The sequence below is a fragment of the Anomaloglossus baeobatrachus genome, chromosome 4, assembly GCF_048569485.1.
Source record: "Anomaloglossus baeobatrachus isolate aAnoBae1 chromosome 4, aAnoBae1.hap1, whole genome shotgun sequence".
Classification (NCBI taxonomy): Eukaryota; Metazoa; Chordata; class Amphibia; order Anura; family Aromobatidae; genus Anomaloglossus; species Anomaloglossus baeobatrachus.
In genome coordinates, this window is record NC_134356.1 from 10,195,519 (window position 1) to 10,254,002 (window position 58,484).

At 48.5% G+C, this 58,484-nt stretch overlaps 1 protein-coding gene across 3 annotated transcripts; it reads right to left on the bottom strand.

Moving 5' to 3' along the window:
* Positions 1–3,927: 3,927 nt before the first annotated feature.
* Positions 3,928–47,347, bottom strand: LRTM2 (leucine rich repeat transmembrane protein 2). 3 transcript variants are annotated; one of them, XM_075343612.1, is made up of 4 exons: positions 47,087–47,347; positions 16,369–16,496; positions 6,362–6,952; positions 3,928–5,619 (listed from the first exon to the last, which is right to left on the bottom strand). In XM_075343612.1, exons 2-4 carry the CDS (start codon positions 16,415–16,417, stop codon positions 5,192–5,194), a joined length of 1,068 nt encoding a protein of 355 aa, XP_075199727.1. In that variant the 5' UTR covers positions 16,418–16,496; positions 47,087–47,347; the 3' UTR covers positions 3,928–5,191. The 3 variants fall into 3 exon arrangements, with proteins under 3 accessions (XP_075199727.1, XP_075199729.1, XP_075199728.1); XM_075343614.1 differs by lacking the exon at positions 47,087–47,347 and adding an exon at positions 18,921–19,002; XM_075343613.1 differs by lacking the exon at positions 47,087–47,347 and adding an exon at positions 17,678–17,961.
* Positions 47,348–58,484: the final 11,137 nt, after the last annotated feature.

Below are 58,484 nucleotides of genomic sequence, written 5' to 3' on the forward strand. Positions count from 1 at the left end.
CGTGGAAACCCTTTAACCCTTACCAAACATGACTTCAGGTATGGACCAACATAGCAGTATTGCAGGTGTATTGTTGGTTTAACTAGTCCTTCAGTACATCACCTGTACATGTTAACATATTCATGTGTGTCCTGGATCTAGTGTAACATTGGGTAGATATACCATTTTTTTCCCAGTGTAAATCTTGCACATACTTTATTGAATATTCATGCACAGCCTTTAAGTTAAAGCCAGGATTGAGGGTGTTTACATCTACATTGATAGTGTTACCATTAGACCATAACAGGTCGGTTGGCACACATGTATAATGATATCTGGGCACATAGGTTCAGTGTCTGAGATATTATTTCCCTGACAATTCTGCCGTGTGGTCTTAACTGGCAATTAATACATTGGTGGACTTATAAGGGTTCCTGCCTACTCGGGGTGCATCACCATAAACATTTAGTGTGGCTATACTATTTTCCCTCCATTTGTCACTAAACTATGGTCCTTTTGTGAAATGTCACCATTTAAAATGAAAATGTACTTTGTTTAATTAATAAAAACAATTGTTATTCATCATCATAATCTGCTCATCATTATGTGTGAGAATTATTGGATCGGTGTCAGCTTGAAATTACAGAAGCAACTGAGGCTGTAAATGTAATTAGATCTTAGAGCCTGTAGTGGGGGGGAGGAGGGAGATGCAGCTGCAGCATCTCTACCTCTGTGTGTCTGTGAGACTGCATGCTGTGAGAGGGGAGAGGGAGCAGCCGTGTGGAGGATGAAAAAGCAGAATATACAAGTTAGACTCAAAAGTTCTGGTTGTATTAACAAAATGACTAGAACAACAATGTTCATGATGTTCTATATCTTTAGGATAAAGGCATCAATTTATGAAATATCGGTAAAAATCTCAACTTTATAACAAGCCGCCTTCAGTTTTGATGAGCACATTGCCTAAGCCAGTCATGACTTGGGTAACGCCTGATCAAAGACCTGTTACAGTCTTGTGAGACTCATCAGCACAGGTTAGAATCCAATTAACTATACAAGACGTAGATCCATGGCTTCCCTGTGAGTCTGTCTCATAGTTCTAATTAGCTTGGATCCTAACTTGCGTAATGCAGGATCAGAGACCTGTTTTGGTCTTGTGATACTCATCAGAACAGGTTACAAATCCAGTTAGCTATGCAAGATGCAGATCCATGGCTTTTCTGTGAGTCTGTCCCATGATTGTAGTTAGCTTGGATCACTACTTGGGTAACGCCTGATTAAAGACCTGTTCCCATCTTGTGAGACTCATCAGCACAGGTTAGAAATCCAGTTAGCTATGAAAGATGCAGGTCCACGGGTTCTCTATGAGTCTGTCCCATGGTTGTAGTTAGGTTGGATACTAACTTGCGTAATGCAGGATCAGAGACCTGTTCTGGTCTTGTGATACTCATCATCACAGATTACAAATCCAGTTAGCAATGCAAGATGCAGATCACTAGCTATGCAAGACGTAGATCCATGGCTTCCCTGTGAGTCTGTATCATAGTTCTAATTAGCTTGGATCCTAACGTGGGTAACGCCTGATTAAAGACCTGTTCCCATCTTGTGAGACTCATCAGCACAGGTTAGAAATCCAGTTAGCTATGAAAGATGCAGGTCCACGGGTTCTCTATGAGTCTGTCCCATGGTTGTAGTTAGTTTGGATACTAACTTACGTAATGCAGGATCAGAGACCTGTTCTGGTCTTGTGATACTCATCAGCACAGATTGCAAACCCAGTTAGCTATGCAAGATGCAGATCCCTAGCTTCCAATTGAATTTTTAACCTGTGTTGATGAGTCTCAAAAGACCAAAACATGTCTCTTATCGGTTGTTACCAAAGTCATGATCCAAGCTAACTATAACCATGAGACAGACTCACAGGGAAACCATGTAAATGACATCTGACACCACAATCTCCTAACCTGTGGTCATGAGGTCACTAAGATCAGAAATGGTCTCTAGTGAGGTGATACCCAAGTCATGTCCAAAGCATAATACAACCACAAGACGGACTAGCAGGAGAGCCATGCAAACAACATCTCACATAGATACCTGAATTTCTGTGCTGATGAGTCTCCTTAAGTCAAAACAGGTCTTGAGTCAGGTGTAACTCCGGTCATGCTTCACACTTACTACAACTATGAGACAACTTCATTGAGAAGCCATGCAAAGGACACCTTACATAGATAACTGGGTTCTTATTTTGTGCTGATGAGTGGCACAAGACCAGAACTGGTTTATTTACCAATTCTTTGGTATAATGATAATCAGGGTGACCCTGCAAAAACTGGAACTGATTTCAGAAGATCCCTAAGATGTGTAGAACCCTGAGACAGACTCACTGGGCAGCCATATATCGGCATCATACATAGCTATCTGTATTTTTAACTTGTCCTGATGAGTGGCACAGGACCAGAGCTGGTTTATGTAATAATTCTTTGGTAAAATGATAACCAGGGTGACCCTGGAAAAACCAGAACCAATTTCAGATGAGACAACCCCTACATTACGTTATGTAGAACTCACAGTGCAGTCTCGGCATCATACATAGCGATCTATATTCTTAACTTGTCCTGATGAGTGGCATAAGACCGGAACTAGTTTATGTAATAATTTTTTGGTATAATGATAACTAGGGTGACTCTGGAAAAGCCAGAACCAATTTCAGATGAGACAATCCCTAAATTGTGCAGAGCTCACTGTTCAGCCATGTATCGGCATCATACATAGCGATCTATATTCTTAACTTGTCCTGATGAGTGGCATAAGACCGGAACTGGTTTATGTAATAATTCTTTTGTAAAATGATAACTAGGGTGACCCTGGAAAAGCTAGAACCGATTTCAGATGAGACAATGCCCAAGTTTTGTAGAACTCCAAGACAGACTCACCGGGCAGCTATGTACCGGCATCATACATAGCGATCTGTATTCCAAACTTGTCCTGATGAGTGGCACAGGACCGGAACTGGTTTATATAATAATTCTTTAGTAAAATGATAACCAGGGTAACCCTGGAAAAACCAAGCCCTAAGGCTACTTTCACACATCCGGTTTGAGCACTGCGGCTCAATCCGGCTGTGAAAACTATGCAACGGATGCGGCGAAAACACCGCATCCTTTGCATAAGTTTTTACATGCGGCCCGTCCGTTTTTTTCCGGTTGCGGCATGCTACTGAGCATGCGCAGTGGAAAAAACCGCATGCGGCGAGCGGATGCGTTTTTTTTCCGCATCGCGCCGCATCCGGCCTCCATAGGTATGCATTGAAAAATACGCCGCAGCGGCCGGATGCGGCGCGATGCGGTGTTTTTTGCCGGAGCAAAAAACGTTGCAGGGAACGTTCGATCCGGCCGCGGCATCGGCTAAATCTGCCGCATGCGGCAAAAACCGGACCGAACGCAAGCCCCTGCGGCACAATACGGCACTAATGTTAGTCTATGCAAAACAACCGCAACCGGCGTTACAAAAGCCGGTTGCGGTTTTTCTGCAGAACGCCTTATTGTGCCGCAGAGCAAAAATCCGGATGTGTGAAAGTAGCCTTAGTTGTTTAGCCATGTATCGGCATCATACATAGCGATCTGCATTCTTACCTTCTCCTGATGAGTGGCACAAGACCGGAACCGGTCTTAAATGAGGTGATACCCAAGTCATTCCCTGATCTTACTACAATGATGAGACCGACTCACAGAAAAGTTATATTCACGGACTTTACCTGGTTATTTTAATGAGGCGACTTCCTAATTAACAAGATTCTGAATCTGCACTGATGAGGTCTACAAGAGTGAAACAGGTCAGTCCACACATATGATTGGCTAGAATGGGTGGATATTAAATTACACCCAAGGATGTCTGGTGACTCGAGAAACGACTTTGCCCGTGGGCAATGAACACGTTCACGCTGCGCTCTCCTATATTACGGCCGTCTTTATTCCATTATAAAGTGCATTGGTTACAGATCGTAGATAGGACTAAGGGGGGATTCACACTGCGAAGAGCGGGGAAGGCAGACAATGAGCCGACGGCACTACACGGAGACAGATATATATATATTCCATCCTATGTCATAAAAAAATATATTGTTTGTACAACTTTATCTCTAGTCCCGGCTCAGTCCCATAACATTCTCTGACATTTTCTGTGCTTTAACGAAAAAAAATAATTAAGAAAAAAAATAGGATTTGTTTTAGAAATATTTGAGTCATTCTGGGAGGTGGCGGCATTGTGCCAGCCGTGTTCACGGGTTTTGTATGTCCAATAAATTTAGTACATTTTTTTGCAATTTTTTGCAATTTTTCTAATTGACGCACATCTACCGCCAGATTAGATTCGACCGGGTAAAATACCGCCATCGCCTTTGGTCTCATACCTTTGCACCAGCTACGTTGGGACCACAATACCCATCCTGCTTTGCCTCTTAATTACCAGTGCATTGCGGGGATTGGCCTTGGAGAGCAGCTGCAGAGCCGGAGGTCGTCCTCCTCCTCCTTCCCGCTCGCTCGTCCTCCTCCTTCCCGCTCGCTCCTCCAGCCGCTTCCAGCTGTGTTGCTCTTGGTAACTGAATGCATTGCTTTAATGACATATGGAAAAGAGGCATTTAAAAAAAAAAATGACTCAAAGAAATCAGTGCCGCGTTCTCGAGTCCCCGCGGCCTCCGACTCCGGGATCCGTAATTATCTTATTATGAATCAACTCTCTTTACAGAAGTCTTACAATAAAAAATGAGAGACTCTGCCAAATACGGGGGGGGGGGGGGGGGGAAGAAAACGGGGGAGGAGGAGAGGACTCGGCCGCCATGTTTATTGCCACTTAGAAGGGGGGGGAAAGTAGAAGAGCGATGGGACCGAGGTGTCGGAGGGTCTCCCTGACAGACCGCAGACTCGCACTGGCATCCTGAGACTTGCACATGGTCCCCAGTGACCCGAGTAGCCGTCAGTCCCACTTCAGGGGTAAATTTTGAGTCTTTTTGCACTTTCCGGGGGCCAACATTAGTTGACCCAGCGTCTCCAGATGGTTTTTTGGATGTGTTTTAATATTGACATCCGGTTTGTGCCTCAGACTTAATTCAATAGACTTACCCCCAGTTTCTAGAGGGGTTGCGAATGTGTCCCATTTTTTTTAGAGCCCCCTATTCCTAAAATGGGTCCAGGTATGGGGATACCAGATCCGTTCCTCACGCCACAGATGAAATCTGCCTCTGCTCCTCCTGTTCTCCTTCGGCGTCCCCCATGAGGGGCTGACGTTTTTTCAACTCTCGGTGGTACTTCGCCATCAGGGAGGCGTAGATACATCCGTAAGCCGCCGCAACCACCATCATGATGCAGACCACGCCGCAGACAACCCCTGCGATAATCACCGTGCCGATCGCCCGCCGGACGCTGGCAGGGCGGTACCTCTGCTTTTGAGGACAGTCTGGACCTGCTTCCGGCTCCGCATGGGCGGGGCTTGATTTGGTGCAGGGCGGAGTTGACCTATCGGCAGTCCCTGAATTCTCATCCTCTAACTGTGAGCAGTAGCTGAACATCTCCACCGGGACCATGCGTATGTCCCTCCCCCGCAGCTCCTTTGGAAGGGTGCACTGCAGCTCGTCAATTTTCCCCCCTGTAGGGACAGTAAATGGGGAGAATGGTTAATTTCGTAAAGTGTAAACTGTCATTGACAATTGCAGAGGGTGATATAGGCACAATATGGAGAACCCTGTCTTCTAAATGCCTGGAGGGGAACGCGCCGTGTTGGGATTGAGGGCGCTCGTTGATATCGTCAATCACGCGGACAAAAGTGGAGACGTAAGCAAGGGGAGAACAGAACTAAAAATGGCGGATATCACCCATCTAAGTACGTATGTGCCATAAAGGCTCTCCATACAGCTCCTACCGGGCCCCTGAGGAAAGGGGCCCCCCAGCTCTGCTTGGCCGTATCCCTTATTTTTATGGATGGAGAGCACTTACTCAAGGTTTATAGAAAGGTGTCCCATGGTGGAAGCACCAGCACCAGGGAGAAGGCCCCCACTTAATTTAGTTTTAGGGCCGATCATCACCTCTGTAGGACCCATGTAGACCATTTCCATCACCTGGACAACATTACTAAGGATTTCTATCAGGTTCCCAGATAAAGAGTTTAAAGAGCCTTGATGAAGCTAGAAGCCAAGACCCCCCCAAAAGTCCCCGTCGATGTGTTGACCTCCTACCTGGTAATGGGACCTGCAGAAACAATGGCGAGCACTACTTCTATACCTGCACCATGACATCTAAACCCATGAGTAGGTGGAGCATATTGGATATCAGGCCTAAAGAAAAGGGGACTATGTGAGGACCTTTTGACCATGGAGCCCCCCGCGGCTTACCTCGGTACGAGAACCACTCCATCCAGTGCTTGAAGTCCCGAAGGTTGCAGTCACACTCCCAGGGATTGTCACCGAGCTGAATGTTCTCCAAACTGCCGAGAGGTTCAAAGGTCATCCGCTCCAGACTCTGCAGCCGATTGGAGCGTAGAGACAACCAGTGCAGGGTGGGGAGGTCATCAAATAGTCCCGAGGGGAGTAAGGACAAGAAATTAAGGGAAAGGTCCAGCCGACGAAGCTGCGGCAGCCCCTGGAGGAGCTCGCGCTCCACGCCGCGGATGCTGTTGTTGCGCAGGCGTATCTCCGTAAGGTTCAACAAGTCCCCAAACACCTGCGGCGGAAGCTGGTCCAGGTAATTGTTGGAGAGGTCCAGGCGGTGCAAGGACGTCAGATTGGACAAGGGGCCTCCAGACAAGGAGCTTATCCTATTGTTGAGGAGCAGGAGGATTCGAGTGTCCGGGGGGATATCCGAGGGGACGGACGTGAGTCCTCGTCCGCTGCAGTCCACCTCCATGCTGCTGCTGTTACAGGTGCACGATGGCGGGCAGGTGAAGATGGACGAGGCGACGCACAGAGACAGCGAGCAGAAGAAGACTGGAGAAAAGGAGAGAGACAAGGACAACGTCAACATGGACACCAGATACATGGAATTATACATGGAGGGTAGTGGGTAGTAATTGCCCCTGGAGTGGTCCTCGCCTGTCTGTTCCCCCCCCCCTTTCTAGTCTGTCACGTTTCCCCCCATGATCGTCCTCCATACACATCGGCCACATTGAAGCAGAAGGTCAGGATGAGTAGATCGGATCCTACTGTTTTTTTGCCGCATTTTCAGCCGTGTTTGAAGCTATATTTAAGGTTTTTCTGAAGTTGTTCCCCCCGCCCCCCCTCCTGGCGGCTGCAGTGAATGGATATTGGATTTGCGGAGCTGAATAGCCGCCTGCCGTGGCCTAGATATTGGGGAGAGTCAGAAGAAGATCAGGCGAGCACAGGTTACCATTGTACAGGAGGTGCCGGCTCGTTAGGGAGAAGTCGTCATCCTTCCCTGTGCCCCTAAGATGCCAGCATTAGGGGGAACGCCGGGTGATGGCCGCTCAGCGGTACCAGAAATGACAGAATCCAGGGGGGCTCTGAGGATGGCAATTATGGGGGACTCTGTGTCCAGCACTGAGAGGCTTCTGTGGCTACATGTTATGGGGGCTTTTACTAGATTTTATGGGACCTGTGGCTGAAGCCTATGAAGTGGTTTCTTTGGCCACCACTTATCAGGACTTCTCTGGCTACCACTTATTGTGGTGTCTTTGGCTGCCACTTATCTGGACTTCTTTGGCCACCACCTCTAAGGGCTTCTGTAGCTACCGGTTATCGGGGCTTTATAGCTATCAGTTACCTGGGATTCTTTGACAACTGATAGGGGTTTCTTTGGCCACCACTTATCGGGGCTTCTTTAGCCACCACCTCTAGGGGCTTCTTTGGCCACCACTTATCGGGGCTTCTTTGGCCATCACTTATTGGGGCTTCTTTGGTCACCACCTCTAGGGGCTTCTTTGGCTACAACTTATCAGGGTTTCTTTGGCTACCACTTATTGAGACTTCTTTGGCAACCACTTATCAGGGATTCTTTGGCCACCACCTCTAGGGACTTTTTTTCTGCAACTTATCGGGGCTTTTTTAGCCACCACTTATCGGGACTTCTTTGGCCACAACCTCTAGGGGCTTTTTTTGCCCACTTATCGGGGCTTTTTTGGCCACCACTAATCGGGGCTTCTTTGGCCACCACCTTTAGGGGTTTCTTTGGCCACCACTTATCGGGGCTTCTTTGGCCACCACTAATCGGGGCTACTTTGGCCACCACTTATCATGGCTTCTTTGGTCACCACCTCTAGGGTTTTTTATTCCACCACATCTAGGTGTTTTTTTCCACCACTTATCAGGGCTTTTTTTTCCACTACTTATGGGGTTTCTTTGGTCACCACCTCTAGGGTTTCTATTTCTACCACTGATAGGGGCTTTTTTAGCGCTCTCTCTTATCTTAGATTGTTTACTATCACTGATTGGGACTTCTTTGGCTGCTACTTATGTGTGGGCCACTGAAGTTGGCACTTCTAAGACCCCTCTGGCTGACACTTATGCAGGTTTTTGTGGCTACCAGTAACCAATTATGGCGAATTCAGTGGCCATCATGCATCTTCCAGTGCTTGTGACCGGCATTCATAAAGCTTAATGTGGCTACCACTTATGTGCTCTTCGCTGACTAGTACTATGGGGGCTTCTCTGGCTAGTATTTATAGCTTGGGTGGCCATCTGGGGGAGGGACATAAACTAATTTTTGCCATTACTATGTCGTAGTATAGAGGGTGGTCTCTGATTTATTTGAAGACCCCCAACCATGTCCCGTGCAGCTCCTCGCCCCCCACGTAACATTACCAGGGCACAACCTATCTTTCTGATGATGTCTCTGGATCTGGGGAGTCGGGAGCCATTTTTGGGCTGTGCCCGCCGCGCTCGGTCCTCGCTCCTTTATGTTCCTATTTAATAGAGGTTTCCGGTTGGCGACGATCACATCTGCCGGATTTACAAATGTTTTAAAGAGCAAGAAAGCGGAATTGGAGAAGTTTGGGTACGACAGCCCCCGAAAATGTACTACCATACAGTACAGCCCCCACAGGGGAGGCCACCCAGCTTTCTACAGGCCCTGATAAATTAAGGGGTTTTTCAGTTGACATCCCCTTTTCCAGGTATCGGAGCTCCGGGGTCTCTGCGGCGCTCACGGTTCAGGTTCTCGCACGGCAGGGTCATTAATAATTAATCTTTTATGGAGACGAGAAACGCGTCGTATTGTTCATAGAGGACGGAGCTGCTTCTCGTGTAACAGATTCCTCAGCAAAGTGACACTGATCCCGCGGGGGAGGGGGGGACGCAGCGACCAAGAAACCCATCCACTCGGCACTATCAATATTTAGTGAGAGGCGTCCCTGCTCCAACATATACTGTATACAACGTACAGGAGGATATTCACCCCAATAATCACCACCGGACCCGGAAACCGGCAGAGGTTAATCTCCACGGGGAGTCAGTCTGTACATACATTACTGATCCTGTATTTATACTCCAGAGCTGCACTCACTATTCTGCTGGTGCAGTCACTGTGTACATACATTACATTACTGATCCTGAGTTACCTCCTGTATTTATACTCCAGAGCTGTACTCACTATTCTGCTGGTGCAGTCACTGTGTACATACATTACATTACTGATCCTGAGTTACCTCCTGTATTATACTCCAGAGCTGCACTCACTATTCTGCTGGTGCAGTCACTGTGTACATACATTACATTACTGATCCTGAGATACCTCCTGTATTATACTCCAGAGCTGAACTCACTATTCTGCTGGTGCAGTCACTGTGTACATACATTACTGATCCTGAGTTACCTCCTGTATTATACTCCAGAGCTGAACTCACTATTCTGCTGGTGTAGTCACTGTGTACATACATTACATTACTGATCCTGAGTTATCTCCTGTATTATACTCCAGAGCTGCACTCACTATTCTGCTGGTGTAGTCACTGTGTACATACATTACATTACTGATCCTGAGTTATCTCCTGTATTATCCTCCAGAGCTGCACTCACTATTCTGCTGGTGCAGTCACTGTGTACATACATTACATTACTGATCCTGAGTTATCTCCTGTATTGTCTGGAGCTGGGAATTTAGTATAGGGGGTGCATATCTGGAGACCTAGTGCTGTAACTTATGCCTGACTGGTGGGGGCGCTGTAACTTATGCCTGACTGGTGGGGGCGCTGTAACTTATGCCTGACTGGTGGGGAAGCTGTAAATTATGCCTGACTGGTGGGGGCGCTGTAACTTATGCCTGACTGGTGGGGGCGCTGTAACTTATGCCTGACTGGTAGGGGTGCTGTAACTTATGCCTGACTGGTAGTGGTAGGGGCGCTGTAACTTATGCCTGACTGGTGGTGGCGCTGTAACTTATGCCTGACTGGTGGGGGCGCTGTAACTTATGCCTGACTGGTGGGGGCGCTGTAACTTATGCCTGTCTGGTGGGAACGCTGTTTCAGATTTTGCACCGGTGCCCGGGAGCAAAAGTGGCTGGACGTTGCGACACTCGTCTGAGCCTGGAGGGCGGGAGGTTCCGGTGCGGCCGCACCAGGGGCACCCGGGGTCACAGAGGGGCCGGCGGGGCGGAGAAGAAGGGCTTTTAATTTTACTGTAAATTTTTCTATTTAACTTCAAAGTGTCTGCAGTGCGATGTATGAATGTTTCATCAGATGAGTGATTAGCGGCTGCTCCTCGAAGCTTCATCCTCCTCTGGGCGACAGATAAATGGATCTGACTGAGGGAGACAGAGGAAGCGCGCGCCGCAGTAACCTCATCACTGCCGGAGCAATGTACAGGAATATAGGAGAGAGGGTCAGGGCCAAGCTGTGCAAACTGGACTTATTACTTCTACTTGTGAGGGTCTAAACCAGCTCATCCTTTCATCTTAACAGTCATTGCTTAGAGCCACCACTAGGGGGAGCTCCCTGTATACAGAGATACATGATAAGATCCTGTCTGCAGCCACCACTAGGGGGAGCTCCCTGTATACGGAGATACATGATAAGATCCTGTCTGCAGCCACCACTAGGGGGAGCTCCCTGTATACAGAGATACATGATAAGATCCTGTCTGCAGCCACCACTAGGGGGAGCTCCCTGTATACAGAGATACATGATAAGATCCTGTCTGCAGCCACCACTAGGGGGAGCTCCCTGTATACAGAGATACATGATAAGATCCTGTCTGCAGCCACCACTAGGGGGAGCTCCCTGTATACAGAGATACATGATAAGATCCTGTCTGCAGTCACCACTAGGGGGAGCTCCCTGTATACAGATATACATGATAAGATCCTGTCTGCAGCCACCACTAGGGGGAGCTCCCTGTACACAGAGATACATGATAAGATCCTGTCTGCAGCCACCACTAGGGGGAGTTCCCTGTATACAGAGATACATGATAAGATCCTCTCTGCAGCCTCCACTAGGGGGAGTTCCCTGTATACAGAGATACATGATAAGATCCTCTCTGCAGCCTCCACTAGGGGGAGTTCCCTGTATACAGAGATACATGATAAGATCCTGTCTGCAGCCACCACTAGGGGGAGCTCCCTGTATACAGAGATACATAATAAGATCCTGTCTGCAGCCACCACTAGGGGGAGCTCCCTGTATACAGAGATACATGATAAGATCCTGTCTGCAGCCACCACTAGGGGGAGCTCCCTGTATACAGAGATACATGATAAGATCCTGTCTGCAGCCACCACTAGGGGGAGCTCCCTGTATACAGAGATACATGATAAGATCCTGTCTGCAGCCACCACTAGGGGGAGCTCCCTGTGTACAGAGAAACATGATAAGATCCTTTCTGCAGCCACCACTAGGGGAAGCTCCCTGTATACAGAGATACATGATAAGATCCTGTCTGCAGCCTCCACTAGGGGGAGCTCCCTGTATACAGAGATACATTATAAGATTCTGTCTGCAGCCACCACTAGGGGGAGCTCCCTGTATACAGAGATACATAATAAGATCCTGTCTGCAGCCTCCACTAGGGGGAGCTCCCTGTATACAGAGATACATGATAATATTCTGTGTGCAGCCACCACTAGGGGGAGCTCCCTGTATACAGAGATACATGATAAGATCCTGTCTACAGCCAACACTAGGGGGAGCTCCCTGTATACAAAGATACATGATAAGATCCTGTCTACAGCCAACACTAGGGGGAGCTCCCTGTATACAAAGATACATGATAAGATCCTGTCTACAGCCAACACTAGGGGGAGCTCCCTGTATACAGAGATACATGATAAAATCCTGTCTGCAGTCACCACTAGGGGGAGCTCCCTGTATACAGAGATACATGATAAGATCCTGTCTGCAGTCACCACTAGGGGGAGCTCCCTGTATATAGAGATACATAATAAGATCCTGTCTGCAGTCACCACTAGGGGGAGCTCCCTGTATACAGAGATACATAATAAGATCCTGTCTGCAGCCACCACTAGGGGGAGCTCCCTGTATACAGAGATACATGATAAGATCCTGTCTGCAGCCACCACTAGGGGGAGCTCCCTGTATACAGAGATACATGATATGATCCTGTCTGCAGCCACCACTAGGGGGAGCTCCCTGTATACAGAGATACATGATATGATCCTGTCTGCAGCCACCACTAGGGGGAGATCCCTGTGTACAGAGATACATAAGATCCTGTCTGCAGCCACCACTAGGGGGAGATTCCTGTGTACAGAGATACATAAGATCCTGTCTGCAGCCACCACTAGGGGGAGCTCCCTGTACACAGAGATACAGGATAAGATCCTGTCTGCAGTCACCACTAGGGGGAGCTCCCTGTATACAGAGATACATGATAAGATCCTGTCTGCAGCCACCACTAGGGGGAGCTCCCTGTATACAGAGATACATGATAAGATCCTGTCTGCAGCCACCACTAGGGGGAGCTCCCTGTATACAGAGATACATGATAAGATCCTGTCTGCAGACACCACTAGGGGGAGCTCCCTGTACACAGAGATACAGGATAAGATCCTGTCTGCAGCCACCACTAGGGGGAGCTCCCTGTATACAGAGATACATGATAAGATCCTGTCTGCAGACACCACTAGGGGGAGCTCCCTGTATACAGAGATACATGATAAGGTCCTGTCTGCAGTCACCACTAGGGGGAGCTCCCTGTATACAGAGATACATGATAAGATCCTGTCTGCAGTCACCACTAGGGGGAGCTCCCTGTATACAGAGATACATGATAAGATCCTGTCTGCAGACACCACTAGGGGGAGCTCCCTGTACACAGAGATACATGATAAGATCCTGTCTGCAGCCACCACTAGGGGGAGCTCCCTGTACACAGAGATACAGGATAAGATCCTGTCTGCAGTCACCACTAGGGGGAGCTCCCTGTATACAGAGATACATGATAAGATCCTGTCTGCAGCCACCACTAGGGGGAGCTCCCTGTATACAGAGATACATGATAAGATCCTGTCTGCAGCCACCACTAGGGGGAGCTCCCTGTATACAGAGATACATGATAAGATCCTGTCTGCAGACACCACTAGGGGGAGCTCCCTGTACACAGAGATACAGGATAAGATCCTGTCTGCAGCCACCACTAGGGGGAGCTCCCTGTATACAGAGATACATGATAAGATCCTGTCTGCAGACACCACTAGGGGGAGCTCCCTGTATACAGAGATACATGATAAGGTCCTGTCTGCAGTCACCACTAGGGGGAGCTCCCTGTATACAGAGATACATGATAAGATCCTGTCTGCAGTCACCACTAGGGGGAGCTCCCTGTATACAGAGATACATGATAAGATCCTGTCTGCAGACACCACTAGGGGGAGCTCCCTGTACACAGAGATACATGATAAGATCCTGTCTGCAGCCACCACTAGGGGGAGCTCCCTGTACACAGAGATACAGGATAAGATCCTGTCTGCAGTCACCACTAGGGGGAGCTCCCTGTATACAGAGATACATGATAAGATCCTGTCTGCAGCCACCACTAGGGGGAGCTCCCTGTATACAGAGATACATGATAAGATCCTGTCTGCAGCCTCCACTAGGGGGAGCACCCTGTATACAGAGATACATGATAAGATCCTGTCTGCAGACACCACTAGGGGGAGCTCCCTGTACACAGAGATACATGATAAGATCCTGTCTGCAGCCACCACTAGGGGGAGCTCCCTGTACACAGAGATACAGGATAAGATCCTGTCTGCAGTCACCACTAGGGGGAGCTCCCTGTATACAGAGATACATGATAAGATCCTGTCTGCAGCCACCACTAGGGGGAGCTCCCTGTATACAGAGATACATGATAAGATCCTGTCTGCAGCCACCACTAGGGGGAGCTCCCTGTATACAGAGATACATGATAAGATCCTGTCTGCAGCCTCCACTAGGGGGAGCACCCTGTATACAGAGATACATGGTAAGATCCTGTCTGCAGCCACCACTAGAGGGAGCTCCCTGTATACAGAGATACATGATAAGATCCTGTCTGCAGTCACCACTAGGGGGAGCACCCTGTATACAGAGATACATGATAAGATCCTGTCTGCAGCCACCACTAGGGGGAGCTCCCTGTATACAGAGATACATGATAAGATCCTGTCTGCAGTCACCACTAGGGGGAGCACCCTGTATACAGAGATACATGATAAGATCCTGTCTGCAGTCACCACTAGGGGGAGCACCCTGTATACAGAGATACATGATAAGATCCTGTCTGCAGCCACCACTAGGGGGAGCTCCCTGTATACAGAGATACATGATAAGATCCTGTCTGCAGCCACCACTAGGGGGAGCTCCCTGTATACAGAGATACATGATAAGATTCTGTCTGCAGCCACCACTAGGGGGAGCTCCCTGTATACAGAGATACATGATAAGATGTGTGTATATATATATATATATATATATATATATATATACACAGACATACACATATATACCCATATACGCACATATTGCGGGTGATTGCTCTGGTGGCCTGTGCGCAGGATGTTGCGGCTGATCTCTCCTCTCGTGCTGTTGGAGGAGTGCAGCTCTGGAGTGGATTATGCAGTACGTGTGAATTAATATTGCTATTTCTGGACCTCTCTGGCTATTTCGGGGGTGTCGGGGGCCTCATGATTGCGCGGCGGCTGCTGCTTCAGATACTGATCGTTCCTGCGCTGGTTGTTGCAGGATCTCGGTTGTGTCATTTCTTCGGGATTCTCCTTTCCATACAATATTCACTATATGTATTTTTTCCTATTAGAGCTGATGATTGGGGGCGCTGTTGCATAAGAGCCAATGCTAATAATCCTCTGCTTGCCGTGGTGGAAGATGGTACTGCAAGTGTCAGAGCTTAGTCTCCAGATCACTGGGTTGTGCGGGGTTAGAGAGACTTATGGCTGCTCTGATGCAGGAGTCTGCGCCTCTGCGGGGATTGTGTCTGGTAATGGGTTATTCCATTGACGGTAATGAGGCTGACCTGCAATACCGCACTCATCCTGTGGACAGGAGGGGCGCTGTTTTTGGAAGAGAATACCCATATCTTCCTAATCCAGGACAGCCCCTCTACATGACCCCTCTAATGTCTGTGTAGTCTTGCCTAAGGGCTGATCAGAAGCTCAGATTGATGCCCTGTCCTTTCCCCATGCTTTACACTGCAGCTCTGCTCAGCATAGGTATATTATCTAGGTCATCTGGCGTCCACCTATTGTCTTATCTGACGCTGCAATTGATGCCCTGTCCTTTCCCCATGCTTTACACTGCAGCTCTGCTCAGCATAGGTATATTATCTATGTCATCTGGCGTCCACCTATTGTCTTATCTGACGCTGCAATTGATGCCCTGTCCTTTCCCCATGCTTTACACTGCAGCTCTGCTCCGCATAGGTATATTATCTAGGTCATCTGGCGTCCACCTATTGTCTTATCTGACGCTGCAATATATGCCCTGTCCTTTCCCCATGCTTTACACTGCAGCTCTGCTCCGCATAGGTATATTATCTAGGTCATCTGGCGTCCACCTATTGTCTTATCTGACGCTGCAATTGATGCCCTGTCCTTTCCTCATGCTTTACACTGCAGCTCTGCTAAAGGTCACATGACTTTAATTAACCCCTCGAGCACCTGGGTGAATCAGATGTTGCCTTTTGATCTCACACTGACCTGTAAAACCAGTCGTTTTGTCCCAGGAGGGGCCACTGAATACCTGAGGATCTCTGCTTGCTGTCAGTGAATGGGCTGAAAACCCATCCTGACCGAATACTTTCCCCAGCGGAGGGTTTGTTACAGGTGTAAGACCCCCATATCACCCGTGATCCAGCCCCCAACCTGACCTAATAGGTTATATTGGATGCCCCCCTCCACACACCACGGCCGCCATTAATGTGAATATCCATCCACTTACATGAGGTCTGCGCCCATCTACAGGGGAAGCGCCTCCGTGGCTCCCGCATCCTGCTGTTCCGCACCCACAGCGCTGGGGGTCTCCACCTTTACATGGGTCAGGCTGTGCAGGGTGGTCCTGGCTGGAGTCTGGCGGGACACAAGAGACACCGTCACATACAGCACAGTCTGATACCCGAATGCCGCACCTGCCGCACCTCCCTCCCTCCCTCACAGCGGCCATTCACAGCAAACTGGCTCAACAACAGGATCAACTTTCTGTACTAGAATTACACCTAAACCTCCAGGCAAAGGGTGACAACACACAGAGGCCCATGTCTGAAGAACCACAAGTATCAGCACGGCAGTTACAGCATTACAGCACATACAGTATAACACTCAAGAGCTGCACTCACTATTCTGCTGGTGCAGTCACTGTGTACATACATTACATTACTCATCCTGAGTTACCTCTTGTATTATACTCCAGAGCTGCACTCACTATTCTGCTGGTGCAGTCACTGTGTACATACATTACATTACTGATCCTGAGTTACCTCCTGCATTATACTCCAGAGCTGCAGTCACTATTCTGCTGGTGCAGTCACTGTGTACATACATTACATTACTGATCCTGAGTTACCTCCTGTATTATACTCCAGAGCTGCACTCACTATTCTGCTGGTGCAGTCACTGTATACATACATTACATTACTGATCCTGAGTTACCTCCTGCATTATACTCCAGAGCTGCAGTCACTATTCTGCTGGTGCAGTCACTGTATACATACATTACATTACTGATCCTGAGTTACCTCCTGCATTATACTCCAGAGCTGCACTCACTATTCTGCTGGTGCAGTCACTGTGTACATACATTACATTACTGATCCTGAGTTACCTCCTGTATTATACTCCAGAGCTGCACTCACTATTCTGCTGGTGCAGTCACTGTATACATACATTACATTACTGATCCTGAGTTACCTCCTGTATTATACTCCAGAGCTGCACTCACTATTCTGCTGGTGCAGTCACTGTGTACATACATTACATTACTGATCCTGAGTTACCTCCTGCATTATACTCCAGAGCTGCACTCACTATTCTGCTGGTGCAGTCACTGTGTACATGCATTACATTACTGATCCTGAGTTACCTCCTGCATTATACTCCAGAGCTGCACTCACTATTCTGCTGGAGCAGTCACTGTGTACATACATTACATTACTCATCCTGAACTACCTCCTGTATTATACTCCAGAGCTGCACTCACTATTCTGCTGGTGCAGTCACTGTGTACATACATTACATTACTGATCCTGAGTTACCTCCTGTATTATACTCCAGAGCTGCACTCTTTGGGTTCTTTTCTTAGATGGTGCTGTCTTCCTTTGCGGTCCGGTTTCTGGGTCCCTCGCCCCCCTCTGCAGGCTTTGCCCCTTCTCTCCTGTCACTGCCTCCTTTTACCCTTCCCTCTGTTTCTCGCCTCGTCACATTGTGTCGGTGCATTTTCCGGACAGGGAGCGGCTGATCTGAGGTGACTGAGGGTCGTGCGCGGCTCTGGGGGGTCGCGGAGGTTCGGGCTGATGATCAGAGTCCTCGGCCCTCGGCCCTCAGCTCATCTCAGAGGCAGAGGTGACCTACATAACGCAGGAACCTACGGGCGCTGCTCACTGCAGCCAATTAGTAGTGTAATCACGCACAAGGCCTCGTACATATCCACAGCAGGACGCACATACTAATGAGCTGCCGGCAGATATCTGCACTGGGGCCACTGGATACATAGCATGCGTCTTATACCCGGACCACCCCCAAATAAGGGGCGTGGGATCCCACCAGAACCTCGGGGGTGGGACTCTGTGCTCCTGGGAGGAGCCTCAGCGCCGCCCACCAGTGATGTCACTCACAATGTGTGATGACATCAGACCTGGGGTCTCTGTGCCCCTCCTGCTGGGGTCTCTGTATGGATCTGCGGATTGTTGGGGTCCTGAAGCTGTGGAGCGGCCCCCCCCGCTCGTCTGTGATGCGGAGGACACAATGTGCTCAGAGGATTTCCGCTGACACAGTAAGCCGCTTTGTATGGACGAGCAGTCAGGACAGATTGTAATTGGCCCTGCGGAGCGGATAATGTGTATCAGCCAGGAGAGGCTCAGCGGACCCTCCATGTCACAGTGCGGACCCCTGCAAACAGCTCCGCATAGCTCTGCTCACCCAGATATATGGAGCGAAGGAGACCCCGGGCGGCCTCGCCATAGAGGCTGACACTCTACAGATAAGGAGACTGCGGCCCAGGCAGATGGCGACATCATCATCATCATTATCATCATCATCATCACACATGGGGCAGCTGCTAGGATCATTCACATCTGTGACCCCCGCGTCCTCTGCTGTTTATAGGGAAGATCCCCTCCTAAATAGCACAGTGGGGTCTAGTGAGGAGGAATTAGGAAAGACGCCTCCACCTGGATATTCCCAGGTATTTGAGGTCACATTCTCCCAGGGCACAGACATTCACAGGGGGGGGTCATTATCAGATGTGGATCATTATCATGGACAGCACTGGAGAGGTACCTGCTGTGTTGCACCTCCTGTGCTGCTGCGGTGCCTCCTGTGATGCTGCAGTGCTTCCTGTGATGCTGCGGTGCTTCCTGTGCTGCTGCGGTGCCTCCTGTGCTGCTGCGGTGCCTCCTGTGCTGCTGCGGTGCCTCCTGTGATGCTGCGGTGCCTCCTGTGTTCCTGCGGTGCCTCCTGTGTTCCTGCGGTGCCTCCTGTGTTCCTGCGGTGCTTCCTGTGATGCTGCGGTGCCTCCTGTGTTCCTGCGTTGCCTCCTGTGTTCCTGTGGTGCTTCCTGTGATGCTGCGGTGCCTCCTGTGTTCCTGCGGTGCCTCCTGTGCTGCTGCGGTGCCTCCTGTGCTGCTGCGGTGCCTCCTGTGATGCTGCGGTGCCTCCTGTGCTGCTGCGGTGCCTTCTGTGCTGCTGCGGTGCCTCCTGTGATGCTGCGGTGCCTGCTGTGATGCTGCGGTGCCTCCTGTGATGCTGAAGTGCCTCCTGTACTGCTGTGGTGCCTCCTGTGATGCTGCGGTGCCTCCTGTGATGCTGCGGTGCCTCCTGTGTTCCTGCGGTGCCTCCTGTGCTGTTGCGGTGCCTCCTGTGCTGCTGCGGTGCCTCCTGTGATGCTGCGGTGCCTCCTGTGCTGCTGCGGTGCCTCCTGTGATGCTGCGGTGCCTCCTGTGATGCTGCGGTACCTCCTGTGATGCTGCGGTGCCTCCTGTGCTGCTGCGGTGCCTCCTGTGCTGCTGCGGTGCCTTCTGTGCTGCTGCGGTGCCTCCTGTGCTGCTGCGGTGCCTCCTGTGCTGCTGCGGTGCCTCCTGTGATGCTGCGGTGCCTCCTGTGATGCTGCGGTGCCTCCTGTGCTGCTGCGGTGCCTCCTGTGCTGCTGCGGTGCCTCCTGTGATGCTGCGGTGCCTCCTGTGCTGCTGCGGTGCCTCCTGTGCTGCTGCGGTGCCTCCTGTGATGCTGCGGTGCCTCCTGTGATGCTGCGGTGCCTCCTGTGGTGCTGCGGTGCCTCCTGTGGTGCTGCGGTGCCTCCTGTGCTGCTGCGGTGCCTCCTGTGCTGCTGCGGTGCCTCCTGTGCTGCTGCGGTGCCTCCTGTGATGCTGCGGTGCCTCCTGTGGTGCTGCGGTGCCTCCTGTGGTGCGGTCACTCGGGCTCCGCTGTGGACACTGTGGAGGGCATGGGGCTGGTGTCTAGACCAGGCTCTGCCAGCGCAGGTTTAATTTCCTGCTGGGGGCATAATCTCCTGGCAAAATACGGCTCAAGCCTTAATCTGTCCTTCTGATTTCATAGAGGGTGGGGGGATTCAGCACATTGCCCCCCTAATCTGCGAGCGGAACTCAGCACGTAACTCAATTACTTCCCACTTTAATTTATTGCGGAGTATTTAGGGTAAAACCTGACCTGTATATTAGGAGGAGGAGAGGTCGGGGTCCTGATGTCTGTGTATTAGGGGGAGGAGAGGTCGGGGTCCTGATGTCTGTGTATTAGGAGGAGAGGTCGGGGTCCTGATGTCTGTGTATTAGGAGGAGGAGAGGTCGGGGTCCTGGTGTCTGTGTATTAGGAGGAGGAGAGGTCGGGGTCCTGATGTCTGTGTATTAGGAGGAGGAGAGGTCGGGGTCCTGGTGTCTGTGTATTAGGAGGAGGAGAGGTCGGGGTCCTGATGTCTGTGTATTAGGAGGAGGAGAGGTCGGGGTCCTGATGTCTGTGTATTAGGAGGAGGAGAGGTCGGGGTCCTGATGTCTGTGTATTATGGGGAGGAGAGGTCGGGGTTCCGATGTCTGTGCATTAGGAGGAGGAGAGGTCGGGGTCCTGGTGTCTGTGTATTAGGAGGAGGAGAGGTCGGGGTCCTGATGTCTGTGTATTAGGAGGAGGAGAGGTCGGGGTCCTGATGTCTGTGCATTAGGAGGAGGAGAGGTCGGGGTCCTGGTGTCTGTGTATTAGGAGGAGGAGAGGTCGGGGTCCTGATGTCTGTGTATTAGGAGGAGGAGAGGTCGGGGTCCTGATGTCTGTGTATTAGGAGGAGGAGAGGTCGGGGTCCTGATGTCTGTGTATTATGGGGAGGAGAGGTCGGGGTCCCGATGTCTGTGTATTAGGAGGAGGAGAGGTCGGGGTCCTGGTGTCTGTGTATTAGGAGGAGGAGAGGTCGGGGTCCTGATATCTGTGTATTAGGAGGAGGAGAGGTCGGGGTCCTGGTGTCTGTGTATTAGGAGGAGGGGAGGCCGGGGTCCTGATGTCTGTGTATTAGGAGCAGGAGAGGTCGGGGTCCTGATGTCTGTGTATTAGGAGGAGGAGAGGTCGGGGTCCTGATGTCTGTGTATTAGGAGGAGGAGAGGTCGGGGTCCTGATGTCTGTGTATTAGGAGGAGGAGAGGTCGGGGTCCTGATGTCTGTGTATTAGGAGGAGGAGAGGTCGGGGTCCTGATGTCTGTGTATTAGGAGGAGGAGAGGTCGGGGTCCTGATGTCTGTGTATTAGGAGGAGGAGAGGTCGGGGTCCTGGTGTCTGTGTATTAGGAGGAGGAGAGGTCAGGGTCCTGATGTCTGTGTATTAGGAGGAGGAGAGGTCGGGGTCCTGATGTTTGTGTATTAGGAGGAGGAGAGGTCGGGGTCCTGATGTCTGTGTATTAGGAGGAGGAGAGGTCGGGGTCCTGATGTCTGTGTATTAGGAGGAGGGAAGGTTGGTGTCCTGTGTATTTTGTGGAGGGGTCACCGTCCTGTGTATTAGGATCAGAGGTCACCTTCCTGTGTATTAGGAGGGGAGGTCACCATCCTGTGTATTAGGAGCAGAGGCCGGCTTCCTCTGTATTAGGAGCAGAGGCCGGCGTCCTGTGTATTAGGAGCAGAGGCCGGCGTCCTGTGTATTAGGAGCAGAGGCCGGCGTCCTGTGTATTAGGAGCAGAGGCCGGCGTCCTGTGTATTAGGAGCAGAGGCCGTCGTCCTGTGTATTAGGAGCAGAGGCCGTCGTCCTGTGTATTAGGAGCAGAGGCCGGCGTCCTGTGTATTAGGAGCAGAGGTGGGCGTCCTGTGTATTAGGAGCAGAGGCCAGCGTCCTGTGTATTAGGAGCAGAGGCCGGCGTCCTGTGTATTAGGAGCAGAGGCCGGCGTCCTGTGTATTAGGAGCAGAGGCCGTCATCCTGTGTATTAGGAGCAGAGGCCGGCGTCCTGTGTATTAGGAGCAGAGGCCGGTGTCCTGTGTATTAGGAGCAGAGGTCGGCGTCCTGTGTACTAGGAGCAGAGGCCGGCGTCCTGTGTATTAGGAGCAGAGGCCGGTGTCCTGTGTATTAGGAGCAGAGGCAGGCATCCTGTGTTTTAGGAGCAGAGGCCGGCGTCCTGTGTACTAGGAGCAGAGGCCGGCGTCCTGTGTATTAGGAGCAGAGGCCGGTGTCCTGTGTATTAGGAGCAGAGGCCGGTGTCCTGTGTATTAGGAGCAGAGGCCGGTGTCCTGTGTATTAGGAGCAGAGGCCGGCGTCCTGTGTTTTAGGAGCAGAGGCCGGCGTCCTGTGTACTAGGAGCAGAGGCCGGCGTCCTGTGTATTAGGAGCAGAGGCCGGTGTCCTGTGTATTAGGAGCAGAGGCCGGTGTCCTGTGTATTAGGAGCAGAGGCCGGTGTCCTGTGTATTAGGAGCAGAGGCCGGCGTCCAGTGTATTAGGAGCAGAGGCCGGCGTCCAGTGTATTAGGAGCAGAGGCCGGCGTCCTGTGTATTAGAGTATACCCTGGCGTCCTGTGTATTAGGATATCCTCTTTCTGTGGCTGCTTGCTCTTCTATATTGAATAGAGCCGTCACATTTCATCTGGTCGGGAACCTGATCCTCTTCGTTGGAGTCTTTTATTCCTTTCTTCGTGTCAGTAAATGACCGGCTGATATGTGATACGTGATGTCCGCACTAATATGTGATACGTGACGTCCGCGCTGATATGTGATACGTGATGTCTGCGCTGATATGTGATACGTGATGTCCGCGCTGATATGTGATACGTGATGTCTGCGCTGATATGTGATACGTGATGTCTGCGCTGATATGTGATACGTGATGTCTGCGCTGATATGTGATACGTGATGTCTGCGCTGATATGTGATACGTGATGTCTGCGCTGATATGTGATACGTGATGTCTGCGCTGATATGTGATACGTGATGTCCGCGCTGATATGTGATACGTGATGTCTGCGCTGATATGTGATACGTGATGTCCATGCTGATATGTGATACGTGATGTCCGTGCTGATATGTGATACGTGATGTCCGTGCTGATATGTGATACGTGATGTCCGTGCTGATATGTGATACGTGATGTCTGCGCTGATATGTGATACGTGATGTCCATGCTGATATGTGATACGTTATGTCCGTGCTGATATGTGATACGTGATGTCTGCGCTGATATGTGATACGCGACGTCTGTGCTGATATGTGATACCTGATGTCCGTGCTGATATGTGATACGTGATGTCCGTGCTGATATGTGATACGTGATGTCTGCGCTGATATGTGATACGTGATGTCCGTGCTGATATGTGATACGTGATGTCCGTGCTGATATGTGATACCTGATGTCCGTGCTGATATGTGATACGCGACGTCTGCGCTGATATGTGATACGTGATGTCCGCGCTGATATGTGATACGTGATGTCTGCGCTGATATGTGATACGTGATGTCTGCGCTGATATGTGATACGTGATGTCTGCGCTGATATGTGATACGTGATGTCCGCGCTGATATGTGATATACGACGTCTGCGCTGATATGTGATATACGACGTCTGCGCTGATATGTGATACGTGATGTCTGCGCTGATATGTGATACGTGATGTCCGTGCTGATATGTGATACGTGATGTCCGTGCTGATATGTGATACGTGATTTCTGCACTGATATGTGATACGTGACGTCCGTGCTGATACGTGATATACGACGTCTGCGCTGATATGTGATGTACGACGTCTGCGCTCATATGTGATATACGACGTCTTCGCTGATATGTGATATACGACGTCTGCGCTGATATGTGATATACGACGTCTGCGCTGATATGTGATACGTGATGTCTGCGCTGATATGTGATACGTGATGTCTGCGCTGATATGTGATACGTGATGTCTGCGCTGATATGTGATACGTGATGTCCGCGCTGATATGTGATACGTGATGTCCGCGCTGATATGTGATACGTGATGTCTGCGCTGATATGTGATATACGACGTCTGCGTTGATATGCGATATACGACGTCTGCGCTGATATGTGATATACGACGTCTGCGCTGATATGTGATACGTGATGTCCGCGCTGATATGTGATACGTGATGTCTGCGCTGATATATGATACGTGATGTCCGCGCTGATATGTGATACGTGACGTCCGCGCTGATATGTGATACGTGATGTCCGCGCTGATATGTGATACGTGATGTCCGCGCTGATATGTGATACGTGATGTCTGCGCTGATATGTGATACGTGATGTCCGCGCTGATATGTGATACGTGATGTCTGCGCTGATATATGATACGTGATGTCCGCGCTGATATGTGATACGCGACGTCCGCGCTGATATGTGATACGTGATGTCCGCGCTGATATGTGATACGTGATGTCCGCGCTGATATGTGATATGTGATGTCCACGCTGATATGTGAAACGTGATGTCTGCGCTGATATGTGATACGTGATGTCCGTGCTGATATGTGATACGTGATGTCCGCGCTGATATGTGATACGTGATGTCCGTGCTGATATGTGATACGTGATGTCCGTGCTGATATGTGATACGTGATGTCTGCGCTGATATGTGATACGGGATGTCCGTGCTGATATGTGATACGTGATGTCCGTGCTGATATGTGATACGTGATGTCCGTGCTGATATGTGATACGTGATGTCTGCGCTGATATGTGATACGCGACGTCTGTGCTGATATGTGATACCTGATGTCCGTGCTAATATGTGATACGTGATGTCCGTGCTGATATGTGATACGTGATGTCTGCGCTGATATGTGATACGTGATGTCCGTGCTGATATGTGATACCTGATGTCCGTGCTGATATGTGATACGCGACGTCTGCGCTGATATGTGATACGTGATGTCCGCGCTGATATGTGATACGTGATGTCTGCGCTGATATGTGATACGTGATGTCTGCGCTGATATGTGATACGTGATGTCCGCGCTGATATGTGATATACAACGTCTGCGCTGATATGTGATATACGACGTCTGCGCTGATATGTGATACGTGATGTCTGCGCTGATATGTGATACGTGATGTCCGTGCTGATATGTGATACGTGATGTCCGTGCTGATATGTGATACGTGATGTCTGCGCTGATATGTGATACGTGACGTCTGTGCTGATATGTGATATACGACGTCTGCGCTGATATGTGATGTACGACGTCTGCGCTCATATGTGATATACGACGTCTTCGCTGATATGTGATATACGACGTCTGCGCTGATATGTGATACGTGATGTCCGCGCTGATATGTGATACGTGATGTCCGTGCTGATATGTGATACGTGATGTCCGCGCTGATATGTGATACGTGATGTCTGCGCTGATATGTGATACGTGATGTCCGCGCTGATATGTGATACGTGATGTCTGCGCTGATATGTGATACGTGATGTCCGCGCTGATATGTGATACGTGATGTCCGCGCTGATATGTGATACGTGATGTCCGCGCTGATATGTGATACGTGATGTCCGCGCTGATATGTGATACGTGATGTCCGTGCTGATATGTGATACGTGATGTCCGCGCTGATATGTGATACGTGATGTCCGCGCTGATATGTGATACGTGATGTCCGCGCTGATATGTGATACGTGATGTCTGCGCTGATATCTGATACGTGATGTCCGCGCTGATATGTGATACGTGATGTCCGCGCTGATATGTGATACGTGATGTCTGCGCTGATATCTGATACGTGATGTCCGCGCTGATATGTGATACGTGATGTCCGCGCTGATATGTGATACGTGATGTCCGCGCTGATACGTGATGTCTGCGCTGATATGTGATACGTGATGTCCGCGCTGATATGTGATACGTGATGTCCGCGCTGATATGTGATACGTGATGTCCGCGCTGATACGTGATGTCCGCGCTGATATGTGATACGCGACGTCCGCGCTGATATGTGATACGTGATGTCCGCGCTGATATGTGATACGTGATGTCTGCGCTGATATGTGATACGTGATGTCTGCGCTGATATCTGATACGTGATGTCCGCGCTGATATGTGATACGTGATGTCTGCGCTGATATCTGATACGTGATGTCCGCGCTGATATGTGATACGTGATGTCCGCGCTGATATGTGATACGTGATGTCTGCGCTGTCGCTTCTTCGCTTTTCGTCCTCCCTGTTTGGTATTTGCTGCTGTTTTCCAGGACTAATCATCGGGGATTATCTGCGTTACAGAATCTGTCGTCGGTAATGGAGCCGTCTATTGCAGGAATCTACCATTTGCTTTCCTGGTAGAAGCGGCTGCTTTGGGGCGATATCGCTCCACTTTCTGCACCGCCGCCATCAGTATCGGAGAGGTCTGGCCACATACACATTGCTCATTTCTGGTTTGGCTCATGGCCAATCAGAGACATTGGGATAGGAGGCATTTTAAGCAGTTCTTCCTAAAACCCTCAGATGTGCAGGACTACAAGTGCCAGCATGCATCAAAGGTTTGCAGCAAACGCACCCCTATGAATGTCATGAGAAATTTTGGGGAAGTACAACACAAAGGAAGCAATTTGCTTTACACGGAGAGACCTACTCTACTTTACGCTTGTGCCGCAGCCGCACGCTGCCGAGCGGGCATGACAAGAGCGCTCGGTTTTTCGCTTAGTGACCACATAAAATGTAATAAATCCAGATGCAAATAGTCATTTATCATTATTGTGCATTACTCTGCCTGTTTTGTTATATCTCCCATGTCTTACAAAGTAAAAATAAGGAGAGCAGCTCCTCATGGGCAGGTCCAGACACACCCACTTTCCAATAAGCCCCACCCCTGAGGAATGTACGCTGATATTGTTACAATATGAAATGGAAAAAAAAATGGCTGAAATCCCTTCATCCTGAATGCTTTCTGTGTGCAAATGAAGGCATGCAAGCTAATGGCGCCCCCTTCAGACCCGGGGGACTCATGAGATTGCACCGATCTCACGGTTTATAACATGCCACTGTAGTTATATATTTTTGATCGTCTGTAGGAGCCTGCACATAATACCGCAGTTACTTGCTCCCCCTCCCCCTCCATCTTCCCACTCTCATTTTAATCCTTCCCTGCTCTTATTTCTTTCTATAAGGATTTTTTTCCGCACTTTTTCCAGAATTTATACATTAATTAGGAGTGAATTAGTAGCTGCATCCGGGCCGTGGTGCCTGAGGGGCCACAAAAGGCCCAATAATAGTCATTATTTGGTGCAGGTTAGGGCCCTTACATCTCTGCCGGCTCATTACATATAGCTGAAGTTCTTCTCCCGTGACCTCCAGAGCTGCGCTCAGAATTGGTTCAATAATCAGGAAAAAATGGCAGAATTAGTATCTGCATCCGGGCCGTGGTGCCTGAGGGGCCACAAAAGGCCCAATAATAGTCATTATTTGGTGCAGATTAGGGCCCTTACATCTCTGCCGGCTCATTACAAATAGCTGAAGTTCTTCTACCATGACCTCCAGAGCTGTGCTCAGAATTGATTCAATAATCAGGAAAAAATGGCAGAATTAGTATCTGCATCCGGGCCGTGGTGCCTGAGGGGCCACAAAAGGCCCAATAATAGTCATTATTTGGTGCAGATTAGGGCCCTTACATCTCTGCCGGCTCATTACAAATAGCTGAAGTTCTTCTCCCGTGACCTCCAGAGCTGCGCTCAGAATTGAGGTTTTTGGTGATGGCTCTGAGGCTGTTAGACCCCGCAGGAGCATAGACGTGGGGTCTAACAGCCTCAGAGCCATCCTAACAAAGCAGAGTCTGCAGGAGATGTAGTGCCGGCACTGTGCCGCAGTCTGGGTTCACCGGCGGTAAAAAGAATAGAAGAGAAGTGAAACCGGTTATGTAAAATAAAACCCGTCCAGGCCATAAATGACCCCGGTGCCGCTCATCTCCTCCAGGGAGTAATCAGCCTGACGTCTCCTATCTGTTCTCAGCCGACGCTGGACACGAGCAGTGATGTGTATATATGTATACGCAGTGTCCGGGGGGCCGAGTATCCTCAGCCGCTCGGCCGCTCCTTCAGTTGTAGGCTCTACTTATCGGGGGGATTACATTATTAGAAAACGCCGGAAGCGAAATGCATCTTACTGCGCTAAATCTTCTCTCCCCCCCTCCCGACCCATCGCCTGTCTCCTCTTCTGTAACGGGCTCATCTCTATAGGACGTAATGTCACGCCGTCACGATTCGCACGTACGACTAGATGCTAGAGATATAGGTTTATATTATCTATTTGGCCTCAATGATAATGAGTGTCAAATGCCCCTTGGGTGTCTATGGGGCACATTCATACGGTCACTATTCTCCTGTATTGATAACAGGACATATAATAATGGATGTTTGCTTGTTATTTGATTTTGCACCTCGGTCTGCTCATTTGTTTGCATGGACTTAGTTCTCCCTATGTGACACTCCCATACTTTCACACCTGGGAGCGATTACATAGACAGACATATAATAAAATTACACCCTGTGGAGCTTATTGGACAGCTTCTTATGATTAAATAAATAAATGAAAAAAAAAATGTGGGGTCCCCCTATATTTGATAAACAGCAAAGGTAAATCAGATGTTTGGGGGCTGGTTTTATCAGACTGGGAAGGTCCATGGTTATTGAGCCCTTCCCAGCCTATATATAGCAGCCCGCAGCCACCTCAGAAGTGACTCATATCGATTTCCCAATCAGGGTGATGGTTTTTGGGGTTGATGTCAGCTGTGTAGTGTTATAAAAAAAAGGGAGACCCCACTTAAGATTAATCATTTATTTAATTAGAAAAAAACGTCTAAAAAGTTGCAAAATGTTCAGTTTTATTACATGTTGGGGGGGTGCAATTATATGTCTATATATCTGTCTGTTTATATCTATCTATATATTTTATCTATTATCTATATATATATGCGTTTCATTAGTGTCCAAACACACTACAAAAATGCAAGTGAAAAACGCATCGAAAAACGCAAGTGAAAAACGTTTTTGTGCTGCGTTTTTCCTGCCAAGAGATGCAGAAATGGTGCAGAAATTCCTGCATCCAAATCCTCATTGTGCGCACAGACCCTAGTGATGTAATATTAGGATTTGTACTGTCTTATATTGTATTGTAGCCCATAGAGCAGGGATGGCAAACTCAAAAATAGAGGGCCAAAATTTAAAAACTTGGACAAAGATGTGGGCCATCCTAGTTGTCGGCCCCCCATAGCCCTCCATACAGAATAATGGGCCCCACATAGCCCTCCATACAGAATAATAAGCCCCACATAGCCCTCCATACAGAATAATAAGCCCCACATAGCCCTCCATACAGAATAATGGGCCCCACATAGCCCTTCATACAGAATAATAAGCCCCACATAGTCCTCCATACAGAATAATGGGCCCCACATAGCCCTCCATACAGAATAATGGGCCCCACATAGCCCTCCATACAGAATAATGGGCCCCACATAGCCCTTCATACAGCATAATGGGCCCCACATAGTCCGCCATACAGAATAATGGGCCCCACATAGCCCTTCATACAGCATAATGGGCCCCACATAGCCCTCCATACAGAATAATGGGCCCCACATAGCCCTCCATACAGCATAATGGGCCCCACATAGTCCGCCATACAGAATAATGGGCCCCACATAGCCCTTCATACAGCATAATGGGCCCCACATAGCCCTCCATACAGAATAATGGGCCCCACATAGACCTCCATACAGAATAATGGACCCCACATAGCCCTCCATACAGAATAATGGGCCCCACCTAGCCCTCCATACAGAATAATGTGCCCCACATAGCCCTCCATACAGAATAATGGGCCCCACATAGTCCTCCATACAGAATAATGGGCCCCACATAGCCCTCCATACAGAATAATGGGCCCCACCTAGCCCTCCATACAGAATAATGTGCCCCACATAGCCCTCCATACAGAATAATGGGCCCCACCTAGCCCTCCATACAGAATAATGTGCCCCACATAGTCCTCCATACAGAATAATGGGCCCCACCTAGCCCTCCATACAGATTAATGGGCCCCACCTAGCCCTCCATACAGAATAATGGGCCCCACATAGTCCTCCATACAGAATAATGGGCCCCACATAGTCCGCCATACAGAATAATGGGCCCCACATAATCCTCCATACAGAATAATGGGCCCCACATAGCCCTCCATACAGAATAATGTGCCCCACATAGTCCTCCATACAGAATAATGGGCCCCACATAGTCCGCCATACAGAATAATGGGCCCCACATAATCCTCCATACAGAATAATGGGCCCCACATAGCCCTTCATACAGCATAATGGGCCCCACATAGTCCTCCATACAGAATAATGTGCCCCACTTAGCCCTCTATACAGAATAATGTGCCCCACATAACCCTCTATACAGAATAATGGGCCCCACATAGCCCTCCATACAGAATAATGGGCCCCACATAGCCCTCCATACACAATAATGGGCCCCACATAGTCCGCCATACAGAATAATGGGCCCCACATAGCCCTCCATACAGAATAATAAGCCCCACATAGCCCTCCATACAGAATAATGTACCCAATATAGCCCTCCATACAGAATAATGGGCCCCACATAGCCCTCCATACACAATAATGGGCCCCACATAGCCCTCCATACAGAATAATGGACCCCACATAGCCCTCCATACAGAATAATGGCCCCACATAGTCCTCCATACAGAATAAGGGGCCCCACATAGTCCTCCATACAGAATAATGGGCCCCACATAGTCCTCCATACAGAATAATGGACCCCACATAGCCCTCCATACAGAATAATGGCCCCACATAGCCCTCCATACAGAATAATGGCCCCACAAAGCCCTCCATACAGAATAATGGGCCCCACATAGTCTGCCATACAGAATAATGGGCCCCACATAGCCCTCCATACAGAATAATGGGCCCCATATAGCCCTCCATACAGAATAATGGGCTGCACATAGCCCTCCATACAGAATAATGTGCCCCACATAGCCCTCCATACAGAATAATGGCCCCACATAGCCCTCCATACAGAATAATGGCCCCCACATAGCCCTCCATACAGAATAATGGCCCCACATAGCCCTCCATACAGAATAATGTGCCCCACATAGTCCACCATACAGAATAATGGACCCCACATAGCCCTCCATACAGAATAATGAGCCCCACATAGTCCTCCATACAGAATAATGTGCACCACATAGTCCTCCATACACAATAATGGGCCCCACATAGCCCTCCATACAGAATAATGGCCCCACATAGCCCTCCATACAGAATAATGGCCACACATAGCCCTCCATACACAATAATGGGCCCCACATAGCCCTCCATACAGAATAATGGCCCCACATAGCCCTCCATACAGAATAATGGCCACACATAGCCCTCCATACACAATAATGGGCCCCACATAGCCCTCCATACAGAATAATGTGCCCCACATAGCCCTCCATACACAATAATGGGCCCCACATAGCCCTCCATACAGAATAATGGCCCCCACATAGCCCTCCATACAGAATAATGGCCACACATAGCCTAGCCCTCCATACACAATAATGGGCCCACATAGCCCTCCATACAGAATAATGGGCCCCACATAGCCCTCCATACAGAATAATGGCCCCCACATAGCCCTCCATACAGAATAATGGCCACACATAGCCCTCCATACACAATAATGGGCCCACATAGCCCTCCATACAGAATAATGGGCCCCACATAGCCCTCCATACAGAATAATGGGCCCCACATAGTCCTCCATACAGAATAATTGGCCCCACATAGCCCTCCATACAGAATAATGGACCCCACATAGCCCTCCATACAGAATAATGGCCCCACATAGCCCTCCATACAGAATAATGGGTCCCACATAGTCCTCCATACAGAATAATGTGCCCCACATAGTCCTCCATACAGAATAATGGGCCCCACATAGTCCTCCATACAGAATAATGGGCCCCACATAGACCTCCATACAGAATAATGTGCCCCACAAAGCCCTCCATACAGAATAATGAGCCCCACATAGTCCTCCATACAGAATAATGGGCCCCACATAGACCTCCATACAGAATAATGTGCCCCACATAGCCCTCCATACAGAATAATGAGCCCCACATAACCCTCCATACAGAATAATGTGCCCCACATAGCCCTCCATACAGAATAATGGGCCCCACATAGTCCTCCATACAGAATAATGTGCCCCACATAGCCCTCCATACAGAATAATGTGCCCCACATAGTCCTCCATACAGAATAATGGACCTCACATAGCCCTCCATACAGAATAATGGGCCCCACATAGCCCTCCATACAGAATAATGGGCCCCACATAGCCCTCCATACAGAATAATGTGCTCCACATAGCCCTCCATACAGAATAATGGCCCCACATAGCCCTCCATACAGAATAATGGCCCCACATAGCCCTCCATACAGAATAATGGCCCCACATAGCCCTCCATACAGAATAATGGGCCCCACATAGCCCTCCATACAGAATAATGGGCCCCACATAGCCCTCCATACAGAATAATGGCCCCACATAGCCCTCCATACAGAATAATGGCCCCACATAGCCCTCCATACAGAATAATGGCCCCCACATAGCCCTCCATACAGAATAATGGCCCCACATAGCCCTCCATACAGTATAATGGGCCCCACATAGCCCTCCATACAGAATAATGGGCCCCACATAGCCCTCCATACAGAATAATGGGCCCCACATAGCCCTCCATACAGAATAATGGGCCCCACACAGTCCTCCATACAGAATAATGGGCCCCACATAGCCCTCCATACAGAATAATGGCCACACATAGCCCTCCATACAGAATAATGGCCCCACATAGTCCTCCATACAGAATAATGGGCCCTATATAGTCCTCCATACAGAATAATGGGCCCTATATAGTCCTCCATACAGAATAAGGGCCCCACATAGTCCTCCATACAGAATAATGGGCCCTATATAGTCCTCCATACAGAATAATGGGCCCCACATAGCCCTCCATACAGAATAATGGGCTGCACATAGCCCTCCATACAGAATAATGGCCCCACATAGCCCTCCATACAGAATAATGGCCCCCACATAGCCCTCCATACAGAATAATGGCCCCACATAGCCCTCCATACAGAATAATGTGCCCCACATAGCCCTCCATACAGAATAATGTGCCCCACATAGCCCTCCATACAGAATAATGGGCCCCACATAGCCCTCCATACAGAATAATGGGCCCCACATAGTCCTCCATACAGAATAATGGGCCCCACATAGCCCTCCATACAGAATAATGGCCCCACATAGCCCTCCATACAGAATAATGTGCCCCACATAGCCCTCCATACAGAATAATGGGCCCTACATAGCCCTCCATACAGAATAATGGGCCCCACATAGCCCTCCATACAGAATAATGTCCCCACATAGCCCTCCATACAGAATAATGAGCCCCACATAGCCCTCCATACAGAATAATGTCCCCACATAGTCCTCCATACAGAATAATGAGCCCCACATAGCCCTCCATACAGAATAATGTGCTCCACATAGCCCTCCATACAGTATAATGGGCCCCACATAGCCCTCCATACAGAATAATGAGCCCCACATAGCCCTCCATACAGAATAATGGGCCCCACATAACCCTCTATACAGAATAATGAGCCCCACCTAGCCCTCCATACAGAATAATGTCCCCACATAGCCCTCCATACAGAATAATGAGCCCCACCTAGCCCTCCATACAGAATAATGTCCCCACATAGTCCTCCATACAGAATAATGTCCCCACATAGCCCTCCATACAGAATAATGTCCCCACATAGCCCTCCATACAGAATAATGGGCCCCACATAGTCCTCCATACAGAATAATGGGCCCCACATAGCCCTCCATACAGAATAATATCCCCACATAGCCCTCCATACAGAATAATGGGCCCCACATAGTCCTCCATACAGAATAATGGGCCCCACATAGCCCTCCATACAGAATAATGGGCCCACATAGCCCTCCATACACAATAATGGGCCCCACATAGCCCTCCATACAGAATAATGTGCCCCACATAGCCCTCCATACAGAATAATGTGCCCCACATAGCCCTCCATACAGAATAATGGCCCCACATAGCCCTCCATACAGAATAATGGGCCCCACATAGCCCTCCATACAGAATAATGGCCCCACATAGCCCTCCATACAGAATAATGTGCCCCACATAGCCCTCCATACAGAATAATGTCCCCACATAGCTCTCCATACAGAATAATGGACCACACATAGCCCTCCATATAGAATAATGGGCCCACATAGCCCTCCATACAGAATAATGGCCCCACATAGCCCTCCATACAGTATAATGGACCCCACATAGCCCTCCATACAGAATAATGGCACCACATAGCCCTCCATACAGAATAATGGGCCCACATAGCCCTCCATACAGAATAATGGCCCCACATAGCCCTCCATATAGAATAATGGACCCCACATAGCCCTCCATACAGAATAATGTCCCCACATAGTCCTCCATACAGAATAATGTCCCCACATAGCCCTCCATACAGAATAATGGGCCCCACATAGTCCTCCATACAGAATAATGGGCCCCACATAGCCCTCCATACAGAATAATGGCCCCACATAGCCCTCCATACAGAATAATGTGCCCCATATAGCCCTCCATACAGAATAATGAGCCCCACATAGACCTCCATACAGAATAATGTGCCCCACATAGCCCTCCATACAGAATAATGAGCCCCACATAGCCCTCCATACAGAATAATGTGCTCCACATAGCCCTCCATACAGAATAATGGCCCCACATAGCCCTCCATACAGAATAATGGCCCCACATAGCCCTCCATACAGAATAATGGCCCCACATAGCCCTCCATACAGAATAATGGGCCCCACATAGCCCTCCATACAGAATAGTGGGCCCCACATAGCCCTCCATACAGAATAATGGCCCCACATAGCCCTCCATACAGAATAATGGCCCCACATAGCCCTCCATACAGAATAATGGGCCCCACATAGCCCTCCATACAGAATAATGGGCCCCACATAGCCCTCCATACAGAATAATGGCCCCACATAGCCCTCCATACAGAATAATGGCCCCACATAGCCCTCCATACAGAATAATGGCCCCACATAGCCCTCCATACAGAATAATGGGCCCCACATAGCCCACCATACAGAATAATGGGCCCCACATAGCCCTCCATACAGAATAATGGCCACACATAGCCCTCCATACACAATAATGGGCCCCACATAGCCCTCCATACAGAATAATGGGCTGCACATAGCCCTCCATACAGAATAATGGCCCCACATAGCCCTCCATACAGAATAATGGGCCCCACATAGTCCTCCATACAGAATTATGGGCCCCACATAGCCCTCCATACAGAATAATGTGCCCCACATAGCCCTCCATACAGAATAATGGGCCCCACATAGCCCTCCATACAGAATAATGGGCCCCACATAGTCCTCCATACAGAATTATGGGCCCCACATAGCCCTCCATACAGAATAATGGGCCCCACATAGCCCTTCATACAGCATAATGGGCCCCACATAGCCCTCCATACAGAATAATGGGCCCCACATAGCCCTCCATACAGAATAATGGCCCCACATAGCCCTCCATACAGAATAATGGGCCCCACATAGTCCTCCATACAGAATAATGGCCCCACATAGCCCTCCATACAGAATAATGGGCCCCACATAGTCCTCCATACAGAATTATGGGCCCCACATAGCCCTCCGTACAGAATAATGGCCCCACATAGCCCTCCATACAGAATAATGTGCTCCACATAGCCCTCCATACAGAATAATGGCCCCACATAGCCCTCCATACAGTATAATGGGCCCCACATAGCCCTCCATACAGAATAATGGGCCCCACATAGCCCTCCATACAGAATAATGGCCACACATAGCCCTCCATACACAATAATGGGCCCCACATAGCCCTCCATACAGTATAATATGCCCCAATAGCCCTCCATACAGAATAATGTGCCCCACATAGCCCTCCATACACAATAATGGACCCCACATAGCCCTCCATACAGAATAATGGCCCCACATAGCCCTCCATACAGAATAATGGGCCCCACATAGCCCTCCATACAGAATAATGGCCCCACATAGCCCTCCATACAGAATAATGGGCCCCACATAGTCCTCCATACAGAATAATGGCCCCACATAGCCCTCCATACAGAATAATGGGCCCCACATAGTCCTCCATACAGAATTATGGGCCCCACATAGCCCTCCATACAGAATAATGGCCCCACATAGCCCTCCATACAGAATAATGTGCTCCACATAGCCCTCCATACAGAATAATGGCCCCACATAGCCCTCCATACAGAATAATGGCCCCACATAGCCCTCCATACAGTATAATGGGCCCCTATAGCCCTCCATACAGAATAATGGGCCCCACATAGCCCTCCATACAGAATAATGGGCCCCACATAGCCCTCCATACAGAATAATGGCCCCACATAGCCCTCCATACAGTATAATGGCCCCACATAGCCCTCCATACAGAATAATGGCCCCACATAGTCCTCCATACAGAATAATGGCCCCACATAGCCCTCCATACAGTATAATGGCCCCACATAGCCCTCCATACAGTATAATGGCCCCACATAGCCCTCCATACAGTATAATGGGCCCACATAGCCCTCCATACAGTATAATGGCCCCACATAGCCCTCCATACAGTATAATGGGTGCCTGCAGGCCACATTTGGTTGCGGGTCAGAGTGTGACATATGCGCTGCTCATTAGCATTATACTATTTCCTACCTTTTTATTTCCCTCACTTTCTTAATAAATACAAAATATCCTTTCTTGTATCTTAATGTTGTCCCTAGTTCTCCATCTTCTTATTTCTTTCTTTCCTTTCTTCCTTTAGTCTATTTCAGAATCTTATTTCCCTCCTTCTCTCTCTTTTCTCCTTCCTCCCTCCTGACCTTCCTTCTTCCCTAGCTCTTTCCTTCCTTCTCTTTCTTCATTCCTTCCTCCCTTTTTTACTTGTTTCCTAACTCCGTCTATTCCTTCATCCCTTCCTCCTCTCTTCCATGCTTTCTTCATTCCTTCTTCCTTCCTCTGTTCCTTCCATTCCTTTGTACTCCCTTCTTCTCTTTCCTCCCTCTTTCTTTCTTTACTCCCCCTTCCCCTCTTTCTTTTTCTCCTTCCCCTGTTTCTTTCTCTCTTTCCTTCCCACCTTGCCCTCTTTCCTTACCTCCTTGCCTTACCTCCTTGTCCTCTTTCCTCTTTCTTTCCTTCCTCCTTCCCCTCTTTCCTGCCTTGCCCTCTTTTCTCCTCTCTCCTTCCTTGCCCTCCCTTTTCCCTCTAGCCTTCCTTGCCCTCCCTTTCCCCTCTATCCTTCCTTGCCCTCCCTTTCCCCTCTATCCTTACTTGCCCTCCCTTTTCCCTCTAGCCTTCCTTGCCCTCCCTTTTCCCTCTAGCCTTCCTTGCCCTCCCTTTCCCCTCTATCCTTCCTTGCCCTCCCTTTCCCCTCTATCCTTCCTTGCCCTCCCTTTCCCCTCTATCCTTACTTGCCCTCCCTTTTCCCTCTAGCCTTCCTTGCCTTCCCTTTCCCCTCTAGCCTTCCTTGCCTTCCCTTTCCCCTCTAGCCTTCTTTGCCTTCCCTTTCCCCTCTATCCTCACTTGCCCTCCCTTTCCCCTCTATCCTTCCTTGCCCTCCCTTTCCCCTCTAGCCTTCCTTGCCTTCCCTTTCCCCTCTATCCTTCCTTGCCCTCCCTTTTCCCTCTAGCCTTACTTGCCCTCCCTTTTCCCTCTAGCCTTCCTTGCCCTCCCTTTCCCCTCTATCCTTCCTTGCCCTCCCTTTTCCCTCTAGCCTTCCTTGCCCTCCCTTTCCCCTCTGTCCTTCCTTGCCCTCCCTTTCCCCTCTAGCCTTCCTTGCCCTCACTTTCCCCTCTATCCTTCCTTACCTTCCCTTTCCCCTCTATCCTTCCTTGCCCCCCCTTTCCCCTCTTTTTCCTTCTTTACCCTCTTTCCTTCCTTCGCTCTCTTTCCCTCTTTCGTGGCCTGTAGTGCCCATATTCCATGCACTTCTGTAGCATGTGAGGCTTCGGGTCATGTTAGATATAATGGCGGCTGCACCTGCTTTTTGGGTTTGATTTTCTTTTTGTTCTCTTTCCTGAATGAGGCCTCACCGGGCCACAGCCATTGTAATCACCGGGCCACAGCCATTGCAATCACCGGGCCACAGCCATTGTAATCACCGGGCCACAGCCATTGCAATCACCGGGCCACAGCCATTGCAATCACCGGGCCACAGCCATTGCAATCACCGGGCCACAGCTATTGCAATCATTGGGCCACAGCCATTGTAATCACCGGACCACAGCCATTGCAATCACCGGGCCACAGCCATTGCAATCACCGGGCCACAGCCATTGCAATCACTGGGCCACAGCCATTGCAATCACCGGGCCACAGCCATTGCAAGCACCGGGCCACAGCCATTGCAATCACCGGGCCACAGCCATTGCAATCACCAGGCCACAGCCATTGCAATCACCGGGCCACAGCCATTGTAATCACCGGGCCACAGCCATTGTCATCACCGGGCCACAGCCATTGTAGTCACCGGGCCACAGCCATTGTAGTCACTGGGGCACAGCCATTGCAGTCACTGGGCCACAGCCATTGCAGTCACTGGGCCACAGCCATTGCAGTCACTGGGCCACAGCCATTGTAGTCATTGGGCCACAGCCATTGTAGTCACCGGGCCACAGCCATTGTAATCACCGGGCCACAGCCATTGTAATCACCGGGCCACAGCCATTGTAGTCACCGGGCCACAGCCATTGTAGTCACCGGGCCACAGCCATTGTAGTCACCGGGCCACAGCCATTGTATTCACCGGGCCACAGCCATTGTAGTCACCGGGCCACAGCCATTGTAATCACCGGGCCACAGCCATTGTAGTCACCGGGCCACAGCCATTGCAGTCACCGGGCCACAGCCATTGCAGTCACCGGGCCACAGCCATTGCAGTCACCGGACCACAGCCATTGCAGTCACCGGACCACAGCCATTGCAGTCACTGGGCCACAGCCATTGCAATCACCGGGCCACAGCCATTGTAGTCACCGGGGCACAGCCATGGCAGTCACTGGGCCACAGCCATTGTAGTCACCGGGGCACAGCCATTGTAATCACCGGGCCACAGCCATTGTAGTCACCGGGGCACAGCCATTGCAGTCACTGGGCCACAGCCATTGCAGTCACTGGGCCACAGCCATTGCAATCACCGGGCCACAGCCATTGCAATCACCGGCCACAGCCATTGTAGTCACCGGGCCACAGCCATTGTAGTCACCGGGCCACAGCCATTGTAATCACCGGGCCACAGCCATTGTAGTCACCGGGCCACAGCCATTGCAGTCACCGGGGCACAGCCAATGCAGTCACCGGGCCACAGCCATTGCAGTCACCGGGCCACAGCCATTGCAGTCACCGGGCCACAGCCATTGCAGTCACCGGGCCACAGCCATTGCAGTCACCGGGCCACAGCCATTGCCGTCACCGGGCCACAGCCATTGCCGTCACCGGGCCACAGCCATTGCCGTCACCGGGCCACAGCCATTGCCGTCACCGGGCCACAGCCATTGCCGTCACCGGGCCACAGCCATTGCCGTCACCGGGCCACAGCCATTGCCGTCACCGGGCCACAGCCAATGCAGTCACCGGGCCACAGCCAATGCAGTCACCGAGCCACAGCCATTGCAGTCCCCGGGCCACAGCCATTGCAGTCCCCGGGCCACAGCCATTGTAGTCACCGGGCCACAGCCATTGCAATCACCGGGCCACAGCCATTGCAATCACCGGGCCACAGCCATTGCAATCACCGGGCCACAGCCATTGCAGTCACCGAGTACAGTCGGCCTATCGGCTAACTGTTTTTCTGTCCAGGCCCGGATCAGAACCGGAGCAGGCAGAACATGGAGGCGTTGCCCGGCAACCAGTCCCTTCGCTTCTGTCATATTCCATAATGCTCTGGCAGGATGGAAGCAGAAATGTGATTGGTTGCTATTGGCGACACCTGTTTCCATGTCTAAACTGCACATTCAAAGGCTAGGCCTCTTTGTTAATTTAAATAATCTTTATTGACAATTCTTTGCATTCACGCTTTGGCGTACACCCTGTGACTACTGGAATCTCCTCCGGGATCCGGTACAGAGAAGAGATCACAAATTACAACATATAGAAAACAAAATGAACAAACCCTTTACACCTGTGTGTGGTCAGAGCAGCGCAGATAAAGAGCTGAGCGCGGTCCCGGCCTATGTCTTCATGAGGCCCAGGGTGCGAATTTTAGCCAACTTTATTTACAATAAACAAAACAAAACTGCGAGGGCCACATAAACCCCATGGGACCTAAAGTCACCATCATATGACCGGGATCTGCAGAACGTGACTCAACGAAGTGATGGCGAGAACAGAACCGCAGCCCGATCTCATCAGCACCGTCTGATGTGCGACCATCAGGATGTGACATTACAGGGGGTCGAGCCGCCATTGTACAAAGACACTGACAGCTCCTCATCCGCTGCGGGAGCCGAGGAGGAGAGTATAATGGACCGAGATCTCCTGCCGGCTATTCTGCGGCCTCCGCCATATCACAATCTGGAGGAGTGACAGAGAAATGGCCAAGAAAGCCACAGGGGCTGCACACTGTCATATGAGACAACAGTGCTATAGAATTCAGGAAAAAGTATATAAAAAATATAGCTGGTGTAATACTGCCCCTATACACAAGAATATAACTACTATAATACTGCCCCCTATACACAAGAATATAACGACTATAATACTGCCCCTATACACAAGAATATAACTACTATAATACTGCCCCTATACACAAGAATATAACTACTATAATACTGCCCCTATGTACAAGAATATAACTACTATAATACTGCCCCCTATGTACAGGAATATAACTACTATAATACTGCCCCTATGTACAAGAATATAACTACTATAATACTGCCCCTATGTACAAGAATATAACTACTATAATACTGCCCCCTATATACAAGAATATAACTACTATAATACTGCTCCTATATACAAGAATATAACTACTATAATACTGCCCCTATGTACAAGAATATAACTACTATAATACTGCCCCTATGTACAAGAATATAACTACTATAATACTGCCCCTATGTACAAGAATATAACTACTATAATACTGCCCCCTATATACAAGAATATAACTACTATAATACTGCTCCTATATACAAGAATATAGCTACTATAATACTGCCCCTATGTACAAGAATATAACTACTATAATACTGCCCCTATACACAAGAATATAACTACTATAATATTGCCCCTATACACAAGAATATAACTACTATAATACTGCCCCTATGTACAAGAATATAACTACTATAATACTGCTCCCTATGTACAAGAATATAACTACTATAATACTGCCCCTATGTACAAGAATATAACTACTATAATACTGCCCCTATGTACAATAATATAACTACTATAATACTGCCCCTATATACAAGAATATAACTACTATAATACTACCTCTATATACAAGAATATAACTACTATAATACTGCCCCTATGTACAAGAATATAACTACTATAATACTGCCCCCTATGTACAGGAATATAACTACTATAATACTGCCCCTATGTACAAGAATATAACTACTATAATACTGCCCCTATGTACAAGAATATAACTACTATAATACTGCCCCCTATATACAAGAATATAACTACTATAATACTGCTCCTATATACAAGAATATAACTACTATAATACTGCCCCTATGTACAAGAATATAACTACTATAATACTGCCCCTATGTACAAGAATATAACTACTATAATACTGCCCCTATGTACAAGAATATAACTACTATAATACTGCCCCCTATATACAAGAATATAACTACTATAATACTGCCCCTATGTACAAGAATATAACTACTATAATACTGCCCCCTATATACAAGAATATAACTACTATAATACTGCTCCTATATACAAGAATATAACTACTATAATACTGCCCCTATGTACAAGAATATAACTACTATAATACTGCCCCTATGTACAAGAATATAACTACTATAATACTGCCCCTATGTACAAGAATATAACTACTATAATACTGCCCCCTATATACAAGAATATAACTACTATAATACTGCCTCTATATACAAGAATATAACTACTATAATACTGCCCCTATACACAAGAATATAACTACTATAATATTGCCCCTATACACAAGAATATAACTACTATAATACTGCCCCTATGTACAAGAATATAACTACTATAATACTGCTCCTATGTACAAGAATATAACTACTATAATACTGCCCCTATGTACAAGAATATAACTACTATAATACTGCTCCTATGTACAAGAATATAACTACTATAATACTGCCCCTATGTACAAGAATATAACTACTATAATACTGCTCCCTATGTACAAGAATATAACTACTATAATACTGCCCCTATGTACAAGAATATAACTACTATAATACTGCCCCTATGTACAATAATATAACTACTATAATACTGCCCCTATATACAAGAATATAACTACTATAATACTACCTCTATATACAAGAATATAACTACTATAATACTGCCCCTATGTACAAGAATATAACTACTATAATACTGCCCACTATACACAAGAATATAACTACTATAATACTGCTCCTATGTACAAGAATATAACTACTATAATACTGCCCCTATACACAAGAATATAACTACTATAATACTGCCCCTATGTACAAGAATATAACTACTATAATACTGCCCCTATACACAAGAATATAACTACTATAATACTGCCTCTATATACAAGAATATAACTACTATAATACTGCCTCTATATACAAGAATATAACTACTATAATACTGCCCCCTATACACAAGAATATAACTACTATAATACTGCTCCTATGTACAAGAATATAACTACTATAATACTGCTCCCTATGTACAAGAATATAACTACTATAATACTGCCCCTATGTACAATAATATAACTACTATAATACTGCCCCTATATACAAGAATATAACTACTATAATACTACCTCTATATACAAGAATATAACTACTATAATACTGCCCCTATGTACAAGAATATAACTACTATAATACTGCCCACTATACACAAGAATATAACTACTATAATACTGCTCCTATGTACAAGAATATAACTACTATAATACTGCCCCTATACACAAGAATATAACTACTATAATACTGCCCCTATGTACAAGAATATAACTACTATAATACTGCCCCTATACACAAGAATATAACTACTATAATACTGCCTCTATATACAAGAATATAACTACTATAATACTGCCTCTATATACAAGAATATAACTACTATAATACTGCCCCCTATACACAAGAATATAACTATTATAATACTGCCCCTATATACAAGAATATAACTACTATAATACTGCCCCTATACACAAGAATATAACTACTATAATACTGCCCCTATGTACAAGAATATAACTACTATAATACTGCCCCTATACACAAGAATATAACTACTATAATACTGCTCCCTATGTACAAGAATATAACTACTATAATACTGCCCCCTATACACAAGAATATAACTACTATAATACTGCCCCTATATACAAGAATATAACTACTATAATACTGCCCCTATACACAAGAATATAACTACTATAATACTGCCCCCTATATACAAGAATATAACTACTATAATACTGCCCCTATACACAAGAATATAGCTACTATAATACTGCCCCTGTACACAAGAATATAACTACTATAATACTGCTCCCTATGTACAAGAATAGAACTACTAGAATACTGCCCCATGTACAAGAATATAACTACTATAATACTGCCCCCTATACACAAGAATATAACTACTATAATACTGCCCCATATACAAGAATATAACTACTATAATACTGCCCCTATACACAAGAATATAACTACTATAATACTGCCCCCTATACACAAGAATATAACTACTATAATACTGCCCCTATATACAAGAATATAACTACTATAATACTGCCCCTATATATAAGAATATAACTACTATAATACTGCCCCTATGTACAAGAATATAACTACTATAATACTGAACCTATATACAAGAATATAACTACTATAATACTGCCCCCTATGTACAAGAATATAACTACTATAATACTGCCCCCTATGTATAAGAATATAACTACTATAATACTGCCTCCTATGTACAAGAATATAACTACTATAATACTGCCCTTTATGTACAAGACTATAACTACTATAATACTGCTCCTATGTACAAGAATATAACTACTATAATACTGCCCCCTATGTACAAGAATATAACTACTATAATACTGCTCCTATGTACAAGAATATAACTACTATAATACTGCCTCCTATGTACAAGAATATAACTACTATAATACTGCCCTTTATGTACAAGAATATGACTACTATAATACTGCCCCTATGTACAAGAATATAACTACTATAATACTGCCCTTTATGTACAAGAATATGACTACTATAATACTGCCCCTATGTACAAGAATATAACTACTATAATACTGCCTCCTATGTACAAGAATATAACTACTATAATACTGCCCCTATGTACAAGAATATAACTACTATAATACTGCCTCCTATGTACAAGAATATAACTACTATAATACTGCCCTTTATGTACAAGAATATGACTACTATAATACTGCCCCTATGTACAAGAATATAACTACTATAATACTGCCTCCTATGTACAAGAATATAACTACTATAATACTGCCCTTTATGTACAAGAATATAACTACTATAATACTGCCCCTATGTACAAGAATATAACTACTATAATACTGCCCCTTATGTATAGGAATATTAACTGCTATAATACTGCTCCTATGTACAAGAATATAACTACTATAATACTGCCTCCTATGTACAAGAATATAACTACTATAATACTGCCCTTTATGTACAAGAATATAACTACTATAATACTGCTCCTATGTACAAGAATATAACTACTATAATACTGCCCCTATGTACAAGAATATAACTACTATAATACTGCCCCTTATGTATAGGAATATTAACTGCTATAATACTGCTCCTATGTACAATAATATAACTACTATAATACCGCCCCTATACACAATAATATAACTACTATAATACTGCCCCTATGCACAGGAATATAACTACTATGATACTGCCACTATGTACAAGAATATAACTGCTATAATACTGCTCCCTATGTACAAGAATATAACTGCTATAATACTGCCCCTATGCACAGGAATATACCTGCTATAATACTGCCCCTATGTACAGGAATATAACTACTATAATACTGCCACTATGTACAAGAATATAACTACTATAATACTGCCCCTATGTGCAAGAATATAACTCCTATAATACTGCCTCTATGTACAAGAATATAACTACTATAATACTGCCCCTATGCACAGGATTATACCTGCTATAATACTGCCCCTATGCACAGGAATATATTTGCTATAATACCGCCCCCTATGTACAGGATTATACCTGCTATAATACTGCCCCTATGCACAGGAATATACCTGCTATAATACTGCCCCTATGCACAGGACTATACCTGCTATAATACCGCCCCTGTGCCCCCCGTGTGCCGCCTTTAGTTACCCTTATACTGAGTATCTGATCTATGATCCTTTCTCACATTTACAGTCACAATTTGCAGGTTTCCGATACTTTATAGATTTTCTTGTCATTTAAAGGGCCAGACCCTTCTGTCTTCAGCTTGTATTCGTGCTGCCATCAGTCACGTGTATGGATGGAGTGCACTGACTATATGTGACACAGCAGTGATCATGGGGGGGGCAGGTTCAGTTGGCCTGTAATGGCTGATAACAGGGAGCAATAGCTTGCATTCACTTGTATATGAATGTGAGAATCTCGCGGTTCTTGTCTTTCATCCATTGTCCCGTTTGTTTCTTCACTTTGGACCCATTAATGAAAGGGAATCTGATAGATCTGATATTTCGCGCTTTTTCGGCGCCGTCGTTACATCACCGGGAGTCGCAAAAATGACACCGATTTTACCAAGATACGGTGCAATACGGTGCCTAGGTGGCGGGAATATTTATAGAGGGGGTCTGCGGCACCGGTACCCCTCATCACACCTGTGATCGCGGTGGAGCGGGTCACACGCGGCAGCATTTTTGGCAGCATCTTTATATATTACCCCTCATATGACTCCAGTATGTTTGGATTCACAGATAGCGGCTCGTCCGCAGAGCTGACAATCCATCACCATGCAGCAACATTAGGCAAGTAATGGGTTACTCCATAGCAGAGGGGCTTCATCTGGATTTGGGGGTTACCTGCTGGTCATATGTGCCATGTACTGTGGGCACTGATGCTGGGGCCCCCATAATATGTGCCAGCCTCTGTACCCCTCCTCCACAGGGAGAGGAGGCTTAGTATGGGGGGCGATGGCGCTGGATTGGCATGTAAACATATGTGGTGCCCCCCACGGTGCTGCCGGCAGATGTGCCAGTTACTCCATTCACCCCGGATAACGCCAGTCACCCCCCCATAGAGACATGACCTTACATGTATTACATCACAAGGCACCATCACACCCATCATCCATCATCCTCATCAGTTCTGCTCTGGCAGGAAAGGGGTTAATGAGGGAGGTATTGGGGGGGCAGACACTCTGAAGCCAGGTGTGACCCCTGCCCGGCCATCCCACACCTGCTGGTCCCAAGTCTCCTCCAGATCTCCCCCCGCGTTCCCGTGTTCTCCTTACCGTGCCCCTCCGAGGTAGATGACGGCCGGGAGACGAGCGGAGCTCACAATGTGTGCCAGTCATGGACACCCCAACAATAGGGCTTCAGGTGGTGACGATGCCAACCGCCGCTGCAACCTTTCATCCCCTGGGAAGGAGGCGGGGGGCGCAACAATGAACGAGGGGAGAGGAGCCCCTCACTGTCTGCAGGCGAGGAGAGAGCAGCGAGACGGAGGGAAGCCCGAGACCAAGGCGACGTAGGATGACAGCCACTCAGTGCACGAGCCACACACGCACACACGTGTAGCCCCCCTACATGGCGCCCAGACAGGGGCCACCTCCAACCACAGCTCCTGTACATACACACATACACATACATGTATATACACAGCTACATACACACATACATACATGTATATACACAGCTTCTGTACATACACACATACACATACATGTACGTACACAGCTACATACACACATACATACATATACACAGCTCCTGTACATACACACATACACATACATGTATATACACAGCTACATACACACATACATACATGTATATACACAGCTTCTGTACATACACACATACACATACATGTACGTACACAGCTACATACACACATACATACATATACACAGCTTCTGTACATACACACATACATACATATACACAGCTTCTGTACATACACACATACATACATGTATATACACAGCTACATACACACATACATACATATACACAGCTTCTGTACATACACACATACACATACATGTATATACACAGCTACATACACACATACACATACACACATACATGTATATACACAGCTACATACACACATACATACATATACACAGCTTCTGTACATACACACATACACATACATGTATATACACAGCTACATACACACATACATACATATACACAGCTCCTGTACATACACACATACACATACATGTATATACACAGCTACATACACACATACATACATATACACAGCTTCTGTACATACACACATACATACATATACACAGCTTCTGTACATACACACATACACATACATGTATATACACAGCTACATACACACATACACATACACACATACATGTATATACACAGCTACATACACACATACATACATATACACAGCTTCTGTACATACACACATACACATACATGTATATACACAGCTACATACACACATACATACATATACACAGCTCCTGTACATACACACATACACATACATGTATATACACAGCTACATACACACATACATACACACATACACAGCTTCTGTACATACACACATACACATACATGTATATACACAGCTACATACACACATACATACATGTATATACACAGCTACATACACACATACATACATATACACAGCTTCTGTACATACACACATACACATACATGTATATACACAGCTACATACACACATACTTGTACTTACACATACACATATACTGTACATACACACATACATGTACATGCACAGCTACATACATATACAAACATAGATACACACTTATATACATACACAGATACATACATGTACATACACAGATATATATACATATATATATATATATATATATATATATACACACACACACACACACACACATACACACATACATACATATTCACAGATACAGAAATGTACACATACAGATGCATACATTTGCAAACAAAGATACACATATACATTCATGCACATACATATATACACACAGATGCTTATACAAACTTACATGTACATACACAGATACACATGTACAGTTGAAACCCTTAGTTTCCCTCCTCTCTCTATACAGACACATCTGCAGATTTTTCCCTCCTCTCTCTATAAAGACACATCTGCAGGTTCTTCCCTCCGCTCTCTACTGTATATAGACACATCTGCAGGTTTTTCCCTCCACTCTCTACTGTATATAGACACATCTGCAGGTTTTTCCCTCCTCTCTCTATATAGACACATCTGCAGGTTTTTCCCTCCGCTCTCTATACAAACACATCTGCAGGTTTTTCCTCTGCTCTCTATACAGACACATCTGCAGGTTTTTCCCTCTGCTCTCTATACAAACACATCTGCAGGTTTTTCCCTCCGCTCTCTACTGTGTACAGACACATCTGCAGGTTTTCCCCTCCGCTCTTTACTGTATACAGGCACATCTGCAGGTTTTTCCCTCTGCTCTCTATACAGACACATCTGCAGGTTTTTCCCTCTGCTCTCTATTCAGACACATCTGCAGGTTTTCCCCTCCGCTCTCTATAGACACATCTGCAGGTTTTTCCTCTGCTCTCTATACAGACACATCTGCAGGTTTTTCCCTCAGCTCTCTGTACAAACACATCTGCAGGTTTTTCCCACCGCTCTCTACTGTATATAGACACATCTGCAGGTTTTTCCCCTGCTCTTTACTGTATACAGGCACATCTGCAGGTTTTTCCCTCTGCTCTCTATACAAACACATCTGCAGGTTTTTCCCTCCGCTCTCTACTGTGTACAGACACATCTGCAGGTTTTCCCCTCTGCTCTTTACTGTATACAGGCACATTTGCAGGTTTTTCTCTCTGCTCTCTATACAGACACATCTGCAGGTTTTTACCTCCGCTCTCTATACAGACACATCTGCAGGTTTTCCCCTCCGCTCTCTATAGACACATCTGCAGGTTTTTCCCTCCGCTCTCTATACAGACACATCTGCAGGTTTTTCCCTCCGCTCTCTATACAGACACATCTGCAGGTTTTTCCCTCCGCTCTCTATATAAACACATCTGCAGGTTTTTTTTCCCGTTTCCGGTCAATTAGGAACCAAAATTATTTCTATTTGCCAAATGCAGAATAATGAGGGAGAGAGAATGTTTTCAGGAATTTTTATTACTTTCTGCAAAGTCAGACATTTCCATACACTGAGTACTGTGCCTTTAAACAATATGGGACCGCCCATATGATGATGTCATGTCTTTGGAAGCTTCTGATAGGTTTATTGGACACATCTGAGTTAATTACAGACACACCTGTGGATGTATTGTAATGCTCACCTGAAACACACGGCTTCTTTGTGTAGAATCATGGGAAAGTCAAAAGAAATCAGCCAATATCTCAGGAGTCTGGTTCATCCTTGGGTGCAATTTCCAGATACCTGAAGATGCCTCATTCATCTGTACAAACAATTATACGCAAGTACAAACAAGATGGGAATGTCCGGCCATCATACCGCTCAGGAAGGAGACGGGTTATGTGCACCAGAGATGAACGTGCTTTGGTCAGACATGTGCAGATCAACCCAAAAACAAAAGCAAAAGACCTTGTGAAGATGCTGGCGGAGGCTGGTAACATTGTGTCATTATCCACAGTGAAGATGCTGGCGGAAGCTGGTAACATTGTGTCATTATCCACAGTGAAGATGCTGGCGGAAGCTGGTAACATTGTGTCATTATCCACAGTGAAGATGCTGGCGGAAGCTGGTAACATTGTGTCATTATCCACAGTGAAACGAGTCCTGTATCAACATGGGCTGAAAGCTGCTCTGCCAGGAAGAAGCCATTACCCCAAAAGAAACGGAAAAAGCCAGATTAATGTTTACAAATGCAACAGGAACAAAGAGCTTAATATATGGAGACCTGTCCTGTGGTCTGAGGAAACTAAAATGGAACTGTTTGGCTATAATGACCATTGTTACGTTTGGAGGAAAAAGGGAGAAGCTTTGAAGTCTAAGAACCCTCCCAACTGTGACACCCGGGGGCAGCAGCATCTTGTTGTGGGGTTGTTTTGCTGCAGTAGAGACTGGTGCACGTCACAAAATAGATGGCCTCATGAGGAAAGAAGATTATGTGGCAACACTGAAGAACATCTCAAGACAATGGAAATGGGTCTTCCAAATGGACAATGACCCGAAGTTACTGCCAAACTGGCTACACAGTGGCTTAAGGATAACAAAGTCAATGTTTTGGAGTGGCCATCACAAAGCCCTGATCTCTATAGAAAATGTATGGCCAAAGCTGAAAAGGCTGGAGCGAGCGGCGACCTCCAAACATGGCTCAGCTACACCAGATCTGTCAGGAGGAATCGGCCCAAATTCCACCAACTATGGTGAGAAGCTGTGGAAGGATCCAAAACGTTTCCCCCAAGTCACACAGTGTAAGGGCAATGCCACCAAATACTAATGACCTGGAGGGAACTTCACTGTGCAGAAAGGAAGAAAAATGTCTGAAAACATTCTCTCTCTCTCATTATTCTGGCATTTGGCAAATAGAAATATCTTGATTCCTAATTGACAAAAAATGGGAAAAACCTGCAGATGTGTCTGTATAGAGAGTGGAGGGAAAAACCTGCAGATGTGTCTGTATAGAGAGCGGAGGGAAAAACCTGCAGATGTGTCTATATAGAGCGGAGGGAAAAGCTGCAGATGTGTCTGTATAGAGAGAAGGGAAAAACCTGCAGATGTGTCTGTATAGAGAGGAGGGAAAAACCTGCAGATGTGTCTATAGAGAGCGGAGGGAAAAACCTGCAGATTTGTCTGTATAGAGAGGAGGGAAAAACCTGCAGCTGTGTCTATATAGAGCGGAGGGAAAAGCTGCAGATGTGTCTGTATAGAGAGAAGGGAAAAACCTTCAGATGTGTCTGTATAGAGAGAGGAGGGAAACTAAGAGTTTACACATTATATACACAGATACATAAATATACACATTTATGTTTAGACATATATACTGAACCAAAATATAAACACAACACTTTTGTTTTGGCTTTCAATTGTCATGAGCTGAACTCAAAGATCTCAAAGGCCTTTTCTCTCAAATATTGTGTATAAATTAGTGTTAGTGACACTCCTCCTCTGTGGAGATAATCCATCCACCTCGCAGGAGTGGCATATCAAGATGCTGATTAGACAGCATGATTATTGCACAGGTGTGCCTTAAGCTGGCCAGAATGATTGTTGCACAGGTGTGCCTTAGGCTGGCTAGAATGATTGTTGCACAGGTGTGCCTTAGGCTGGCCAGAATGATTATTGCACAGGGGTGTCTTAGGCTGGCCAGAATGATTGTTGCACAGGTGTGTCTTAGGCTGGCCGGAATGATTATTGCACAGGTGTGCCTTTGGCTGGGCACAATAAAAGACTTCCTTTATCACATAGCACAATGCCACAGATGTCGCAGTTGGCTGCTGACTGCAGGAACGTCACCTGAGCTGTGGATTGTGAATTGAATGTTCATTTCTCTACCATAAGTCGTCTCCAAAGGCGTTTCATAGAATTTGGCAGAACGTCCTCCCGGCCTCACAGCAGCAGACCCCGTGTAACCAGATCAACCACGACCTCCACATCCAGCATCTTCACCTCCAAGATCATCTGAGACCGGCCCCCGGACAGCGGCTGCTCCAATGATCGGTGCAAAACCCAATAATTCTGCACAAACTGTGAGAAACCGTCTCAGGGAAGCTCATCTACTGCTCGTTGTCCTCATCGGGGGTCTCCACCTGACTGCAGCTCATCGTCCTCATCAGGGGTCTCCACCTGACTGCAGCTCATCGTCCTCATCGGGGGTCTCCACCTGACTGCAGCTCATCGTCCTCATCAGGGGTCTCCACCTGACTGCAGCTCATTGTCCTCATCGGGGGTCTCCACCTGACTGCAGCTCGTCGTCCTCATCGGGGTCTCCACCTGACTGCAGCTCGTTGTCCTCATCGGGGGTCTCCACCTGACTGCAGCTCGTCGTCCTCATCGGGGTCTCCACCTGACTGCAGCTCGTTGTCCTCATCGGGGGTCTCCACCTGACTGCAGCTCGTCGTCCTCATCGGGGTCTCCACCTGACTGCAGCTCACCGTCCTCATCGGGGTCTCCACCTGACTGCAGCTCACCGTCCTCATCGGGGGTCTCCACCTGACTGCAGCTCATCGTCCTCATCGGGGGTCTCCACCTGACTGCAGCTCGTTGTCCTCATCGGGGTCTCCACCTGACTGCAGCTCGTTGTCCTCATCGGGGGTCTTCACCTGACTGTAGCTCGTCGTCCTCATCGGGGTCTCCACCTGACTGTAGCTCGTCGTCCTCATCGGGGTCTCCACCTGACTGCAGCTCACCGTCCTCATCGGGGTCTCCACCTGACTGCAGCTCACCGTCCTCATCGGGGGTCTCCACCTGACTGCAGCTCATCGTCCTCATCGGGGGTCTCCACCTGACTGCAGCTCGTTGTCCTCATCGGGGTCTCCACCTGACTGCAGCTCGTTGTCCTCATCGGGGGTCTCCACCTGACTGTAGCTCGTCGTCCTCATCGGGGGTCTCCACCTGACTGCAGCTCATCGTCCTCATCGGGGTCTCCACCTGACTGCAGCTCGTTGTCCTCATCGGGGGTCTCCACCTGACTGCAGCTCGTCGTCCTCATCGGGGTCTCCACCTGACTGCAGCTCATCGTCCTCATCGGGGTCTCCACCTGACTGCAGCTCATCGTCCTCATCGGGGTCTCCACCTGACTGCAGCTCATCATCCTCATCGGGGTCTCCACCTGACTGCAGTTCATCGTCCTCATCGGGGGTCTCCACCTGACTGCAGCTCATCGTCCTCATCGGGGTCTCCACCTGACTGCAGCTCATCATCCTCATCGGGGTCTCCACCTGACTGCAGTTCATCGTCCTCATCGGGGGTCTCCACCTTACTGCAGCTCATTGTCCTCATCGGGGTCTCCACCTGACTGCAGCTCATCATCCTAATCGGGGGGTCTCCACCTGACAGCAGCTCATCGTCCTCATTGGGGTCTCCACCTGACTGCAGCTCGTCCTCCTCATTGAGGTCTCCACCTGACTGCAGCTCGTTCTCATCGGGGTCTCCACCTGACTGCAGCTCGTTCTCATCGGGGTCTCCACCTGACTGCAGCTCGTTCTCATCGGGGTCTCCACCTGACTGCAGCTCGTCCTCATCATCGGGGTCTCCACCTGACTGCAGCTCATCGTCCTCATCAGGGTCTCCACCTGACTGCAGCTCATCATCCTCATCGGGGGTCTCCACCTGACTGCAGCTCATCGTCCTCATCAGGGTCTCCACCTGACTGCAGCTCATCGTCCTCATCGGGGGTCTCCACCTGACTGCAGCTCATCATCCTCATCGGGGGTCTCCACCTGACTGCAGCTCATCGTCCTCATCGGGGTCTCCACCTGACTGCAGCTCATTGTCCTCATCGGGGGTCTCCACTTGACTGCAGCTCGTTCTCATCGGGGTCTCCACCTGACTGCAGCTCTTTCTCATCGGGGTCTCCACCTGACTGCAGCTCGTTCTCATCGGGGTCTCCACCTGACTGCAGCTCGTCGTTCTCATCGGGGTCTCCACCTGACTGCAGCTCGTTCTCATCGGGGTCTCCACCTGACTGCAGCTCATCGTCCTCATCAGGGTCTCCACCTGACTGCAGCTCATCGTCCTCATCGGGGTCTCCACCTGACTGCAGCTCATCGTCCTCATCATCGGGGTCTCCACCTGACTGCAGCTCGTTGTCCTCATCGGGGTCTCCACCTGACTGCAGCTCATCGTCCTCATCATCGGGGTCTCCACCTGACTGCAGCTCGTTGTCCTCATCGGGGGTCTCCACCTGACTGTAGCTCATCGTCCTCATCATCAGGGTCTCCACCTGACTGCAGCTCATCGTCCTCATCGGGGGTCTCCACCTGACTGCAGCTCATCATCCTCATCGGGGGTCTCCACCTGACTGCAGCTCATCGTCCTCATCGGGGGTCTCCACCTGATTGCAGCTCGTTGTCGTAACTGACTGTAGTGGGCAACTGCTCACATCCGATGGCGCCAGGGACCGAGAGGTGTCCTCTTCATGGATGAGTCCTGGTCCTCTCTGTACGGGGCAGATGACAGACTCGTGGCACCAGATACTGACTGGTTTTCTGAGCCCCAAAAATATTGGCTAAAATCTAATTTTACAAAGGGGGTGTACTTATTTATGCTGAGCACAGTATATATAGCGTGATATACAAACGCTTTGGTCAGGTGTGGCAGGAATGTGTGCAGTGTATAGCGGCACACTGATAATACACAGGTGTGACAGGAATGTGTGCAGTGTATAGCGGCACACTGATAATACACAGGTGTGGCAGGAATGTGTGCAGTGTATAGCGGCACACTGATAATACACAGGTGTGGCAGGAATGTGTGCAGTGTATAGCGGCACACTGATAATACACAGGTGTGACAGGAATGTGTGCAGTGTATAGCGGCACACTGATAATACACAGGTGTGACAGGAATGTGTGCAGTGTATAGCGGCACACTGATAATACACAGGTGTGGCAGGAATGTGTGCAGTGTATAGCGGCACACTGATAATACACAGGTGTGACAGGAATGCTGTGCAGTGTATAGCGGCACACTGATAATACACAGGTGTGCAGCAGACTGTATCTGAGGAGGGTGCGCGGTTCCTCCTTCAGGGGAAATACCGCCACAGATTGCAGTGCAAATATCCTCCAGGTAATCCGCCACCGATCACATCCACAGTCACATGCGCGGTATAACGTGACAACACAGATCCCAAATCCGCAGCTCTGCAGTGTCCTCTGTGCTTGCACCACTAATGCACGGACCCCCAGATTTTGTGATGCGCAGAGAAGCCCACTCATCCCATACACTGTGCAGGGGGCCTGATATGTATGTACAGGGGGACTGCTGTGTGTGTGTGTACAGGGGGACTGCTATGTGTGTGTATAGGGGGACTGCTGTGTGTGTGTGTGTGTGTGTATAGGGGGACTGCTGTGTGTGTGTGTGTGTGTGTATAGGGGGACTGCTGTGTGTGTGTGTACAGGGGGACTGCTATGTGTGTGTGTGTACAGGGGGACTGCTGTGTGTGTGTGTGTGTGTGTGTGTGTGTGTACAGGGGGACTGCTATGTGTGTGTGTGTACAGGGGGACTGCTGTGTGTGTGTGTGTACAGGGGGACTGCTGTGTGTGTGTGTGTACAGGGGGACTGCTATGTGTGTGTGTGTACAGGGGGACTGCTGTGTGTGTGTGTGTACAGGGGGACTGCTGTGTGTGTGTGTGTACAGGGGGACTGCTGTGTGTGTGTGTGTGTACAGGGGGTCTGCTGTGTGTGTGTGTGTACAGGGGGACTGCTGTGTGTGTGTGTGTGTACAGGGGGTCTGCTGTGTGTGTGTACAGGGGGTCTGCTGTGTGTGTGTGTGTACAGGGGGACTGCTGTGTGTGTGTGTGTACAGGGGGACTGCTGTGTGTGTGTGTGTACAGGGAGACTGCTGTGTGTGTGTGTGTACAGGGGGTCTGCTGTGTGTGTGTGTGTACAGGGGGTCTGCTGTGTGTGTGTACAGGGGGACTGCTGTGTGTGTGTGTGTACAGGGGGACTGCTGTGTGTGTGTGTGTACAGGGGGACTGCTGTGTGTGTGTGTGTACAGGGAGACTGCTGTGTGTGTGTGTGTACAGGGGGTCTGCTGTGTGTGTGTGTGTACAGGGGGTCTGCTGTGTGTGTGTACAGGGGGACTGCTGTGTGTGTGTGTGTACAGGGGGACTGCTGTGTGTGTGTGTGTACAGGGGGTCTGCTGTGTGTGTGTGTACAGGGGGACTGCTGTGTGTGTGTGTGTGTGTGTGTGTGTGTGTACAGGGGGACTGCTGTGTGTGTGTGTGTGTGTGTGTACACAGGGGGCCTGCTGTGTGTGTGTGTGTGTACAGGGGACCTGTTGCTATCTTTTCCTTCCCTTGCTCTCTTCTCTCAGTTGCCATCTCTTGCTGTCTCTTCCCTCTCTCGCTGTCTCTTCCCTCTCTCGCTGTCTCTTCCCTCTCTCGCTGTCTCTTCCCTCTCTCTCCTTACTTCCCTCCCTCGCTGTCTCTTCCCTCCCTCGCTGTCTCTTCCCTCTCTCTCCTTACTTCTCTCCGTTGCTGTCTCTTCCCTCTTTCGCTGTCTCTTCCCTCTTTCGCTGTCTCTTCCCTCTCTCGCTGTCTCTTCCCTCTCTCGCCGTCTCTTCCCTCTCTCGCCGTCTCTTCCCTCTCTCGCTGTCTCTTCCCTCTCTCGCTGTCTCTTCCCTCTCTCGCTGTCTCTTCCCTCTCTCGCTGCCTCTTCCCTCTCTCGCTGTCTCTTCCCTCGCCGTCTCTTCCCTCTCTCGCTGTCTCTTCCCTCGCTGTCTCTTCCCTTGCTGTCTCTTCCCTCTCTCGCTGTCTCTTCCCTCTCTCGCTGTCTCTTCCCTCTCTCGCTGTCTCTTCCCTCTTTCGCTGTCTCTTCCCTCCCTCGCTGTCTTTTCCTTCCCTCGCTGTCTCTTCCCTCTTTCGCTGTCTCTTCCCTCCCTCGCTGTCTCTTCCCTCTCTCGCTGTCTCTTCCCTCTCTCGCTGTCTCTTCCCTCTTTCGCTGTCTCTTCCCTCCCTCGCTGTCTTTTCCTTCCCTCGCTGTCTCTTCCCTCTCTCGCTGTCTCTTCCCTCTCTCGCTGTCTCTTCCCTCTCTCGCTGTCTCTTCCCTCTCTCGCTGTCTCTTCCCTCCCTCGCTGTCTCTTCCCTCCCTCGCTGTCTCTTCCCTCTCTCGCCGTCTCTTCCCTCCCTCGCTGTCTCTTCCCTCTCTCGCTGTCTCTTCCCTCTCTCGCTGTCTCTTCCCTCCCTCGCTGTGTCTTCCCTCCCTCGCTGTCTCTTCCCTCCCTCGCCGTCTCTTCCCTCCCTCGCTGTCTCTTCCCTCGCTGTCTCTTCCCTCCCTCGCTGTCTCTTCCCTCCCTCGCTGTCTCTTCCCTCCCTCGCTGTCTCTTCCCTCCCTCGCTGTCTCTTCCCTCCCTCGCTGTCTCTTCGCTCTCTCGCTGTCTCTTCCCTCTCTCGCTGTCTCTTCCCTCCCTCGCTGTCTCTTCCCTCCCTCGCTGTCTCTTCCCTCCCTCGCTGTCTCTTCCCTCTCTCGCTGTCTCTTCGCTCTCTCGCTGTCTCTTCCCTCTCTCGCTGTCTCTTCCCTCTTTCGCTGTCTCTTCCCTCCCTCGCTGTCTCTTCCCTCTTTCGCTGTCTCTTCCCTCCCTTGCTGTCTCTTCCTTCTCTCGGTCTCTTCCCTCTCTCGCTGTCTCTTCCCTCCCTCGCTGTCTCTTCCCTCTCTCGCTGTCTCTTCCTTCCCTCGCTGTCTCTTCCTTCTCTCGGTCTCTTCCCTCTCTTGCTGTCTCTTCCCTCCCTCGCTGTCTCTTCCCTCTCTCGCTGTCTCTTCCCTCTCTCGCTGTCTCTTCCTTCCCTCGCTGTCTCTTCCCTCCCTCGCTGTCTCTTCCCTCTCTCGCTGTCTCTTCCCTCTCTCACTGTCTCTTCCCTCTCTCGCTGTCTCTTCCCTCTCTCGCTGTCTCTTCCCTCCCTCGCTGTCTCTTCCCTCTCTCACTGTCTCTTCCCTCCCTCGCTGTCTCTTCCCTCTCTCGCTGTCTCTTCCCTCCCTCGCTGTCTCTTCCCTCTCTCGCCGTCTC

Excerpts from the sequence above, each read along its gene's own strand:
- LRTM2 (XM_075343612.1), bottom strand. The coding sequence starts at position 16,417 with ATGCGGGAGCCACGGAGGCGCTTCCCCTGTAGATGGGCGCAGACCTCA. Across the intron at positions 6,953-16,368 it reads TAGATGGGCGCAGACCTCAT|TCTTCTTCTGCTCGCTGTCT; the intron begins GTAAGTGGATGG and ends CCTTTTCTCCAG. Across the intron at positions 5,620-6,361 it reads GGAGTGGTTCTCGTACCGAG|GGGGGAAAATTGACGAGCTG; the intron begins GTAAGCCGCGGG and ends CTGTCCCTACAG.